The following is a 51,066-nucleotide window of genomic DNA, read 5'->3' as shown; positions in this document are numbered from 1 at the left end:
AACGTAAAACTCAACTATAAGCTAAGCACAGGATAACAGAACTAAAAATATATATGCACAATTACGTTTACAGAAGTTTTGGATGAAAGCAAAAATCAATGTTGATGCAATGTTTTGCAAAGAAAGCAGCACCTTTAAAACCCAAGGTGCAAGCCATCTGCACAAGGTGACTTAACTACCCCAGGTTTAGCTCATCTTTCCAGTACCACCTCCCTTTAAGATATTCACTATCACTTGTCTCCACTAACTCTGCTTCTTAGAATTTTTTTCTTAGAATCCCTACAGCGTGGAAACAGGCCCTTCAGCCCCAACAAGTACACATCGACTCTCCGAAAAGTATCCCACCCAGACCTATTACCCTATATTTTCCCCTGACCAACACACCTAACCTACATATCCCTGAACACGATAGGCAATTTAGCTTGGCCAATTCACCTAACCTGCACATCTTTGAACTGTGGGAGGAAACCCACGCAGACATGGGGAGAAAGTGCAAAGTCCACAGACAGTTGCACAAAGTTGGAATCGAACCCAGGTCCCTGGTGCTGTGAGGCAACAGTGCTAACCACTGAGCCACTGTGCCACCCCTTCTAATGGCACTTTGTCAGATTTCAATTTTGCAAACACAAATAGGGGAAAAAACCTAATCAAATATTCAAGCTTAATCCTGCACTGCTAAACATATTATTACCTTCTTTATTGAAAATCATCCACCTTCAACTACCCAATTACTATTTACTGGTTAAAAACCTTTTGGGCTCCTTTTAATATTGACTCCTATTCTGGCTTCACTTTTTTTTAAACCAGTCTTATGTTCCTTGTCACCTCCTTAACATATTATGTTTGATCTAGTTTTAATTTGAAGAACTCACCTGACTTGCATCATACACCCTCTTTCTGTTTCATCACAATTACTTCTCCCTCACCACCAAGCAGCTAACATTTTTGGAACAAAAGATGAAAAATAAGGGACATACTTGGTTTGTACTTGAAATATCCCTTCCTCAGAAATCACCCATTGATCCGGCACAGCCTCAGTTTCCATTTTACCCTGGCAAGATCATTCCTCAGCCCGATTAAAAAGGGCTGCACTATTAAAACTAGCACACTTATTCCTGCAGCAGACCATACAAATATTGGTTGACAATTCTGTTGCCACGTAAAAGGATGAACATTTTCAAAACATAAATTCAGAAGACCAAAGCGTAGACATCACTATCTAACAAAATTAACAAAGGCATCGCTACCGTTCAGCTTCAAAATAATCTGGCTTATGAAAACCAATAAAACATAAAATGTAAGTTTAATTTTCAGTTTGCATCAGTTTTCACAGTAGAGGACACTAGTAGAGATTACAGAAATGGTGAAAAACTTAAAACAAATAACCACCACTACGGAAAAAAGGACTGAGCAAACAGTTGGGCTTGAAGGCAGACAAGACCCCGGGGACTAATGGCCTACATCCTAGGGTAAAAGAGGAAATGGCAGCAGAGATCGTGGAGCCACTGGTTAAAATATTTCAAAATTCCCTGGTTGCAAGGAAAGGCTCCAGTGTTTTGGAAAAATGCAAATGCAACCCCCTTATTCAAAAATAGAGGCAGAAAGTAGGAAATTATAGACCAACTCGTTTAACATGCGTCATTGGGAAATTGATACAATCTATTAAGGAAGTAATAACAAGGCATTTGTAAAGTCAAAAAGCAATCCAGCAGAGTCAGCATGCTTTTGAGGAGGATGTATCACATTTGACTAACTTGCTAGAATTCTTCGAAGATGTAATAAACAAGGTGGATAATGGAGATTCTATAGATATACAGTACAACTGAACTTCTAGAAGGCATCTGATAAGATGCCACACAAAAGATTAGTACATAAGCTAAGATCACATGGGGTTGGGGTCATTTATTAGCTTAGATCAAATGTTGTCTGTTGGTTAGCCAAGCTAAGAATTGAGATAACTGGGTTTTTTTTCTGGTTGGCAAGATCTAACTAGTGGGGTGCCACAGGGTTCAGTCTTTGTGGCTTAAGTGCATAATCCCCAGCCACAATAAAGAAATTTATTAATGTATATCGATAGGTTATGTGACAGATGACATTTAATCTGGATAAGTGAGAGATTCTCTATTTTGATCAGAGGAACAGAAAGACAACTTATTTCAGAGTGCTTCGGTGCAAATGTCTGGGTGTACTCATGCACAAGTTGCAGAAATCTAGTATATTGATGCAGCAGGTAATAAGGAAGGCAAATGGAATTTTGGCATTTATTGCAACAGGAACAGAATATGAAAAGAGGGAAGCGTTGCTGCAAATTGTACAGGACAGTAGTGAACCAGCAGCTGGAGTACTGCAGACAATTTTCGCCACCTTACTAAGGAGGGATGGGATTGCATTACAGACGGTTCAGAAAGGGTTTCCTAGATTGATTCCAGAGGTGAGGAGTTTGTCTTATGAAGAGATTATGCAGTTTAGGCCTATAACCTCTGGAGTTTAGAAGAATGAGAGGAGAGGAGGTATATAAAGATGCAAAGATATGGAATACTGGGGTTCCTTATAAGATTTTATTTCAGTTTTTATTACACAGTAAATACTAGGATAACTCAACGCTATCACAGCAGTACTTAACTTTTCAAAATTCTGACATATGAAAACAAAAAGGAAGAATTACAAAAATCAGAAGTTACAATGCCCAAGACTAGCATCAATAATTTATCTGGTGCCAAAATACACCATATTATTAGTGTGCTGTTTATGAAAATAAGCTTAGAAAGACAGGTTAACTAACTCAGTAGGGCGGGTAAAGGGACAGCAATCATCCAAGGGGAAGAGTAGTTGTCCCATAGTTCATGGGCAAAAGGGTTCAGGCAATTGATTGGCACAGACAATAACCTGCCCCAAGTAATATGACAATAACAATATGTACCGATAGACAGAAAAGAATATCCAGGATAGGAGTTAACCGAGAAGCCTGCAAGGATGAGGTTGAGAGAGAAAACACATCTATAGTGGAAAGCTGTGCAGGGGCCAAGAGTGTTCATTAGCCACATTCCATGCTGGAGTAACCACGCCAGGGTTATGTCAAATCCACAATGGAGGATCTGCACGGGGATCAAGAATGGAGTAGAGCCAGGCAAAGGGGAGTTTCTCCCAGAGAGCAGATCTCAATCAAACACATTTTTTAGATAGCAGTTATCATCAAGGCAGACAGTGGACAGATCAGAATAAAAGGAAAAAACACAAAGGCCTTGGCTAGAGAGCAGGATTCTACCCCTATTTAACAAGACAAATTTAACAAGTCAAATATTCCAAGCTGAGACCCTGTTTGTACTCTGGTATCAGTGAACCATCCCCAAATACCACGGTTCTTTATTTTCTTTCAATTTTTAAAAAAATGTATCCTATCTAAACTGCTGCTTTTTCAACTTAGAAATCAACAATTGCCTAACTGCGATTCCAAATCTTCTAACAAAGGGGATTGACAAAGTAGACCTAGAGAGAATGTTTCCTTATATGTGGGACTACCTGGAACGAGAGGTAACTGTTTTAAATCTAACACTGCTTACCCTTAAATGAGATATGAAGAGAAATCACTTTGCCCAAAAGATCATGAAACTGTGGAATTCACTACCCAGAGAGAGTGGAGGATGCTGGGACACTGAGTAAATTTGAGGAGGAGATAGACAGATATTTAATTAGTAATGGGTTGAAAGGTTATGGAGTGCAAGCAGGAAAGTGCTGAAGATGAAATTAAAATCAGCTGAATACCTGAACACATAATACTAACATAATACCATATTAAATTCAGAAATGAAAATTGGATTTCTTGCAAAAGGAAAGTAGGAAGGCAATGAATAATATTTTTAAAAAGTTTCAGATGCTGCAACTCCACATAATGATTATTCAAAGAATCAAATGCAAAATATGAAAAATGTTAATGCACTTGAATGAAGTTGTCTAGACTTCTGCTCAGCTGTCCATTTACTATTTCAAAAACTACAATTTACCTTTTTCTAAATTATCCTGAGTTTAACAGGGCTAAAATGTAGACCAAGAGAATTTGCACCTGCATGTTGCTGTTTAAAATAATAAATGAAAGACACATAATAAATATTGGTTGACCTGATTGTCAAAAAGCCACTGTGAACAAACAGAACCAAAGCCCAGGAATTTAAGGCAAAATGAAAAATGAATATTAGCTCTAACACAAATGTGGTTTATTCCTGTAAGCAATCATACCTCTACAATGCGCCATAACAGTCACCTCAAAATAATTAAGTGCATGCAGGAGACTGTAACAGGCAATTCAATATAAATGCAACCATTTAACATGCACATTTTATTGTGTTAAACACCTTCAAAATTACAGACAAAGTTCAAAGTAAATTCTGAAGGTTAAGCTATTCCATAATAACTCTATTGCTTTTAACACTACTTTAACCCCACCTTAAACCCTGAAGTGAACCACACCCGACAACCTCTTATAGAGAGAGTCTCAATCTTAAATGTGATTCTACACAACAATCTATAAGGGCCATATCAGCCACGACACTTAAATCCAACATACTGGAATCTCTCCAACCTAGATATCCATTGTTCAGAAACACCAGTTGAGAGATTTTTGTTTAACAGACCCAAGCAACTCATGCATTTGCCACAAAACATTTTAGGCATATGTAGCAGCTGAGCAGTAAAAGTGCATACAACTGCTGATTAGACTAAATATTTTGTTTTGCAGTTGACATCAATTGAAATCTACAGTTTAAATTCTGTAGTTGCCAGCCTTAAATAGTTTTTTTTAAAAAAAGGTTTGAGTGAAAGAGATGAAATAAGAAGTAGCGAAACTGGGTTCTCATTAAGTGAATCAGATAGGTCATACATATGTAGCCAACCTGGTGCAACTTAGCACTTGAGTGCAACTTACAACAGAATGTAGAGTTAAGTGGATGAAAAGAAGGGAGTGTTCAGTTCCTTTTGCTTTAACATTTTCAATCTCAGTTAACCAATTCCTGCTCTGCGAAAGCAGAACTTGATTAATTGGGGAGTATCCAGTAAACGACCAAGTATGGGGACGGTAAACACGAGGGGACACAACTTTAAAGTGAGGGGAGATAGGTATAAGACAGATGTCAGAGGTAGTTTCTTTACTCAGAGTAGTAAGGGTATGGAATGCTTTGCCTGCAACGGTAGTAGATTCGCCAAGTTTAAGTGCATTTAAGTCGTCATTGGACAGGCATATGGACGTACACGGAATAGTGTAGGAGGGATGGGCTTCAGATTAGTATGACAGTGGCGCAACATCGAGGGGCGAAGGGCCTGTACTGCGCTGTAATGTTCTATGTTCTATGTTCTACCTAAGGCTCAAAGGAGCATAGCAGCTGGTGGGAAGGGCAATAAAATTTATATAACTACAACCAAATATAAAGTTGACTACTGTAATAACTTGAAGTTTAACTGTAAAAGGATCATTTGTCATTGAACATCAAACCAAAGCCACTACATATGGTATACATAGGCAAGCCCCAGCCAGGACGGTTCTACAGACCCACCCTTTCATTAGCAACCTGCTCAAAAACATTACTACACTCCTCTGGAACAGATAGGATTTGAACACAGCCCACAAGTAGGGACAGTACCACTGTACCGTAAGGCCCTTGAGTCTGCTTTTTTAAAAAAATATATAACCAGAAGTGGTCTTACATACACTGAACATTTTCTCCCCCACCAAACTACAACTACTAAAAACTATTAACTGTCACCAGTAACACACCTGTGCAGGTAATTGGATATTTACATGCAAAGCCCATTACAGGCAATGCAAACAAAAAAGTGAGGGAAGGTAGGAAGAACGGAAAAGGGCCAAGACAAAATGGAGTCGGGGAAATAAAGCACTGCGTTCCCCACAATACCCAGCCTCTCGCCAAAGGCTTCAACAGCTTGGTCTGCTTTGTAAAAAGGTTAAATAACTTTTTTTCTATTCAACTTGTTCAGCGACGTTATTATCCACCTCTATAGCAGGTGGGTCTTGAACCAAGGTCTCAGTTCAGGGATAGGGACACTACCTGTGTCACAAGAGAGTCCCTTTTAATAGATCACATTTTTTGCGTGGGCAACTTTAACAGAACTCAAAGGTTCGGTGCTAGCAGCACACGACTGTGGTGGGATTGAAGCCTATGCCGCCATAGAGTCTTAACCCAGCACTTCAGACCACTCAGCCATGTTGACCCTCTGCTTTATAAAAGGGCTCAAATGAGGAGTTTTTACCTCAAATGAGGAGTTCCAATTAGGCAAGCCACAATCTGTTACTAAGAAAACTAGTACGCAACAAGTTGCATAGGGAGATCAATTTGGGTTATCCAAGCCAGAGTGCTCTCCCTCACTACTGTTACAATGGGTCTCCTGTTTCATTATGCTTATAGCCCCATTCCTGCTATTTTCCAGGACAGGTCAAGAGGCATATAACAAGTAGGTGAATGGCCGTTCTGTGAAGACCATTGAAGTGTCACTGCAGCGGGCCTGTCCTCAGCAGCATGTCTGTCAAAACAACTGCCTTGGGGAGGGCTCCTGCCAGAGGGTGCTGATGTTTTTTTTTCCCCACAACCCACTGGATGTCCCAATTCGGCCTCTACTCTAGCACATAGGACAAAAGGGTGCCTTGAAGTACTTCAGTGGTGCCTCTGGGTTTACATAAATCTTTGTTCCCGGTACCTTTTATCTTCCTGAGGTCCTCTTAAAACATTTTGGGATACTTCCAACACCCATTTTAAAGATTTGGTGCCAATCCAGGCAGATTTTCTGGAGCCATACCCTTCCCAAAAGATTAGGAGCTGATCCTGGCACCACCATTAAGTCTAGTCAGATTGTCTGTTGCCCATGTGTAACTGGGTTTTCATGGTCCCAATAGTAGACAATGGCTCTCCAGTGCATATGGTCAATCTAGCCAAGGTGTCTTGCAGGCTTAAAAGGCAAAATGTCACAATTTTCTAAATGTTTGCTCCCCAACCATAGATACAGCACTAATTGTTGTCTACCTCCATGTCTAGGGGATGGCCATTTACCAGAATGGTTTTCTTAATTAGGGCCACTTTGGGAGCAATCATACAGTTTCACTATCAATTCCTCATCTTCAGGGTGATTTATTTGCAAAGCTTCATCTTGAGGTGACTTTGACCTTCAGTCTGGGCAGTACATGTTTTACCTGTTTCAGTACCCATATCTGGGGCAGACCCTGTGGTTACATGTGCATCATAGACATTATTGCTCCTCACTGTATTATGAAGAAACTTCTCATCCAGTTCTAGAACCACTCACCCTTCCTTGACAACCAATTGGAGCTGCGAGTACTGTCCATAGGGCACTTGGCTCTGCTTGGGGGTAGACCAAGGCTGAGGACGGTACCAAATATGCATTTCTGAGCCCCTTTTTCCACATTTTTGCAAAAAGGAAAAAAAAAAGTCCAGACTCTTCAAGTCCAGATCGGATTTGGTCAATGGCTTCCATTGGTTGGCATGTTATTTATTCTTTGAAGGGGGGCTTATGCCCGAAACGTCGATTCTTCTTCTCCTTCGATGCTGCCTGACCTGCTGTGCTTTTCCAGCAACACATTTTTAAGCTCTGATCTCCAGCATCTGCAGTCCTCACTTTCTCCATGTTATTTATTCATCAAACTAAACCATCCTCCAACACTTCCCAAGTGCTAACCCAGACTCCGTGTTCTGCCAATTTCCACAGTAGCTTCAAAGGTCAGTAACTGGTTCCCCAGGAAGTCTATTTGCTGTGTTAAACCTAAAACGTTGCAATATAAAGATGGTCTGTGGTCACAGTGGTCCACCACCACATCTATCAGTTCATCAAAAGCTTTTGACTCCAGAGCTGCCAGGGAGGCTAATCTTGTATGATTCTGAGAGTCAGGGCCCCATAAGCAGTCAGGAGAATGACTTTTTGTTGGTGACCCTTTCAATCCAGTTTGCCTTAAAGAAAACAGTGGGGGTGCACGGTGGCTCAGTGTTTAGCACTGCTGCCTCACAGTACCAGGGACCCGGGTTCGATTCCCGCATTGGGGGACTATGCAAATGCCACACAGACATTCTCCCAGTGTCTGCGTGGGTTTTCTCCAGGTGCTCTGGTTTCCTCCCCCAATCCAACAATGTGCTGATCAGGTGAACTGGCCATGCTTCATTGCCTGTAGTGTGAGGTACATTAGTCAGGGATAAACATAAAGGTTGGGGAATGGGTCTGGGTGGGTGACTCTTCGGAGGGTCGGTGTGGACTTGTTGATCCGATGGGCCTGTTTCAAAACTGTATGGAATCTAATCTAAAAGTACCTTATTCTTTCAGCGTGCCAAGGGCCAATCATCCACACCTGTGTCATTAAGTTTCCAGTTTCCCACACAGCAGCATTTTTAATATTTCTCCAAGTTCTTAATAGTTTGTTGATAGGCAAGGTTGTCTGAAACTTTTCTTACAAATCATTACCAATGTCTTAACTCAAAGTCCAACAGGAAAAGAACATCATGTACAGTTGAACACCAAAATAAAGCAACTATTTGTGGTCTACCTAGGTCACTGCCAGCTGAGGGCAGAAAGACCCAGGGATGGGTCTACCCTTTTATTTCATTAGCCTATTTTGTTTTTCAAACTGTTCAGAAATGTTATTACAAACCTCTGGAGCAAATGGGACTTGAAACTGGGCTTCCAAGTCCAAGGGTAGGCACACTACCACTGTGCCACAAGAGAATACTCCCAAAGTGAAGTACAGGCACTGCTGGGAGGGCTCAGTTGATGAGTTCCAACAGGACAGCCACTGCCTGTTACCAAGTTAATTTGCGCTCAATAAAGTGATTCTCCATTGGGCTTTAAACAACAAAAATTAAGTAGCTCGATTGAACACATCCAGGATGACAGGATAGTTGATGTGTCACAGTTATAGCTGAGCAAGTTCATGATTACCATTTTGGTCTGGAACAAATATGTCTGCAAGTATAATGTTTGAAGTTCAAGCAGCTGTGGCTAAGATTTTGAGTTGAAGGCTGAACTACAGATATTGAGACAAATCAAAAATTCTTCGTACCAATAGGCAATCACACCTCTTAGGGTTGGATCATCTGATTTTGTCAGTATTCAGGGACAGGAGATTGTGGCTGTAAGACAGGCAAGTAAGGAGACTCAGAGGGCAGGAGCCTCAGCCTTTGTAATTGTCCAATTGATATAAGGTTTTCATCTTGTCTGGATGAGCCAGAGACTGCATGAAGATGTGTGCGTGTGCAGGTGGGGGTGGGGGTGCTGATGAGCTAACTGACCACCGCATCATGTTAGACAAAGCCACTCAAGTGGGGGAAATGAGGAGGAATATCGTGGTACTAGGAAATAGTATGTGAGGGGGATTGACACCATTCTCTGCAGCAAAGAGCTGAGTCCAGATAGCTGTGCTGCCTGTCCAGTGCTTGGGATCAGTATACTTGCTCAATAGGGACTTGCAGTGGGACAGCAAGTGGGACAGCCGGATAGGGACTTGCAGTGGGACAGCAAGATCCAGTCATCCTGGTCCATGTAGGTACCAATGACATAAGCAATAGAGGTGGCTCTGCATAGTCATTATGAGTAGCTAAATACCAAATTGACAAGCAGAAATCCAAAGGTCATAATCAATCTATTATTACCTGAGCACACAGCATAGAGGATATCAAAATGAGAGATGTGAACACGTGGAGAAAAGACTGGTGTGGGAGAGACGGGCTCTAGGTGTTAGAGCACTGATATCAGTGTTGGGGGATATTGGATCTATACCAACAGAGCAGATTCCGCCTGAAACATGCTGAAGCTGATATTCTTACCAACTGCATAACTAGGTGAGTAGAGAGAATTTCAAACTGCATAGTGGGTTCACGAAATTAAGCTTGGAAAGATGTGGTAAATCAAAGAATAGAGCCAAGGCTAAAGAGAAAGATATTCATACAGGAAATGATAAACAGACCATGACAAGAAGGGAACAGAGTACAAGTAAGAATCAATCAAAAGAAAAGACCAGAATTTAAGGACAGTAAGCAATAATCAATCCAAAGGCTATGTATCAGAATGTTCACAGCAGGTTAAACAAAACAAATGAACTCAGTGCAAATAGATATGAACATTAATGATCTGGTAGCTGTGAGAGAGACATGGAGGCAGAATGCCATGGACTGAGAGCTGAATCTTGAAGATTACAGGGTATTTAGCAAATGAAAGAAGTAGGATAAAGTGAAGGGCAGCTTGGTTTGTTAATTAGCATATTAGCAGCATAGAGAGATGTCCTAAATTTAAAGATACCCATGATGTGGAAATATGGGTAATGATATTTAATCATCCATTAAAAGGTCCAAAGGGACATCGGAGATCTGACGGAACATTGACAGATGAGAATTGATTGTATGAAGACTGGCCAGGTAGTTGACCAGTCTTGGGTTACAGGAGGATATAAAGAGATTATCAGATGGGCAGATCAGTGGCAGATGAAATCTAACCCTGATAAGTAGTAACAAGACATGGGAGCACTTAATGAATGGCAGGACACTAAGAAGCTGAGGTATACAACGTTACAAGGGGCATGGACAGGGTGGACAGAAAGTTCCCCTTAATTGAAAAGTCAGTAACAAGGGGCATGATTTTAAGCTGAAACAGTTAGAGGGGATTTGAAGAAATTTCCCTTCACCCAGAGGGTGGTGGGAGTCTGGAAAGCACTGTCTTGGAGGTAGTTGAGGCAGGAAACTTCACAGTCTTTACATGTACTTGGATGAGTGCTCAAAATGTCATAACATTCAAGGTTGTGGGCCAAGTGCTGGAAAGTGGAGAGTTAGAGTATTTTGTTGTTGCAGACCCAACTGGCTTAAGGAGCACTTTTGCACTGTATCACTCTATACAAATATGGGAAGCTAGTATAGGTACACAATCCTTTAATCAGAAATTCAAAAATCCAAAAAGCTCCAAAATCAATATTTTTTTTCCTGGAATGTGGAGCGTCATTTTTTCGTGAAAATAGGTGCCTCAAATCCACAACCACTTGAATCACGTCACTCAGATGTGATGTGGCAGCATGGCCCAGCACTAGTAGGTGCCAATTGTGTCTCAGCACTCATACTATTCACACACGCGTATGCTGTTAGGCAATTTTTTTTGTTTATTTCACTGTGAAAATGTCATTTCTTCTGAAAAATTCTGAATTCCAAAAAACAACTGACATTTCAGATAAAGGATTGTGTACCTGTAGCGGTGAGAGTTTCATGCAACATGGTTAAAAAAAGCAACTCTCACCAAAAGCCTCAACTTGGACTTCAAGTCCAATTATTTTCTTGTGCACAGCAATGAAGGCAAAAGTTCACTTGTAGAAGTGGTGTACAGGTCCCCTAACAGTAACCACATATAAAGGAAGACATAATGAGAGCTTGTTACAAAAGTAGTAATAATCATAAAAGATACTAATATGCATATCGACTGGAAAAGTCAAAGGGATAAAAGGTAGCCTAGATGAGCATTTCATGGAATGTTTTCATGACAGTTTATTAGAACAGCATGCTCTGGAGCTGACCTGAGAGCAAGCAATATTGCATTATAACCAATGAGACAAGCTTAACGAATAATCTCCGTGAATGCACCCACAGTTTGTAGCAACCACAATACGATTGAATTTGCATTCTGTTTGAGGGATAGGGCGACTGGGTTCAAGGCTGTCGTCTTTTAAAATTTTTTTAAAATGGCATCTGAGGGAATGAATGCACAGCTGTCAAAACTGAATTGGCACATTAGTTAAAAGGATAGGTCAGTAGAAATGCAGTGGCAAGCACTTAAGGGGATATTTCAAACGAGATACATTCCAACAGACTGCCCATTTGTGGTTAACTAAGAACATAAAAGATAGATTAGATTAGATTACATTACAGCGTGGAAACAGGCCCTTCGGCCCAACAAGTCCACACCGACCCGCCGAAGCGCAACCCACCCATGCCCCTACATTTACCCCTTAACTAACACTACGGGCAATTTAGCATGGCCAATTCACCTGATCTGCACATCTTTGGACTGTGGGAGGAAACCGGAGCACCCGGAGGAAACCCACGCAGACACAGGGAGAACGTGCAAATTCCACACAATCAGTCGCCTGAGGCGGGAATTGAACCCGGGTCTCAGGCGCTGTGAGGCAACAGTGCTACCCACTGTGCCACCGTGCCGCCCAGATAGTATGAAATTAAAAGAAAAACCATACAATGTGCAAAGACAGTGGCAGGTCAGGAGTTTGAACAAATTATAAAAGTAAAGTCACCCAAAAAAATTAATGAGATAAAATTTGAGGGAAAACCAGCTAGAAATAAACAGATCGTTGAGTTTCTATTAATATCAGCTGTGGCAGTCTAGCAGTTAAAGTGTTCACTCAGAGTCCTCATGGCTCCCAGTTCAAATCCAGTTTTAGTAAAAGGAATACTCCAGCTTCAAACAGTTAAGAGGCATCTGGATGGGTTTATGAATAGGAAGGATTTAGAGGGATACAGGCCAAATGCTAGCAAATGGGACTAGATTAATTTAATATATCTGGTCAGCAAGAACACACTGAACCAAAGCTATCTCATGTCCCCTTTCTGCCCTCCTGATTTCCCCAAGTATACTCCTACTGCCCTTCCACTCCTCTAGGGATTCACTCAATCCCTGCTGCCTATACCTGACATATGCCTCCTTTTTCTTGACCAGAACCTCAATTCTCTAGTCATCCAGCATTCCCCAACAGCCTATACGGTCCCTGGACTCGTTATCTCATTTTTGAAGGCTTCCCACTTTCCAGCCATCCCTCTACCTGCAAAAACTCCACCCCCAATCTACTTTTGAAAGTTCTTGCCAAATACTAAAGTTGGCCTTCCTCCAATTTAGAACTTCAACTTTTAGATCTGGTCTATCCTTTTCCATCATTATTCTAAAACTGATAGAATTATGATAACTTGCCCCAAAGTGCTCTCCTATTGACACCTCAGTCACTTACCCTGCCTTATTTCCCAAGAGAGGGTCAGGTTTTGCTTCTTCTCTAGTAGGTACATTCACATACCAAAGGAATTAACATGTGGTGTAGATAAAGGCAAACTGGTGGACACCCAGGAGGTAGTTGTTAAGAGTTATTGCAGAAAATAAAAGGTCAAATTCAGAAAACAAAATGGTCACAATGTAAGCAGTTGCCATATTGGTACAGATAGAAGATTGGTTGGCTAACAGAAAACAAGTGTAATTTGGTCTTTTTCAGGTCAGCCAGATGTTATGAGTGGTGAGCAACAGGAATCAGTGCAAGGACCACAGCTGTTTATAATTACTTTAACTGACTTGAATAAAGGGATAGAAGGTATGATTCTCAAATCTGGTGCCCTTGTGCATGAATCATAAAAAGTTACTATGAAAATACAGCAAGAAAGTTAATAAAACATTACTTATTATAAGCAGAATTCAATACAAAAATAGGGAGGCTACACTTCAATTACATAGCACACTAGGGAGATCACATCTAGAGTACTGTGCACAGTATTGGTCACCTTATTTAAAAGGAAAGGTAAAAACAAATTGGAGGCAATTTAAAAAGATTTACTAGACTGATTCCTGGAATGGGAGAAAGTGAGGACTGCAGATGCTGGAGATCAGAGCTGAAAATGTGTTGCTGGAAAAGCGCAGCAGGTCAGGCAGCATCCAAGGAGCAAGAGAAAAAGGGCTTCCTGAAGAAAGGCTCATGCCCGAAACGTCGATTCTCCTGCTCCTTGGATGCCGCCTGACCTGCTGCGCTTTTCCAGCAACACATTTTCAGCTCTGATTCCTGGAATGGTCTGGTTGTTTCATGATTAAAGGCTGATCCAACTAGGCTTGAATCCACTGAGTTGAGAAGAACAAGTGGTAATTTGACTAAAACATGAAATTATGAGGGGGGCTTGACAGAGTAAATGTGGAGAGAATGTCCTTTTATGGGAGAATTTAGAACTTGTTTAAAAATCAAGAGTCACCCTCTTAAAAATAAATTAGGCAATTTCTTTTTTAAAAGAGTCACATCTTTGAAACTCACTCCTTGAAAAAGTGATGGAAGCAAAGTCCTTGAACATTTTTAAGACAAAAATAGATAGATTAAGCAAAGGGTTGGAAGTTATTGAGGTAGGTCAGATTGTGGCTTTGAATTTGCAATAAAATCAGCCATGATCTTATTACATAACAAAACAAACTTAGGGAGCTAAATGGTCTACCCACACCTCGCACTCCCACCTCATCACCCACCAATTCATATCTAATTCATTGCTGGACACAGTATTTTGGGAAATACAATTTTTATTAGTAATAAAATGTTAAAAAAAATTTAAGGTGCATTTATATAATGCAAGGGTTGTTAACCCACAGTAGTTAGTAGCACTAGTTGCTTCTATGCTCCTCCCAATTACTGGTGAACTGAAGGTGTTCAGAATCATCTGTCCAGTTGAATTATAATTGATAACTTTTCAGTTATGCACAGTACTTTAGGTGTAGAAATATAGAATAAGGTATTTGGATATGCAAAACAATGTTTTACTGCCGTATAATGTTTTATCATTATTTTATGTTTCAGGGAAATATTTATACCCACCTTTCCACTCTCTCACTTTTGGTCAGTTACTCAATAATCCAGAAATGATCCAGTTCTAAGCATTCTGAACCGCAGGGGTTACAGTGTACTATCTTAGGACGCCTGCATTATAAATCAATCATTGTACCATTCCAGTCAAACTCCCTACCTGCTCCTGTCCTTTGAGCAGATCACACCCAGTCACCTCTGACCAGAAGTGACAGCCTCATGGGTTTCATCTCCTTGCCTCATTGTCTAAGTGTTACTTTGTGGGCAGACTGCAGAATGGCAGTGTCTTTGTGCACAAACTCCCAACAAGGATCACTGGTTACTGATCAGGAACAGAAAACCACAACAGTTTCCACTCAAACGTCTCAAGGCCAAATGTACCCTTCGGAGTATCCAAACTATGAACAAACCATACAGACCGAAGATGAAACCAATTTTAGAACCATCCAGACTCGTATCAACTACCCATCATATTAATTACATGGACCATCTAGGGCAGAGCGATGTCCAAAAACAATGATTCTAAAAACTTAAGACTACAAAGCCAAGAGTTCAGAAAAGTTATAACAGTTGGAGAGAGACTCACTGACATGAAGTAGCTCAAACCTACGAACCTTTGATGTCAGATAAAACTTTTAAAAATTGTCTTACAGTACAGGTGTAATTTCTCTTAGTGGCCAGGAAAATTCATTTTTACAACAGAAAGATAAGTTCCCAACATTATACATTTCTAACGGTTTGATATTGCCAGGTTCCTGGAAGACAAATTCTGTAGTATGCTCACAAGAGAACACGTAGCTGATAAGGCAAAGAGATAGGGCCCGAGAGACACTCACTTCTGGTCAGAGGCACCCACATAACCAGGCATGATCTGGTCCAAGGACAGCAGCAGATTGGGAGTTTGACTGGAACAGTACAATGACCAATCTGTAATGGAAGCGGCCGAATGAAAGCTAAGGGGACCACGTACATCCTTTGCAGAAGCTCAAAAATTCACTTGTTCTTGATTTTCAGTACAAATACTGACAAAAGCAGAGTCTCACTATTCTGGGCTTCAAATTTAGTGTTATAAAACCTACTACAGGAATAGCTGGCTGCCATGTGTTCATAGTGAAATTGCTTTTTGATCCTTCAATGTTAGCTCTTCCGATCATTGTGAATCAAAATTTACCCATCGCTGAATTATTCACCCACTAACAGAGAATGAGAGCTGGGATTAAGATTAACTCATCATTAAAACAGTATCGTTTTACCCTACCAATGTATTGTTGCAATAGTAATCTTGTTCAGTAGAAGAGGAAGCAGGTTTAGACATTCAATGTGCTTAGCCTAGGAGCTAAATGATGCAACATTACATCTCTGCGATTATGACTGAACACCCTTCAAGTCAGAATCACCCTCTTAAACATAACGATTCCCCACGCATTATGGATCCCTGGTTGGCATGGGATGATCAGCACTGATCTGTGCATAATGCCAGCTTCTTTCCTGTTAACACACATACTTTTGGGGAACCTGGTTCTAAATTATTTACAGACAACCAGACTCTGGTTCTGGGTTTTATGTGGCAGAACAGCTATTAACTGCTATCAACAGAAAGTCATCCCAAGCCAAATCTTTAAAAATATTAAGAGGAGTAGGCTTGAGGGGCTGAATAGCTTACTCTGTTCCTAATCCATATGTTCAGAAGTCTATATGGATTCACTGGCACCAAAAGACGTGTCATGAATAGAGCTTCCAAGTTACAGTTCATAACAAATCCAGCAGTTTTACATTAGCTAACAATTGACTACATGCAATTTTGAGAATTACAAATCTCAAATTCTGCAGAACTCTTGCAGTTCAATCTCTTACAAGGTAAATATTGGAAATGTATCTTACAAATAATTTCAGAGAAAAGGATTTAATCAAATTATTTACAGATTTCAGTGACTGAAATGAAGACGACAAAAGGCTAATGTGCTAAAATGCAAACATTTCTGAAACTGTCACATAATGAAAATTCTCATTTTAATTCTGTCAGTTCCCTATGGTAGTATAAAGCAATGAGGAACGATATTTCATTAGCTTCTTTGAAATGGTTTCAAAAACAATATATAAAACACATTTACCAATGCAAGTCATGCTTGGCAATACACCATAACTTCTTACTTGAAGTCAATATGCAACGAGGAATTTCAAAATGGAGATGGGCAACTTTAAACTTTATAAATCTTGCAGATGTCTGGAGAGCTACAGTTTCAAGAAGCATAAATCACAATGTGCCAAACAAGGAAGGAATAAGAAGTGAACTGCTATACCACTGCACAAAAGCTGATCCAGTTAGATGTGATAAGACATAGACTTTCTTCAAACATAAGCAACTAGTCCTGTTGAGCATGCTATAAGATAGGCAGCACACAGACAAAGTAATATGCTTCAATCACTAACAAAATTGTTAGGGGCAAGGTACACGATAGAGGACTGACTGAATGGCAGAAGACAGAGGGGATAAGGTCTTTTTCAGGATGACTGATCAAGTACCTTAGGAGTCAGTGTTAGGACCACAAATATTCATGTTATACATTAACAAATCTGAACAAAGGAACTGAAGGCATTGTTAAATTCTACTCATTCATAGATTGAGGGAATCACTGACTAGGTCAGTATTTATTGCTCATCCCTAATCCACACTGCAGGAATCTAATCTAATCTAATTGCCAAGAGGGCAGTTAAGAGTCAACCACATTGTTGTGGCTCTCAAGTAATATGTAGGCCAGACCAGGTAAAAATGGCTATTTCCTTTCCTAAAGGACATTAAAGAATCAGAAAGGTTTTTCTGACAATCAGCAATGGATTCATGGTCATTATTAAATTCTTAATTCCAGATTTGTATTGAATTCAAAACTCAACCATCTGCTGTAGTGAAATTCAAACCAGAGGCCCCAGAACATTAGCTGGGTCAACAGTGCAGCGATAATACCACTACGCAGTCAACTCCCCCGAGCTAAGTTGCTTAATTTGGAAGTTACAAAAAGATAGGCAGAGGGAGAGGTAATTTTGAGGAGGCTGGGAGTGTGCAGAAGGACTTAGATAGGCTAGTTAGAGTTTACAAAGATGTGGCAGCTGAAATACAATACGAAAGTGTGAGGTTATGAACGTTAGTGTGAAGTAGAGGCACAGAATATTTTATAAATAGGGAAAAGCTTCAGAAATGTGAAGCACAAGGGACCTAGTCCTAGTTCAGGATTCACTTATGGTTAACATGTGGGTGCACAATGAGAATTTGAGTTGGAATGTACTGATAAGGCTGTATAAGGCTCTGGTCAGGCCGCATTTGGAATATATTGAGCAGTTTTGGGCCCCATATCTAAGAAAGGATGTCCTGGCTTTGGCAGGGCTCCAGAAAGGGTTCACAAGAATGAACACAGGGATTAAGGGCTTGTCATATGGTGAAGCGGTTGAGGGCTCTGGGCCTGTACCTGATTAATTTCAGAAGGATGAGCGCAGAAGGGGGACAGGACTGACTGAAACCAATAGAATACCAAGAGGTCTGGATAGAGTGGACATGGAGAAGATGTTTCCACTGGTAGGATAGATTGACACGTTAGGTAACAGCATCAAAGTGAAGGCACGGCCCTTTAGAGCTGAAGGAATTTACTCAGTGAGAGCTGGTTAATTTGTGCAACTCATTGCAGCAGAAGGCTTTCAGGCCTGAGACTGAGACTGAGAGGCTCCTGACCACCTTCATTCTGTAGCTACTGTAATGATTCATTCATCAAGGAATTGTTGTGCTGAGGTGCAATTCAACAAGCGTCAGCAATTCTCCCCAACTCACTTATTTTTGAAATTTTGAAAATGCCATAAAACTACTCGACTATGAAAGAAACTACGGCCTTGACCCAGTCTTTACCTCAAGTCCACAAACAATTTAGAACAGGTACATTCACTGGATAATCAACCCAACGCATTTTTTTTCTTGGAGAGGTCAGCTGCTGCAGAAGTTCACATCATTTATTCAGTCAGGAATTAAATGAAGAGCTTTGGCCCATATGTTATAACACCATAACATAAACACAATCTTTACTCACCAAACTAGTAAAGAGACCAATAATTTAGTTCAACCAAATCCCAGTTATGACATTCTATTTGATTAAAGCAAGCACACAATTGTATTTAGGATTTGCTTTTTAAAACAAAATTCAATGCTTTGACTAAAAACCTGATCCAGTTTGAAGAATCACTTAATAGTCAATGGTTCTATTGAGAAATGCCTAATAAAGCAGCAAGCAAATTCCCACACAATTATTCTTCAGATTAAACTATAATGTGTCCCAAAAAGAAAATTCATGACAAAAAAAGGTTGGATCCTAAATTTAGATCTCTATGAAATCCCATTTCATATGAGATAGACTATTTCAGAAGTAATTCACAGCTAAGTAATTTCACATGCTGATTACAAACGTTTAAACTACTATCCCTCTTGCACATATCCATGCGAAGCACATTATGAAATCAGCATACACACAAGAACAAATAGAAATAAATTTTACCTAAAATCAGCCACTAGATGGAGTCTAATTTTCAAAATATTCACAATCGTTTTTCAGAAAACATTAAACATGCTACTGCTGCATGAAGAACTATAACAGTGATAACTGACTTACGAATCACTTGAGTTTTGATCTAATGTCTATGAATGAGAAACAGAAAATACAAAAGGAATACCAAACTATTAGGTTTATCCATACAAAATCCCAGCTACTCTCCAAAGCGAATATAACCTTAATAGCATTTCAAAGCATACAAATTCATTCTAGTTATTTCAAACCAATCCGCAACTGAGTTACAATATAGTTTTATGAACACTACAAACATATTCACTCATGACTTTGAACCTGATTGCAAATCATTTCAGAAAATATGCGAATCTAAAAACTCCAAGGTAATAAATCAGACCAAACCTTTTGGACTTTACTAAAGTAGCATTTGATCCCAACTAAAATCCGTTATGCCTATTGAGATAGTTAGGTTTTTTTTTCAGTTTTAACGGAATAACCACAAGCAGAGCACGACCACCTTTTCAAGGGTAACTGGGGACGGTAATAAATGCTGGCCAGTCAACGCCGCCTACATCCCATGAATGAATAAAAGCAAACTCGATGGGCCGAATGGCCTACTTCTGCGTCTTATGATATAGTGGTCATACAACCATCACTAAACATGCCATTTGTAATATCTACACATATGTAAAAATGTCGTAAACACAAGTCAACTTAGTCTGTTAAAACAAAGCAACTTACCTCCGTTGTCGGTCCTCTTGAGAGCGCCATCCTTATGAGGACAAAGTTCACATTTCTTGGAAAAAGAAAGGTACAAAAATAAACAAGGACTCTATTCTATACCACATGTAAACTACTGGCGTTCGCTGTCAAGCTGTACTGTCGCTAGAATTAATCTCAATCAATTAAGTCACCTAGTATCTGTCATTTATTGAAATCGGTTTCGATTCAAACGCCCAACCTCGTATACTTCAATAAGACCTCGCTCTGTATGCATAGCGTAGTAAATTAGCATGCTCCACTTATTTCACCCCCAACTGTGCTGAAAATGTCACTAGCTCTACCCTTTCTACTCCGAAATTAACAATTTGTGCATTTAGCTTGTGAAGCACACGCAAATACCTCTAACACCAACACAACTTAACTAAAACGTTAATTACTTTGTTATCTAAGAAAATCTAACACATCAATACCAAAATTAAATGTCGCCGTCCCGACAAAAACAACCTTCAAGCGAAGCCGTTCGCATGAAGACGCAAAAAAAATTTCAAATTACTACAACTTCGGAGCAATAAAAATTAGACCAACCAAAAATACATTTAAAAATCGCTTTTCCCTTCGAATCCCACGCCTGAAAATTTGAAGTCATTATTAAGTCAACACTGAAATAGAATGAGCGCATGTGAACTTCCACCCCAGAAAACATACTGAAAGGGCGATCCTTTGGTTTTGAAAAACAACTCCCTCTTGTAGGTCTGCTAAATCAATGTCGTTGAAGCGCTACCCTACATACTGCAAATAGCAGCACTTCACAGTCTTCCGCATATTTTATTTTCGTCACTTGGGGAGGCCGCTGATCATGTACTGAAAGCACGCAATGATGACGGTCCTGTGCTCCCGACGTGATTGCTCCACCAATCGACACCAGGCGACTGGGGAATTATATAAAAAAAATCACATTCTCTGCAAAGTCAGCACGTGAGCCATAATCTAGGGGGAAGGGAAGAGAACAAATCACAGCTAGCAGTCCCTACATCTTTGTTGTTATGCCAGTGGTCATTTTATCTCAGCCTTTTTACAATCTGTGGCATAAGTTTTGAATCCCTGAGTGCAGGGCTGTTCAGTCGACATTATGCAGCTACAAAACATTACAGCACAGTTCATTTCAAAGCATAATACCACCATGCATCTTCTCCGAGCGAAGAATTTCCATTCAACCAAATTTCCACAAACTACGGTTACGAAATGTATTGCAAACATTTACTTTGGAACTTAAAAAGGTAATATCAGGTTCTCACGTCGTTGCTAGTGTTGGTCAGCAGCAGTTCGGAGATGCAGTTAAATCAGAGATACAACTCTTACAACCTAAAGGCAATATCAGACGGTCATGGACTCACCACTCGAGCGGCTCTCTCCTGCGATTCACATTTTCTACAAAACCACGGTCCGGTGGGTACTTGCACAATGCCATAACATGCTGCAATAGTAAGGAGAGAAAAAAACAATCGATCTCTGACAATCTTAAGGTAAACAGATAGCGTACAGTAATCAAGCGGCAGATTAAACAGTATTTTTTTTACTTGAAAAATATTGGCGTATCTTTAGTAGCCTGTTGAAAAAAAACACCTTCTACAGATGCCAGAAATACACGTAAATAGTGGAAAGACTGTATGAGAATATATGTAATACAGACATACTATATACCTCGCGGAAACGAGGTTCAAAACTGATTTATAAAAATTCAATTTGCCATACAAGAGTAGACAATACTTCGCGTGTCATTTTCAAACTAGAAATCTCATGTCTCAATTGGTATTAAATCAAAATCCTAAGTGTCAAGTTGCCTGTAATTAATCAAATTACAGAAACTAGTTGTCATATTTTCAGAAAATGCGAAGTAAAAATTACTTTCTAGAAAAGATTTTCAAAACATCGAGATTGATAATATAATTTTACTTTTGAGTACGCACTTTAATTTCAATCTCTTCCTTTCAGCCTTCAATATCTCCAGTAATGTTTTTACTTAATCTTGGATTTGATCTTTTTTTTTAAACCACAACACAGACGACGTTAGTTAAAGATCGTACTAGTGTCATGGAGTCATCGAGATATACAGCACGGAAACAGACCCTTAGGTCCAACTCATCCATGCCGCCCAGATATTCTTCCTTAATCTAGTCCCATTTGCCAGCATCTGGCCCATATCCCTCTAAACCCTTCCTATTGATATACCCATCCAGATGTCTTTTAAATGCTGTATTTGTACCAGCCTTCACCATTTCCTCTAGCAGCTCATTCCATACATACTCTGCCCTCAGCAGGAAAAGGTTGCCCCTTAGAACCCTTTTATATCTTTCTTTTCTCACCCTGAGGATCTATCATGTGCATCAGCAGCATTTAAAATAACCAACGATGCAATGTTTATCCCCCAGCCTCCACCAATTTAAACAAAATGGAATAGATCATTTTTTAAAAATGAGATACATTTTAAACATTTGTACAGAAGAACAAAAACATTTTTATAACTTGTATTTTGCATTTAGAAGAGCACAAGGGGAAACCATTGCAAAGTTGAGCACGTGCCTGTGTAGCTTTAATTGGCTTTAAAATCATCCTCTCAAAGCACTTCTCAACATGTACTACAAAATAATTTCCTCATTTTACAGAAGCCATACTACTGAATTTTGGAACCAAATAGCCTGTAAGTTATGTTATGTGAACCTTCTAAATGGTCAACACTCATGGGAGGGAAATAATATTGCCTTTCCTGAGGTTTCAAGCTTTGGAGATACATTTATTTATATACCTTTGCTTGATGGGCAGAAAATATAAAAATGCTCCAATTATTTGCATCAATTTGTGAGAAAGATGAAAAAAAAACTTTTCAGCACCAAGTGACAGAAGGCAATGATGTTGTATTTACTGTGGTCTAAGTTATAGACCATTGCTGCCAAATTTGAGACAACCCCAGTCCCATGAGGCACACATCTTCCTTTACTGATGACACTGACAGGAATAAACAGTGAGCCAAACCACAAATTCTACTAGTACACAGATGCATTATCACACAAAATACAAATACACAACACATATTTGCACGTTTAAACAAATTACTGTGGATCTCAGGTTAATGTCTACTTGCACTTTATCTGTACATGCATGTGGGGACAGGTAACGGTACCCACATGCATGTAAAGGCAACAAGATTTTTATGTATTTATGTGTATGCACAAAATAAGCAAAAAAAGGGCACTCGTACATGTCCACGCAGATGCGCACACAAACCAACAAGAATCACATGCATGCAAATGTGCAAATAGTGCACATAAAAACAAATCTAAGTGTAAAAACATAAACGAGCATACGCATTTTGATTCAGCAGTCCAGAGACAAAAATACCCAAGTGCACACCAAATGCATAAACACATGCATCTCTGCACAGATTATATACTTGCATGTATATAATTGCACATCAACCCATTTCACACCCATGCACAGATTCAAACAGGTGCATTCAAATAAATATGCAAAGGCATATCTACAAATGACAAACAGACATCAACTTGAATACATTTGATGCCTAAAACTGTATTGCCATTCCTTCACTGTCACCAGATCAAAATCCTGAAATTCCTTTCCCAACAGTATTGTGGATATAACTACACACAAGGATTAGTCGTTCACGAAAACTGCTCACTATCACTTTCTGAACGGGAATTATTGAAACAAAGAATGCTGATTTAGCCAGTGCTGCCCAAATCACAATGGATGAACAAAAAAAAGTCTAAGCCATTTCACAGTAACATTATTTTAAAGTAAAAGTATTTACACATGGCATAGTGCATGCAAGTAAAACATGAACATTGACAAATGCTGTACATACAGATGCATACTTATGTGTATGAATTATATTATAAGCTCAAGTACACATGCAGTTTTTCATAGGTTAATGCATATATACACACGCAAATTATAAATATGACAAAACAGTGTAAACTTGTGCAAACATCTGTGAAGACAAGCACTGTAAATCATCTATGCTCGTACACGTGAATATAGTATCTGCAGGCATCCATGCATTTTGCTGGAAAAGCATGTCTATATTTGATGTATGTGCACAAACATAGGTGAATCAATGAAAACACACATATAGCACACATCATATGTTTATAGATATAGATTCATACAACACAGAAACAGACTCTTTGGTCCAACTCCCCCACACTGACCAGACATCCCAATCTAACCTAGTCCCATTTGCTTGCATTTGGCCCATATCTCTCTGAACCCTTGCTATTCATATATCCATTCAGATGCCTTTTAAATGTTGTAATTGTATCCATCTCCACCACTGCCTCTGACAGCTCATTCTATATGCGTACCACCCTCTGTGGAAGAAGGTATCCCTCAGGTCTTTTTTATATGTTTCCATTTTCACCTTAAACCTATACCGTCTAGTTTTAGATTCCCTCATCCCAAGAAGAATACCTTGACTATTCAACTGATCCATGCCATAGCACATACCATGTAGGCATTCGCTTGGATGCACAAACATAAATGCAAATATGCACCTAAACTCTTCACAAGCATATAGATTTATACAAACAGCTACATAATAGCTGTCACATCTGTTGACATATATACACATGTGAATATTTGTTAAAAACAGACATATAGGCCCATGATGGATGAGACAGCATGTAACTGTAGACATACACAGTCAGTCACATTATACATGCATGAGAACATATTTAAGCAGACAAGAACTCTCATTCCCATGGACACCAGTACATTTGATCATACAGTACAAGACATACAAAGACAAAAACACACCCAATCACATACCTGTGTAGGCACAGACAGTTCGCTAAAATTGCATGCAGATCAACATACAAACATATACAGACAAATCTAGATAGAAACGTGAGTAAGCGGTTTTGCCTGGGCGATCATTCAATTACATAACTTGCACAGACGTGTACACACAAACGAATAGTCACATGCAGACATACGTGAACACATTTATAGCAACATAAACCAATTACTCTCCTATTACATAATTCCGATTAATTGCACGCCTTCCTAGGTTTCACATTTGCTCTTTTCAAATGGGACTTTATATTAATTGAACAAGAGAAAACAACGACTCTCCACTTCAAACAATTTTTAGTAAATCACACACGACAACGCGTAAACTTTCTAAATGAATAACTAATACTCAAACCTTGCTAGGCCTAAAACTGATGTAGAGTTCAAGAAGAAAGTGAGAGCAAGACCGAGGCCAAGGCCTCAGCGCCCAGACAGGGATGTTTCTTTACACTGCTGCTTCTGCTTTAAAATTTCTGTTTTTACCTTGATGAACGGCAACATTACAACCGTGTCCGTCACAGTAAACGAGGGGGTTTTCAGCCCAGCCTCTCTCGTCTGAGCAAACGCAACAGCCGCCAATCATCTCCTTCATATTTGAAAAGTCAGCCGGAAGTCCACTTGAAACCATCTACGAGGAGAAGAGAAAAGAGAAAAAAAAGACAGGGGAAAGAAAAACAGAAGAGGGACGGTGGTGGTGGTAGTAACAAGGGGCTGGGGGGCGGGGGTGGGTGAGAGAATGCACACCCTTGTTTTTAAATTCACGTCCCACATTGCTGTAGAGCCATGGTGACGCGGAAAGTGGAGGGCGTGGGGGAGGGGAGAGGGGAACACTCGCTCCCAATCGCCTGAGCTCAGGCTTGACCGACAACTCGAGCAGGCGCACTGACGACCCACGCGGGGGCAACTGAGATTCAAACGTGTGTGTGGGAAGCAGAGGGGGCATAGGCATGCGCGAGAATGTTCACGCACAACCGACACTGTTAACGGAAACTGCGCGAGCCTGCAGCCACTGCAAGAGGGAGATTGTTGCGTGCGGGTGGTGGCGGTGGGTGGTGTGGGGGAAACATGATTGATAGCTCACCAGCCAATGGGCTGCTTGTATTTCGAACCGGCGTTCTATCGACCATTCCGGATACCTCGGGTCTTCCTTTCTTCCGGGCGGGGGGGTAGGAGGGGAATGGGGAGGTAAGAAAATGATGGGAATTTCAGCTTCCGGTTGTGCTGTTGCTTTTTTTTAAAAAAACCTTTCTTCCTCCTCCTCGTGCTTGCATTGATGGTCTAAATGGGTATTGTGGGTATAGAAATGAGCCAAAGCCGGAACGAGCGGAGGTTAAAGGTGACTCGCTCAACCCATCTTCCCCACGTGAATCAGACTAAGTAGTTGCAGATCCCAACATTTAAGTTGCAGAGCGCAGCAAGGGGGAGGGTGGGGGGAGATTTGGACAGTTACAAGTAGTTTAATTTACCTTTTGTTTTTTTTCTCCATATATTTATCTATAAAGGATCTGCTACAACTTTTAAACTTTAAGAATCCCGGGGAAACAGCATAAAGACTATTTTTTTTAAAACTTACTCATTTTGAAGTAATCACTCTGTTCACGGTAGGTTCATTAAATCTGCAAAAAGCTCGCTGCAAGCTAGTCTCATTTGCCAGCTTTAAAAAGAGAGCCAAAGTACAGAACTATCAATCTAATGTGATATATTTTTTATAAATTTTGATTTTGCTTTAGATTCAAAATGCCTTAAATACATGGGCAAGAATGCTAAACTGGAAAGAAAAACGGACATTGGAATTCCTCGCTGAATTGCGTCCTAGGGACTACTGATTGCAAACATGGTGTTACAAAATATATTGACTGAAAATTATATCTTTATCCCGGTACTTCTCCGGTAATCTTTGCATTAAAGTACATGTCTAGTCAACTGCTTTGCCTTAATCCTACTTACATGTCACCATGATTAAAATATTGAGGTTTGCATTACATGTAATTTTGCAAATTTCTTCTGTGAGTTTATGTGCATGAAGGCAGCAAAACACATATGCACTAGGATTTGCAAACCTGGTAATCCTTTGTATACATTTTGTTTGTCGCCATAAAATCTTTGCTGAGAATATTACTTATTATATATACATACTTTTAAAAAGAGACTAAAAGGGAATACCGCGACGCTTTAAAGCGGTGATTTCACGAAAACCAACCTATTTCTGTGGAAAAAATACCTCTGGGTTATGCTTTGTCCGGCGCTTGGACATGTTGTGCTTTTAATGTTATTCTGATTGAAAACATCGAAAATGAAATGTATCTTTAATCTAGAGATTTTCTGCATACAACATTTTTCGCCACTTTGGATTGTAAATGTATAACTGATTTTCGAGATCGAGAATGAATTCCCTTTGTTTCTGCCTTGCTGCCCTCGAACCCAACAACGGCATGTTTGGAAATGGCTTACCTTCTGCGCTTTAAAATCGACAAAAGTGTTTCCGTGCATATTAGATCTCAGAAGCTCTTCAACGATAGCTATAAATAAGCAACCTGTGTTTAATACACCATATATTTTCTTAATCTTGTTGTTTCATTAAGGACTGCCTTGCCGAGCACGTTGTTGCAGTATGTAGACCCCCGCCTTCTGAATCGGTTACGTTACGACCCTCTAGTCCATCCTAATTCTGCTGCTGCCAGTCGAATTGAATGTCGAACTTTCAAAGGAAGTGGCCTACAACTCCAATAAGAGCCCAGAAAATAAATTATTTTCCTCCAAATTTACTTTTTCTCATGTTGCTTTGAGCAATGCAGTTGTGTTTATTTGATTTAAATAAACGCGTTTTAAGCATTAGTAATGAAAACGAAATCACCAAGGGTCTGCCCACAAGTCCCAGTAATCTTGTTGCCAACATGTTGTCTTGTTTCTGTTTCTTAGAAGACACTTTCAGCAATCTGCATTAAAAACCCTGGGCAAAGTTTAAATCTGTATGGAATTGTGAATTCAACCCGGAAAAAACAAACTATACTTACCAGTAAATACTCTCTGAAACTACGGAAATGGTTTGCACTGCTTTCCCACAATTTACTCAAAGTGGAAATAATTTCATATTTTAATTCCAAATCTGCATCTCCATAAGCACATGGCAGATTTAGAAATAAGGTTGAAATTTGTTTTAATCATAATCAACAACTTTGTTTTTGTAATTGCTGGTTATTGCACAACCACAAGGTAATTGTACTCCAAATTGCGTCTTTTAAAAATGCAATTACGTTTGAATTTTATAACCTGATTAGGATTTTCAATGATAACAAGCTACGCTTTTGCAATACTACAAATAGAAATATAATTTCAGTCATTGTTTTCATCTGTTAGCATAGCAAAATTGCATAGCAAAACTACTTGTAAGTTTTATAAAACATTTTTCAGTTCATGTACGGCAACATCGCATTGTTAGTTAAAAACTATTTCAATCCATTGAAGTACTTGCATCCCCTAACTTGATTGGTGAATGCAGGTTTCTAAAGAAACATTTCAGTTTTTAAATAGACAACAGAGAACATGTTGAATCCTCACCAGATTTACTATTTATGATATTATCTACTTCTGACCAAGTGACTAGAGCTATTTCTTATGTAATTTAACCGATTTATACTACATTCAAATTTGAGTCAAGCTAAACCATGATCTTGTTTTATTTTTATTATGATCGCTTGGTTTACCAGAAAAGTCTAAATTTCTACTTTATTTCTCTTGCTGCCTATTACTTGAATATTGATACTTGCAAGGGAGGAATATAGTCCCTCTTTAGCTGCTTTTCTTGCTTAACTATTATCAGTAAGAAAGGGCGTCCTTTCTTTTTAGCAGAATGCACACTCTTATGGTCTGTCGAGAACAAAGCCTCCCCAGCCCCCCTTTGCATGTTCAATGCTTTGCAAATTTAGAAAGGCTGCATTGAGTTCGGGATAGGTCAGGGGGCAGGAGAGGGGTAGAAAGGTCAACACATTTTGATTATGGGTCAGTAGACAATTGGCATACAGTCTATATGCAAGTAAAATAGAATAAATTCCTGTTGGAAATCCATCCTGGACCATTGAAATCACAGTTGCCATTTAGTTTTCAACTAACTAAAAATTACTTTTTGGCAGGTTTTCACTGATAAAGTGGTAACAAAAAACTGCTAAATTCCTGATGAATTCGCAGAAAAACAAAGCAATATGTAAATATTCGGGGCAACTGATACATTTATAAAGTGTCACTTTTCACAGTGTTTATATTTTATCACAGAGTGATGCAGCATCACACGCAGTAAGACAAGTTGTTTTTGTAACAATATGCCATTCCAGCCGACCCTCTTACAATACTTTTTAAGTAAACAGGATTGGTGAAAACTTAGATGTCTCTGGGAAAAAATATACAATATTAACCTGCATGTTGGTGCCATACAGTTTGAATAGTTCTCATGTACTAACCCACAAATGTTCTCTGTATTCTATGCAATATTAAAATGTTCTTTACTATTAATTGTGAATTTACAGATTGTTCTGATTTGATTATTAGTCGGGACTTTTTGCCCAGAGATAAAGAAGTCTCCTTACTTCGCTAAACTGTATAATTAAAATGTTCGCTTTTCCATCTTATCAATGTTATAAATTGTGATTGTCTAATCTTGTAAACTGTAGTATATGCTAAATATCGTACTTTCTTAAGTACAGCTTTCAATGATACAGCTGATTTCATGGTTGTAACATGCTTGTTTTGATTAATATTTTTTTTGACTAAGGAGGGAAGCAAGAAGTCATTCTGCAAGTGTGTGAGTTGTGCCTCTTTCTGCTCATGGAGAGTAAGTAAAAGATTGAGGCCTCTGATGAAAAAAATAACCATTACATTATACGAACTTAAACAGGCTACGATGCTTTTATTTATTTCGGGGTAAAATTGATAAATAGGATTTGTTGACAAGTCAGATCCAAGCTATTAATAAATTATTTCATCCAAACACAGATGAGAGTTGGAGTATAAAATAAGCTTATGACGCTCTACTGTCCGTAGTAGTTTAGAAATAGATCTATTTAATCAGAGCAACTGTATTTATCGCATAAATATGAAACACTTCCAAATTCCATTTTGTGAGTGAAAATCACGTTTGATTATTTACACTGCTGCTGGAATATTTATCTCATTTGTCAGTTTTATTTATGTAAGCAGTTTCTACTTCTCTTTTGTCCCGACGTGCAGACAAAAAAAAATTAGTAAGAGTGGGTTTGGGGTTGCAGGATATCTGAGTAAAGTAAATTCATGCCTCAAAATTATCTAATGTTGCTACTCCCAATTATATTTATTCGCACTGTAAGTTTAATGTATCAAAAGGGGAATCATATGTTTCTCTGGGAATCACCTACTATTGTAATTAGAACAATCATTGTTGTTCTATGAAGGATGCTGCTGTCGCTGGGATCAAATCATTTACAATGGTCTTAGATTTGATTAAAATGACAGGCAGCCACCTTGCTGTGCTATCTCGCTGTTATCAATTCAGACATCTCGACGTTGGATAAAAATACATAAAACCCCTGTGTGTGGTAATATAAATACATTGGTGTGTATCCCTTATATTCAAGGATTTTTACTCCTGCTCTTCTATGATGTATGTTGGTAGCTAGTGACAAAAAACAGCTCGCCACATAAATCCATCCGGAGGCAACCTGCCTCTCGTGTGTTTATAGAAGGGCCTCGAAAAGCCTCTCTTCAGATTCAACCCCTTGTTCCTAAATAGCCTGGGATATACGACGTTCAGTGATGTGCAAGAGCGACCTGTCATTTTCTGTCAAATATTGATGATGAAAAAAAAACTGATGACAGAATTAAACCGCAAAAAATGGTCGTATAAAATGCAAGTAATGACAGTAATTGTTTAGTAATTTTATGAATTATACACAGAAATTATTAAATATGCCTTCGTTGTTATCATTTTAGCATATACATGAGTTCCCCAAATGCCTTGCGTGCCCCACATGGACGGCCATTACACGTTTGCCCTTATGGTCCCCATAATCCAGTTTTATACATTACATCAGCTAGCATAAATTTAAAGCGATTTGATGATTATTCCATTGTACTGTCTGTGTAGAATATTAAACAATGGCAAAAGCCATATGTGCGTAGGATTGCCTCTACATTTTCTGTTGAGTCTTGTAACACATCGTGCAAATCCTAATCAAGAATTCCTTTAAGAATGATCAATATATGTTTATGGTGATGAAGGCCGAACTGTAAGGATGACCTATACTTGGACGAGGCACAACTATTGTGATTGACTCTCTGTTTTGACACATTTTATGATACTGTGAACCTAAGAATTCATACAAACTAAGAACCGTTTAAGCGGAAGGCTAATAAAGAAGCATTAAAGATCTGCTTGTCGTCAGCAATAATGGCAATGATGCGTTGTCTAGTGCATTGACCATTAAATGAAGTTTGATTGTAGAAATAACTAGCTTCCTTTCATCGCTTCACTAACCCATCGCCCCTTTCTGCAGTTTAGTACTGTTGCGCTGCAAATAACGCTTCTGTTCTGTCTAATATAAACTGGGTCACACTATTTTTTCAGACTTTCTGTTAGATAGCTTCTAAGTTTGTGTAGACTTTCCATGGCGATCTATAATGTGCAGTATTCAGCTTTGCACTTTGAGAATAGTAGTGGTAGTTTTGCATAACGTTTCCTATATACCGAGTCAAAGCGCTCAAATGCCGTACAAGATTTTTACACGCTGCTTGTAATCGACTGCCTTTATGCTTAAACTGCCTGGTCAGAAGAGCTTCAAAAAGATTAAGTTATTAAGATATTCAATCACTGTTCTGAGTTGCTTTTTCTTCATTATGGTAAAACGTAAAGTTTAACGTTGTTGCGGACGTCTTCATGGCAGTTTCCAGATACCTGCTTCTCCGATAGCGAGGTGGCCATTGTGAAAACGGATGTCTATGAAAAACATAAAGTCCGTGTGATTCACCCAGCCTGTTTCCAACCAGTGGAGGGGAGAAACTTGTAATCTGTCTTTAATTTATTATCATATGTTTAGTTACGTGAGACATACATGTTATGATACCAAGTTTATACATCCTTGATGTAGATGATATGCTAATCTGCCGTGTGAACTGCGAGGAAGTTCACTAGTCTCATTCAGTGAAAGGAGACTGTTGCAATACCATTTTTATCACATGGAGATCTTTGTATGTGTGTGAGAAGAAATGCTAGCGTGCATTTAAAAGTACAATTTTCTTCCTTCGGAAAAGTAAAGCGAATTTAAAATTAGTATTTTTAATACGTATATTCTGCAATGCCTCTCGACTACGGCAATCAGAAAGTTCCAGCTAACACCAGGTTGTCTGTTATCGGCTTAATTCTATGGGCGCAGTTTTTTACGTCTTGAAGAATGAGAAAATAAGCCTAGTTGTAGACGCTCGTCCAGCATTAATATCATACGCTGTGCCCAAGCAAGATTGCTAATTCAGTCTGCAAACAGCATTTTAACAGGAAAATGTTATATATGCGATTATGTACTTTGGAATTCTGTTCTATACTGAATACGTAGATGTTTGATTCCTTACAAATTGTTAAACACGTGTTGATAAATGCTGAAAGCAAATATGGGATAAATAAACATTCAATGTGTCTAAGAACAACATTCAATCTTGAGCTGTCTTTAGTACAAACTCTATGCTGAATATGGAAAGATAATTTTCTCCTTAAGGATAAAATGCAGTTTATATTAAAATGCAAAATGTTATTAATATCTTTCTCATGGAATATAACTGGAACTTTTTGACTTAAAGAATGCCCCCGAAAGCGTATGTGAGGTTGCCTTTCTTCAAATAAATACAATGTGCGCATCAAATATTTTGCATCTATAGCACTGACCTAAAAAAAGTGGAAAGTCGAGGGTAAAACTATAAAGCGCATGCTCCTTTTGTATACAATTATATCTGCGATATCGGAAGGCAGAAGAAATAAATGTATAAAATAAACCAGGTAGCTTGCGGCTGCTAAAGCGCTTTTTTTGGATGATGTTTTGTCGGGGGAGGGGAGGGTGGGCGATGGGATGTGGGAGGGGGTTGGGGGAGGTGGTGTGTGTATATTAAAGATTTGCATACTAACTGTATTTACTTCAGCAAGAGGGTGGGAGTATAAGGGTATGCTAATTAGTGGGGGATTTTTGGGAGGGGGTGGAATATCAATTTTTATTGCATCACCTGTCAGTGACATCCAATCAGAGCTGGCTTTAGGGGAATTAATTGATGAAGGTGTCTCCCGGCGAACTCACTTCACTCTGTCATCTTATTTGTGGGAGAAGCAGCGGCGGGAATAGCAGCTGCATTTTTTCTCTCTCTCCTTCCATTCTGTCTTGTACAGTACATCCATGAGTATTTGGGAAAATTAAAGAGTGCAGGTACAACAATACGCATCTATAACTTGAAAATTAAGCTTCATATAAAGAACACGTGATATCGCTTTTTTTAAAAACAATGAAAATATACCATGTTATGTATTGAATATCTCCCAAAGTTTTTTTTTTGATCAGCTGAATCAGAAACAGTAATAATATGTGTTTTTAAACAGGATGCCATGAGGAATGTCGAATTCCGCAGTCGATGTTTTTGTCCAGCGAATGTGGGACAAAATTCAGGTAGCGAGATGGGAGACTTGGAATCGGGTTATGAAGAAGTGGATGGTGTGAGACTTGGCTATCTTATAATTAAGGGAAAACAAATGTTTGCGCTTTCCCAAGTATTTACAAATCTGCTGAAAAACATACCCAGGACAACAGTGCACAAAAGGATGGACCATCTTAACGTGAAGAAACATCATTGCGATTTGGAAGAATTAAGAAAACTCAAGGCAATAAATTCTATTGCTTTTCATGCAGCTAAATGCACTCTCATTTCACGGGAGGACGTTGAAGCCCTGTACACTTCGTGCAAAACTGAACGGGTTCTTAAGACTAAGAGGAGAAAAATAAACGGGACATTGTTATCAACCGAACTCAACCAGGAGAAAACCCCTACTGATCGCTGCGCGAGTATTTTGAAAGAGAACAAAGTTTGGTTGACTTTGAATGGAAACCCCCAGCCTCTGGCTGGAATGAACAGGGCTTTGCGAGGAGACGGCAGTTCGCTACCGGCCTCCAATCTACCTCAATTCTACAGTAAATTTACCAGCCACAGTTACACTGAAATGATCCGATCACATTGCAAAATCCCCCAAAACTACGAAACTGCGGAAATATCGAGCAACTGTGTAGCATTTCACACCAATCACTCCTTATTTCGGAGCATGATTTGCAGGCATCCAGTGTTTTACCAATCCGCCATCGCCTATTACCCTAAGTCTCCAAACGCTACCGGCTTGACGTATTACTTCAGGCGCAAAAGTTCGTGTGAAATCACTCAAAAACATTTAGGGAGTTCAAGCACCGCCAAGCGAGTCTTGCTGGCGGCAGCTGCTCCTAAATCTTGCAAAGCGAAAGGAGACTCCGAGTGCCTGAATACATTTCACGTTGCCAACGGACTGCAGTGCAACCAGGGGCCCTCGCAGGAAAGCTGCAGCAGCGATTCAGAGTCGAGCTCTTTTTCGGGTCGCGCAGATAACGACTCGGACTTTGGGTCAAGTTTGTCGAGTTCCAGCAACTCGGCTTCTTCCGACGAAGAGGACGACTCGGTGTCTGACTCTTCCGACGTGAGCTCGGCCAGTGACGAAGATACTTCGTCCGAATCTGATTCCAGCTCCGTCTCCAGCCAAGTTTCTGTTCAAAGCATACGATTCAGGCGCACCAGTTTCTCGAGCATCTGCAGCAAACCTCTCGTCTTAACGCAGCCGAGTTTCCACTACCAGTTCCAAGCGAAAAGCAATAATGTCGTGTATGAAACAGCCAGTACCGATCTCCTGGAAGGAAGAACTTCCCATTGTAATTTAAAGTCCGCGACTATTGTTAAGAGAAACGAGCAGAACTGGACTATTAAGGCGCATAACGTATGCTGCTCAACTGGCTATGGAAGTTGCCTTGCCGAGATAAACAATGATAGAATATCTGAGTTTGCATTCCCGCATTCCGAAATTTCCCATTATCTAAAGAGGACTGAATCGACAATTAACTGTGCGAAAGAAGGGGGCCCTGCGCCTACTAACCCAAAGGGAAACACCGAGTTTCCACAACAAAGAACATTAACAGAATCAAATAAATGCCTTGGAGCATCTATAGCACACTGTGCAGAAGAAAACAAGGTGACAATAGTTTCCGAGCCTGCAGACAATGATTCTTCATTAGCAGCAAATGCAGAGATAGAACCGAATACCGGCAATTTCATCGCACTGTCCTCAACCTTCCAGAGTGTAAACACGGACAGAAGTCAGGGCCCCGCCGTCCGCATCCACAGCGACAATGCACACATGGGGAAAGCAGTTATGCACAATATTACAGTAAAATTAGAAGAAAATAGCTGTGACGAAGAGTATGAATATGTGCCCCAACAGCCTAGAAAGAAACTCAAGTATGCGTGCAATGTATCGAAGCGAGCAGAGGCCACTTTAAGAGAAAATAAAATACGAGACTGTTTTTCGACAAAAGCAAAGGAAAGCCATGTGTGCACTGAAACGGCCACCTCTTCCCAAAACGCTTCCAGACCAAGAGAAGACCTTCAACGCACTTTAAACATTCCAGTATTAGAGGACTGCGAATTCCGAAATGGTGCAAGAATAAGAAGGAATTACAGGACTTTAGTGTTGGGGAAACAGCACACTTTGCAAAACTCGTCAGTAAAAACAATTGTGAAATCAGAGAATCCGCGTCTTACAGGTAAAACAGATGTGCATGAAGGAACACTAGAAGAATTTGCTGGTTCAAATAAACGTAAACGCATAGCCAATGGTGTAGCATCCACGGTGAAAAGGCCATTTAATTTCATGGCAAATTTTCCCTCTCCACCGTCACTAATTATTGGCAACGATGGGGATTTGTGCCCTGCGTATTCACTGAACTCTACTAAGGATCCCGAAGCACCTCAGAAGGCCCATCCCGTGTGGAAATGGCAGATGGGTGGTGCTGTAATACCTCTCCCGCCTAGCCATAAATTCAGACGATTTAACTTATGAAAGAGATATTTTGGATAAGGAGGCTTCTGTCTGTGCAAATTTATATTAAAAAGTACTTTCCTGTTTTCTTTGTAATGAGCCATGACCGGATATTAAGTCTCGACATACAACAAATTTTCATATTGGAATATTGTTTAAAGACATAAACCCCTTCGTGTGGATTATTCTTTTAATTGACCAAACACTGCTATCTACTGACCGAGGCATTCCACACTACACTTTCTGAAATACTAATGTCACTTTGAGATTGTTTAACGGTGGTTTTCAAGCAATTTAATCAACATTGTTTCAATATTCGAATTATAAGTCAGTCCCTCCACAAGGTTACTGCACACTGTACGTCAGAAGTCGACATAGTGAAATGTTAGAAATGAGCCATTAAATTTATGCACTACAGTTTTAAATCGCAAATGACTTGATGTTTTGCCTGAATGATTGATTATTACTGTATTGGATTCATGGCAAATTATGAATGTGTGTTTAACTTAAAAAAGAAAAAAAATGTACTTTCATCTGACTCAATATGGCCGTCATTCTATATAAAATATGCTTTTATCTTGAAAGAGTCCATATCATTGATGTTTAGATAGATAAGCGCAAGCAGGTTACTGATTTCAATGCTTTGTTGTCTTTAGTTCTTAAATGTAAAATAATTGTTTTCAATGTTCATTATTGGAACTGTGAGAATAGCTACAAAATTAGCCCTAGCTGTAGTGCTTGTCTATCATAAGTGTTTCATCTAACTTCGTACAGACTTACACAGAAGTAACTAAGATAAAACAAGCATTAAAAAACTGATTAGAGAATGAATACAAAGCAGAATCAATCAACAGTCAAGGATTTTTAGTTTTGATGACCATTACATTTTAGCATTTAATTTGAAAACAAGGAATAAATAATACAGGCACATGGCTCACCATGTAACTTCCAGTTTGAAGACTTTACACAAGAGCAAGAAACTAAACTCATTCTGCTTGTGATGCAGGTAGCATAGGTTCAACAAACATACCAGGAATGCTGCAACTGACAATCAGTCATCCAGATTTACATTTACACAAAAAGACAGAAGCTCAAAAAAATGCAAACTGCATTACAAAGAAATGGGTGAGATATTGTTTATTAATGTAGTCAGGAGTTTGCTTACTCCATAAAGTCTAGAGTGTTTGCACTGTTAGTATTATATAATTTAGACTTGCTTTGAAAATAATCGTAAGTAATTTAGATGTAGCTGAAATACATTTGATTAATTTTTCTAGAATCTAATAAGTTATTATTTACACATTGCTTGAATTCAGTAGGTATTTTAATATAAAAATAACAATTACATGGACTGGCAAACAATATGGTAATTAGATATTTTGCACACAATGAGAATGTTTTAGTGCTCAGAGATATGCAAATTAAGAATAGTTGTTTAAAATAAAAATGTTGTGAACTTTGCAAAACTGAATCAAAGGAAATACAACGAAATTAATGATACAGAAAATATGTTAGACAAGTGTTCAGGTCTCTGCAAATTTGTAGAGAAAACATGCTGGTATTCATACATTTACTTTTCAGGATGCATTACCAACTTTGACAGTATAAGAGAATCACAAAAAGAACAACCATGTGAAGATCAGACATACAATGAAAGCTGATTTTGTTGTCAATATCTTCTATACATCTTTTTATGCACTCACATGACTCACATTCAAACATTTACAGAATTGTTGCATAAATGATGAACCAGAATGTGCAGAATAAAAGTACACTAGTAACTAATGGTGCTGTTAGCAGTGCCAGTAGATACCACTCCGAATCCCCCTATCACCACAGACAGTCCCTTGTTATATCTCCCAAGGTCACTCGATATTCCAGCCAGACAGTGGGTAATTTCAGCTTTCAATACTATCCTCTATACTTCTCATACTCCATTAGTGTGCATGTTTTTAAAACGTTTTAGTATAATGGGTAAAACAGAAGCTTTTACTGTAACTTATTGCAATCCACAGTGATCTTATTTCTAATCCATGTACGTAAATAGGTGAAATTTTCAACCAGCAAAAACACATGACACATTGCTTATTTAAGTTAATGTGCTGCTAACTGTAAAGCACTTTGCCATTGTTGACATATGTGACTTATTAGCAGTCTATATTGCAATGATTTATCCTAAGAGTCTTGGTTTTAAAAGGGTGTTCTCATTGGTCAAACACTGATTAAAAAGCATTTGGATTACTGTAAAGTTAACCGTGGTAGAATCATGCTACAACTGTTCCTTTCAGCAAAACAACTTCATTTTGTGATACATTCCTAAATATTCAGTAATTATTCACCAGGCAGCCACAATTTAATGAAAGCGGGTACCTCTGTGTTTGTAAGGAATTATTCAAGAAGGTGAAACAATGTTTTAAGTATATTCATGTAGGTGATGTAGTTGTAAGCATTTTTTGGTGTTGAAATGACAATAGTCTTTCTTGTATTGAATTCATACGGTTGCATTGAATGATCTCGATATTTTTCAAGAATGTTTAAATCATTGTGTTCTACGTTATAAAAGTTTTTCTATAGTATTCTGCTAATGCATTTTTGGTCAGTCTTAACATGTTTCATTTTTATCTTAGCCGTTTTTAACTTTGAGGAAGGCCTGAAATTAATGCAGTAAAGGCTGGTAAATCTTTGCATGAGGCTCTCACAATAGGGGTTTAGTGGACTGACAGTTTCAAAACAAGGCCGCTTGCTTCTCCAGATGCTTGGGCTTCTCCTCACACCATCCTTCGTATTTAATTCTCCGCTGCGCATACCTTAGTTTGCAATGTAAAGATTGCAACAGCTGTGTTTGCAAACAAAGGCCATTTTCAGGGTCAGCGCCACTTATTTTATAGTTACTAAAACTGGTATGATCTGCGAAACTGCAAATGTCTACGTTCTACGGCAAAAAAATAATGAATAGGCTACATTGTTTAGACGGTTAGTTGAAGGCATTACACGTTAATGTAAAGGTTTTGTCTTTCACATGATTTATATCTACACATAATTATATGTAAATGTATATGAGACTGGGTTGAAATAGTGATAATTATCCTCAACAAGCTGTTGAAATAAAACAACAGTAGCTGATATCTTCTTATATCCTGTAGGAAATGCTTAAAATTTCCGCCATATTGCTCCACTGATCTCAAGGTCTTTGTTGTAATTCAGTTAGAACTAGTGTTTACTGAATTTGTGACTACCTCATTAGTTTAGGCGGAACAGATCTTCCTTTTAGTGTGATTTATAACATACGCTCCTCTGACATTTTCCTCCTCAATATTAAGCAGCAGCATGCTAAGGAATAAACTGGAATTAAAGTCCATTAAAGATGGCGAATCTGTGTGTGGTTAGCAATTTGCCCTCTCTTTCCTGCAGTTCACATGTTAATTTCGCTGTTAAGCAGGGTTGTCCAGTTTTCTTTTGTGTTGTTGGCTTGCTGTTCCCAAAGCACCCCCAAAATAGAGCAAATTAAACTAAATCACAGCCATCTAAGTATCAGTGTTCGTCCTGATCCGAGTGGATGAAATTCTACAGGGAATAGCTCCGATTTTTTTTAACTTTGTATGTTATCGTTTCGAATCCACGTTTTTAAAAATCTTCAAGTGGGTTTCTAGAGTGACGGTTCTGCACCACTTTTAACACAAAAGCTTTATTTTGGAAACCTTAATATCATGACAACGATTTGAAGCGTTTAGAGCTGCTAAAACATGTTTTTTCTCTAACAGAGCAACATTTTGATTTAGTAAGGATAGCATCGGAATGTTGTGGATAGAGTTTGGCTAAAAATACGAGATGGGTGCAGCATTACATACATGTGGCTCCTTGAAACTGAGTTTACTTACAAAGCGTGTGAAATTACGCACTGCACTCCTAAAGACTGGATAATTTATCGTAAATAGTCTGCTCTTTGTAGACGATTTTATTATGTTGTTCCTTGTTAATTGTTGAGAATCCCTATTGTTAGATGTGAATAGGTTTATGGGCTAACCTGGTCATTGCTGCAATCAAGAGAGAGTAAATGCTTGCGGTGGCGTGCCTTAAAACACAAGACTCCAAAATGCAAGCTGGGCGACCTGTTCACAAAAAAAATAGCTGCACTGATTCCCTGTCGTGGTTAATAAACACAATACTAAAATGTCGCGTTTGCAAAGAAAATAACAGCGAAAACACTAAAATACTGCTTCCAGAAACTGTTAAATGACAGCACAAGTGATACAATCTTTATATATGACCAATTTTACACAAAACAGTCTTCAAACTGGGTTTTATTTTAAATGACTCCACACGTCCCTTCTTAAGAGTAGAATGGACCCGTCTTGGTTTCAACTCAGAAGACCCTGCATACTCACGTTCTGTCCAATAAGAGATAAACTTGCATACCCACACATTGTGACCAGTAAGAATTGACACTATCAAATGATTGAACACAGATTGCTGCTTATCTTAATAGATGTCGTGACTGCATTCTGGTATTATGTGAAGTTTCTGTTTGTTCATGAAATATGGAAACATCGAGTTAAACAGGCGACGCACAATGTTTACTGATACAGGAACAATTCATCAAAGAACATTTGCGAAGCCTTCCACAATCAATCAGGAAAGTCGTTCTGCTATCAAATTATCGATTTTATTGGAATCTCGTGGTTTAATATTTAACACGCTCCTTTATCGTCTTAGTTTTGGGGAGCGGATTGGAGTGCTCAAGTATGCACAGGTTAAGTTTTTAGTGTTTCTAAAACTCTAATTTTGAGAACAAACAGGCTAGTTTCATTAATCTGCGATCGGTATTCCCAGAGACAGCAAAGGACCCAGCAGGGGAACAGACGCTAGTGACACGTGAGGTCGGGATATTTTCCAAAAGTGGAGGCGTGTTAATTCTTTACTTTCAGCGGGCCTTTCCCTGCACTCTTAAGCTGCAGTCACGCTTTGCCTTGGTTTTTTTTTGCTGATGTAAGATAGATAAACGAACTATAAAACATTCAATTGTGCTAATGGCTAAACTACACGATTGTAATAAAATCAATGGTTTGGCAGTATTACAATGTTTTATAATGCACGCATATAAACAAACTTTATATATTTAACTGTAACTACAAGAGGAAACAGGAACAAAATTAGTCTGTGTCAGGAAAAGTTGGAATGCTTCTTCCGATCTTAAAAGAAAGCTCTGCAGAACATTAAATGTGTTTGCAGGAGCCCTTAGTTGACTAGACGACTCGCAATTAATGTAGAATATGACTTTCGTAAAACGATGACAGCCTTTTGTTGAAATAAAGCCAATTATATCTGTAAAGTGGCGCAGGTCATAATCAAACATCCGCTTTCGGCGTGAGAAAAATATTGGTGGTGAACTGTTCCGTGTTCTCTTCAGTCACTCAGCACATATTCCGCTTTGCTTAAATACCAATTTGGTGTCTTTACTCCTAAACACTTTTTAAAAGAACTGTAAGTATGTAAATACTGACTTGCTAAATGCAACTAAGTAGGTAAACCAAGCTGCAACAAAAGGTAAACGGAATCGTTCAGACGATCTGTTTAGGCCGGATGTCCAAACATGCCCCCTTCAGCGATCTTATCGGTGCTCATATTCGGGATCGGTCGAAAGAAAGTTTCAATGATTGATATCCTCACGGGGAGGGGGGGTGGGGGGGTGGAGGAGAAACAGGTTTATTGGAAATTTTCAAGGTTTTCTTGCTTAGGTTTAATTAATTGTAGAATTACCACCTTTTTCTTTAATTACATATGGGTTTAAATGAAGTGTAAATTTCAATTCCTGGAATATGATGTGATTTACTCCGATAAAAACAATCAGAGACATTCCTCTTTCCCTATAATTGTTTTTCTTTCCATGATTACCCACATTCACATTACCAACTGTAAAAATTGTATTGCTGTTTTGTTCTGTTGCTTTGGGGTTACAAGTGGCACAATTGTGCTAGGTATGTCTTTCGAGAATTAGTCTCCACGAAATGACATACAAGTTCTAACTTTAAACCGTATGGATATCTGAAAATATTAAATAATTAGGAATCATACAGGTCATATAGGTATAGCCGCCAAACTTAAAAGTAAAAATCACACAGCACCTAATAAGACCAATTGCTGTGCATATTTAAAATCCCATCATAATAAAATGCAAGTTATACATGTCTAAACTAAAGGATATACGACTTTTTAAGGATTTTCAAAAACTAATTAAACTGTGGTAATAAAACACTAGCTGCTTTTTAAGCTATGAAAACAAGAAAAGGGTATCAAGGGGACGGGGGGAGGGGCGGTAATCACTGCAAAGGGAACACAAGAAAGACCTTCCAATGAATTGGCAAGATATCGGCAGAAAGCAAAGAGATAGAAAATTACAGTTTGCATGTGATTTAAGAATTTTATATTCTTAAACGGAGCTTCCCAATTGAACTTTAATTGCATTTTGTCAAAGTTCTCGGTGCGTAGGATTGTGGAAGCTATCGTCTTCACCGTTAAACTTTGCGATTTGTCATTTTGTTTTACAATATTCTGATCTGTGGGGTTTCAATAATACGTCAAACTAATATTTTTTTGTATTTTGCGGTAACACTGACTTTAACAAAGTGTATAATACAGTTATGTATTGAAATGAAGACCGAAATGGAGGTATGAAGAAGTATAAAGAAATTTTCATTTAAAAATATGTTGCTCTCAAGGATGAGAATGGGCTTTATAGGCCGTTTTTAACTGTTAATAGACTGTTTTACCCAAGGAAAATTGAGGTTACTAACCTGTTCTGCACTAAAGGATAAAGTAAGATTTTATGCACCTATCATTTTTGCTGGATGTGACCAGGATAATAATCTCGTTTACGACTGATGCTCACAGTTTGTGAACCACCCAAAGCCTAGAAACAGCATGCTCTCCTCTAAGTTCAAATATTCTTTTCTATTGCGAAAAACATGAGATTTAAATATCATCTCCAATTATAGATGTAAGAGGCAACATCTTCCGCAACTCAGCGGTTACAACAAACAAGCCTGATCTACATCAGTGTTTCTTTCTTTGTTCTGATTCTACACAGAACAGCTGCTTTGGCCAACTCTGCATTTCCACTTGATGTTCGGCGTTAAAGTACTCATCACAGATCCAATTTTATTCTTATATAGAACTAGACAAAGAGTATAATGGGTGTTTAATGGTCTCACCAGTGCAAAAATAAGGTAAGCTGCACTTCCCTCTCTTTAGGATAATCAAAAAAGCAGGTTGATTTCGAATACGGTCGGGCGCATGTTTACCCTGAACGCTATAAAATATAACATAATGAAAGACTGGCCTTAAAAATATTTAGTTGCCCACTCAATCGACTTCCTACAGATAGTATGTACAATTTTCATGTTCGTGGAGTCTAATAGAACAGGCTAAATAATCACAGATAAACCTTTGAGAGAGTGTGGGTAGAGAAAGAGAGAGATAGATGACATTTATCCCTGACCACCCACCCCTTCTTGGCAGTGGTAATTGTGATATCTTGCATTAAGTAACGACGTGAGCTGAAACTCAACCTACTTTAAAACACACAACTGTACAGGAATTTATTCAATGTAATTTACTTTAAAGACTCGTGATAATAAGTGATGGAAATCATTGCGTCGGGTAGTCTCCTAGTTTAAATACACATTCCAGGAAAACCAATGTTTTGGTGAAGATAGGTTTGCTGAACTATTTTGGAACACTTGCCAAATTGAGGAGCACCATTTCACAAGAATCGATGTTCATTTATCAGATGCAAGGCAATGGTATTACAGACAAACCTCTCAAGCCATCTTTACAGATTCCCTCTGGAGTTTGGAAAAAAGGAAGTGTTAGCGTTTGTTTTGGAGCAACCCTAACAAATGGGATTAGGAAAATAGCAATAACATTTCCTGTTTTGCATACATAGAAATTTGTGACAAAGAAGCGTATTCAAACCGGAGGTTAAATACGAAAATTAAATTGGAATGACCTTTTTCTTTAATCCACTGTACACAATGTCAATTAATATAATTGTAGAGCAAGACGTGGAACTTTGTGCGTATTTTTACATTTCTATGCATTCACAATTCAAGCTCAACAATTCATGATTAAAATTGATGCAGTCCCTTCGCAGCGTAAATGTTCCTATAAATACCTATTTTTAGCAATGGGAAGTGCAAACATGGGGGAACAGCAATACCTGTCATCATAGTCACGATCCACGTTGAATGACAGAACTCCACAATGAATGAAAGAAAAGGGGCACTTCAGGTTCAGTGGATTGTGTGATGAACTTTTGTAAGCTCGAAATAAACCCGAACTGTGAGGTACGCCAAAATGCGCTGTCGTGTTGACCAGGAGCCAACATTCCTTCAACTTCAGTGTTAATACTCACACTATAATTAAACGTGGAGGACCCCTTTACGTTGTTCTGTATATTTATTTATCTACAGGAAAGCTACACTTTTGGCGTGTACTTGTTCTGACTTCGGGATTTTACTTTCAATAAAAATTGAGCGCGCTGTACTAAGACAGAAAAAATAGACACACAACCCTGAAAAGATTCGTCTTTTTTCTCATTCAACCTACGTACTTTGTTCAGTCATGTACTGGATTGTTTGCAGGAAGATGTAACAAAATGGAAAATTTCATGTCACGTAAATGGTGATACTTGGGAAACTTCGGCTTCTCTCACTAATTTTACTACACAAACCTTTTTTCAGGAATAATACGCTAAAATAGCGTTGCTCAAAACTGAACACCATTTACTTAAAATGTTCAGCAATCTTTACAAAACTCAGAAACAGGCACAGGATGTACCTTTAAGGGCATTTGGCATACTTCAGAACTCTCCAAACGCTATTGTTATCAGGCACCTTGAACAACTTATTTAAGGGACAGAAACCAAAGATAGTGAGTCTGTTTAGACTTGTAGCCTTTATCTTATTTTAATTAATGATTCTGGAAATGTAATTAAACCCCCTGAGAAGGCAGCAGCAACGAACACGGATTCTACCTCAAATAATCAAAGATAACGATGATGAGAAATACACAAAGATTAACAATTGTTATACCAAGAAAAAAAGCCTAAACCTTTTTGCCAACCTCTTAAAAAAACATGCGTTATTGCTAAAGACTGAACAACAGAACACACGCAGGCTTTTATTTGGAGAAACTTTCATACGTTCACCCTATTTATGAAGCCCTAATTACCGATATTGCCAGAGAACGCAAGTCCTTATCATTCCTCGTCGTCACCAAATAATGAAATCCCGCATCTTTCTCTGAATATTTGAACTTATATTTGTAACCTTTAAAGGCAACACAATTAAATATATAGTATGAGGCAGTGTCACAGCATAGCTTTAATGAGATGTACCATCCTGCATGTATTGGGTTTTCCGTCTGCACTCATTGTCCTTTCCAGTGGCTGGATTTAAATAACCCAAGAGTGGTCTAAAAACGTGCTGAGTAAACACGGTGCTTTGTGAAGCGTCAGGCAACATCTCCGGCTGAAATATTGGAACTTTTTTTCTTGGATTTAACAAAGTAATAACCTACATTAGGAATGAGTGATCAGACGGCTTTTCATTGTAAGTTAATATAAGAGGAAAAGCAGTGACGTTGGACACAAACAATGGCATTCTGAATCAGCTCCTTTGATTGACGTTAGGGCTGCCCGACCTCGGGGAATAGGTTTCATTACGGAGAAGCACGCGAACATTAGGTAGGATTATTATTTCAGGCCAGGTTTACAATCCCTAATTTTATTTCAAAATTACACAGATCGAGAAACTAAAAGACTGATGATTTTCACAGTGAGAAAATCAAGATTAAATGCATGGATTAAATGTATGGATTAAATGTATGGATTTGGACATAGGTTCTTGGCAAAAACATTGCGTTCCGTATGTCCCTACAGTGAAGAGAACCTTATATCTGTAACTGTTATTAATGCCGTCCTAATGCCAGCTTAAATTTACAGCGTAAGTATGCCGTTAAAAAAGGCTTGAGTAGCCAGTATTTTATATTACTTAACAACATAGTCTGTCGTCTAACTTTGTCTCGATTTACAATTGAAAAGTGCAAAAGGATTTTCTGAAACTTATTTTTAGAAAGGCATTTTTGGAATGTAGGCTTCCAAAAGTCACAGTCGATTTTTCACCTGAATCAGTGGGAGTCGGGGATCACTGGGGATTCGCTACTTAAGAAACCGCAGACTCAGCAACTGAGTCATCGGCAAATTAAAAAAAGTAACATCGAATTCACTAAAGCTCCACATTCTCTTTGCTCCCAAACTTTTCCCCCTAAATAGCGGATAATTCAGCACACAGCGCCAGTAATGGGGTTTGATGCAGAAACCTCCCAATATTACCAGGTATCCCCATTGTGATTTCGCTTGGTTTTTTTGAGCTAGAAATAAATGAAACTCCTCCGACCACGTTAACAGCTTCACGGATTTGGAGAACCGGCAGCGTGAACAGAAAGGGAAAATCCCTGGCGCGCTGGAAATGCCTTCCCATTCCAACTTCATTTCAAAGGTTTTCTTTGCGGGATATTTGCACTAACTACATTAATTTCTTGTTTTAGAGTTAAATGGCTTGAGATGGAAAATCTGGTCGACGTGTGAACGCGTTATGACACATAAGTAACTTCTGCTTTTCGAAATGCTTTCAAGAATAAAAGAGACGTTGCACAGTGCGTTCTCGCCCATCATTATTTGGGAATCTTCCCCCCGCCCAAACACAATTCCCTTTTTTTGTTTTGTTGCATTACATTGCTCTATAGCGCAGAGCTGGTGAAATAAGCGCCCATCTTTTCAGGAGAGCAAACCTGCAGCTCCCCGCTCCGGAGAGAAGAGGAACTGCAGATCAGAGCCTATAATACACTGGCGACTATTTAACCCTTCGCAACCTCGAAAATTCGCCCAGCAATCGATTTCTGGGCGACTTCTGTTGACGACAAGACGCCCAATTGTTAAATCTCCACATTACATTTACACGAAGAACGCTTATTTTATTTTGATAATCAATGAAAACATAGTATCGGAGACTACGAATGCTAATATGCTATATTCTTAGTTGTTACATTTATTGACTTCAATTCCGTTGACAAACTCTTACATATTTGCAGTTTGCAACAGAATTTTGTTTCCAATTTTCTATACCAAAATGTCTTACAAATGCAGAGGCATTTCTCGATTGAAAAACAGTCAATAATCTCAGATTGTAATCAAAATCGAGGCTTCAATAAAACCGCAAGAATATTATTTAAAATTACTGACCGGTAAACAGATTGCGATTTAGATGCACATTCACTTTTAGGAAGGAAGTCTCATATCTTTTACAGGCTTGCGGAACAGTACTATGAATGCTTCATAACAACAGATAAAAATCAGCCGATAATTTTATTGATAGTTTTAGACAATTTAATCGCTCCACAAACTGTAGAATTGCAAGCGATGTTCAACACAGATTAACAAATATAATTTTATTATATATAGTATTGATTGTTGCTTTATATAAAAAAAAGGAATTTGAACACCGGTACAGCTACTCCAGCTGTTGTTAAAATTAGCAGAGTCCCCTAGCGATAGGATCAGTGAGCATGGTAACCTTCAGGGTTGGAACCGCACAAAACAACACGACATGGTAGTTCTCTGCACACTTTTAGCATTTGATCCTCACGAAAGCACTGTTAATAGTTTTTTTAAAAAAATACGCTTATAAGTTATAACCTAATTATTAGCAGAATTATGAACTCGATGGGATCAAAATGTGGACATTGTGCATTTTAAAGTTGCTTCATTAAAACAACACCATATTATGACCGATTTCAGCTGCAGAACCGAATGCATTTCTGCCAAAAGCATATCCTCCAAGGAAAACAAAGACCTTAAAAGTTAATATTGCGAACAGATTAGAAAAGAATTTAGTAGACGCAGCCGATTGATTAATTTGGCGCGATAAAAGCAATCACTCCCCATTCAACTTGTTGAAATTCGTCATCCTTTCTCTCAAATGCCAACGAATCTGAAACAAGGACACACGTGTAGTCTAAAAACTATATGGAACCACAGAGGTTTCGCTCACAAAGGAAGGCCACCCTGTCTGTCACGGCCTTGTGCTGGAGCAATATTTATTAATTAAGTGTGTACTTGTGGTCAGCTACCATCCACGTAAGTAGTAGCATTGCATACAAAGCAGTAATCACGCTCTCAACTTCACACCTAAGGAAGAAATTACGGTAAGATCTGTAATTGGGATGAATTTCCCGTGGACTTGCTGAATCCATTTATGTGTAGTTAACGATGTGAAGTGACTTGCATTTATATCATATATACAATTTAATGCTAAGTATCAGATTTTATTTTTGTAACGTCAAAATATTCTAACTGCATAAGGGAAATGCAATGTTTGTGTTTTTTCATTGATGTAAAGTTCTTCAAAATAGGCAGCGGTGGACTTGCTGCTTAGTAAGTGTGCCAGATTGATGAACTTTGTAATATTCAAAAACAGACCAAACTGGATTTCGAGATATTGAGATGACGCGGTGACAAAATCAAATAAGGTCCGAGAATTTAACTATGATCGTAAATGTTGAAACGTACCTTAAATAAGAATTATATTCACAAAACAGCCTGATTAACATTTCCTGTGTTTGATGTGTGCTAACATCAAAAACATAATTGGAAGTTTTTTTTTGTTTTTGCTGATTCTAAAGAAGTTTCGAAATGGCAATCATGGAATTCTTCCCGCCATATTCATGATGTCACACATACAGTAGTCAGAAATAAATCTTCCCATGACTGACCAAAAACAAACTTAATACACATATTCATAAGAAAAACCAAAATATCTGCTTCTGTGAATACCAACTAACCAGTCGCTGGGGAAACAAAAAACCCTCAGGCAATGTCCAGAACATCGGTTAGTGACCGTAAGCGGAAGAGGAAGATTTTGGCTTTTTGGATGTGTCCTTCATAAGTGTGAAATGACGCCCTTTGTCTTTACTGATGCGCATTGACCTGCTGCTGCGCAAGTCCGGCATATTCTTTTTGGTATTAAACGAAAAGCTAGCAGCCAATCACTTTGTATCATGGATCCTTTAATCTTTCTCCAATAGCTAATGAGTGATTATAACCAAATCACAAACACATTGTCATTAATTGTAAAACTTAAATGGATAGATTTTTGTTTGCCAGAGGCACAGAAGATATGGGGAAAGGCGAGTACATGGAGTTAGGCCACAGATCAACCATGATCTCATTGAATGGGGGAACAGTCTGCAAGAGTGAAATTACATTACTCCTGTGCTCATTGTTCTAATATCTGTCATACATTGATCATAGCTGAGGAATACACTACTAGTTCATATTTAATTACTTAAGGAAATGATTTAAGCAAAACCTCGCAAAACATTTCTCCATCTCTCTGTCCCGCACCCCCCAACTCTGCACTTTTGTTAACATTTGTCCAATTAGATATTGTGTGCGAATCCTGAGAGCAGCATGACAGACAGTTTATTATTGTTTCCTCTCCATTGTGTTTTACAGATGCAATAAAGAAATGTGCAAATATTTTCAGTGAGTGTAATTCTTTATGTGGAAGACTTCCCACCATTGAAATATCATATTGCAGCTCACAGGGCAATGGTAGAATGATAGAGCATACATGCACAGGCCAGAATTCAATGCAATTCCTTTGGCTCAGCATTATCTCCGTGCTAGTAATTTTGTGTAATTCCATTCTTCTGTGCACTCCTCATTTGCTTTAACAGTCCTCCGGTAGAAGCTACAATTTGTCCATGTAAAATAATGTATGGATTTACTTCAACAATACTCTCTGGCACAGAAGTTTGCATTCTTAGAAAAAAACGTAGAAAAAAAGTTTACATTCTAACTACTCTCTGCAGAAAGGAAACTTCCTAATTTTTCTTCTTGTTGATGGTTGTGATGATTTTAAGTATATTCTCTTGTTACAACAAATTAAAAAGATCAAATTATTACTCAATTTATACCCTTCTTAGCTTTGAAAATTTTTAACTTTTCCCCCATTATTACTTCCAAAACATATTACTCACACTTTTTAAAGCTTTAAACTTGAAGTACAGCTTTGACTATTTGGTAGTTTAATGCTGTCTTTCTGTAATTTACCATAACTCCAATTTGGTGTCAAGAATAAATGTCAACATTGTTCCTTCAATCTGTAAATATGTATTATTTATATATGCTACAAATAACAATAGGCCTAACAGAAACATCTATGCAACACCACTAACCACATCTTTCCAGTCCATTGCTTCCTAACCATCAATAATCTCTCCACATGACTACTTTACCCTTAATTGGCATCTGTTTATACTTTACCAAATACTTTTTGAAAGTCCATATAAATCAAGTGCACCCTAATTCCTTTATCTACCCACTTCCTAAAAAAAAATCAAAACATTCAAAAAGCTGGCCAGCATGCTTTCCTCTTTTGCAATCCATGTTTGCTGATTAAGTCTAAGATATAAGCACCTGTTGGAAGTCTCAAATGAAACCAAATGACGATGTTTTCTTTCTCAAATAATAATTCATAATTTTTTCTGCTAGATCCCGATAGAGATCAATAAGTTTTTAAAAAAATATTTGATTTCCAATGACTAACTGGAAGGATCACAGGGAAAGATTTCAAGTTTTAAGAGTTTTTTCAGCATTAAACAAACTACGGATAACATTGTCTGAACATTATTCAGAGAGCACTTACACTCCATACTATAGAAAAGGTCTCCCATTTAATTTCTAAAATGACTTATATATACCCCTCCATAGTGTTCTTTACATTTTCCTTTAAACAGAGCTTTCATTCTCCAGAAATCAGTCCAAATATATTCTCAGTTCCTGAAATTATGCTTACCTTTTATTTTTCCAACAATCCCCAAACTGGCTTTCACAGTGGTTGTTACCAAAAAGGTACTTCCCTCCACTGAAAATAAATAATAGAATCTCTACAGTGTGGAAGCAGGCCATTCGACTCATCGAATCCACACAGCCCCTCCAAAGAATATCCTACCTGGATCCACCTATCCCTGTCACTCTGCATTTAATCCACCCAACCTATGCATTGTTGGACTGTGAAAGGAAATCCATGCAGACACAGGAAGAATGTGCAAACTCCACACAAACAGGTGCCCGGGGCGAGAATCAAACCTGGGTCCCTGGCGCTGTGAGGTAGCAATGCTAA

At 38.6% G+C, this 51,066-nt stretch overlaps 2 protein-coding genes across 9 annotated transcripts; one reads left to right on the top strand and one right to left on the bottom strand.

Moving 5' to 3' along the window:
- Positions 1 to 19,822: 19,822 nt before the first annotated feature.
- Positions 19,823 to 25,701, bottom strand: LOC122548033 (protein AF-10-like). The gene is made up of 3 exons (XM_043686596.1): positions 25,201 to 25,701; positions 21,246 to 21,325; positions 19,823 to 19,924 (listed from the first exon to the last, which is right to left on the bottom strand). The coding sequence occupies exons 1-3, from the start codon at positions 25,343 to 25,345 to the stop codon at positions 19,838 to 19,840; spliced, it is 312 nt and encodes a 103-aa protein (XP_043542531.1). The 5' UTR covers positions 25,346 to 25,701; the 3' UTR covers positions 19,823 to 19,837.
- On the top strand, positions 25,560 to 37,129 carry skida1 (SKI/DACH domain containing 1). 8 transcript variants are annotated; one of them, XM_043686591.1, is made up of 3 exons: positions 25,561 to 25,634; positions 26,220 to 26,318; positions 26,448 to 37,129. In XM_043686591.1, exon 3 carries the CDS (start codon positions 33,323 to 33,325, stop codon positions 35,843 to 35,845), a length of 2,523 nt encoding a protein of 840 aa, XP_043542526.1. In that variant the 5' UTR covers positions 25,561 to 25,634; positions 26,220 to 26,318; positions 26,448 to 33,322; the 3' UTR covers positions 35,846 to 37,129. The 8 variants fall into 8 exon arrangements, with proteins under 8 accessions (XP_043542529.1, XP_043542526.1, XP_043542528.1 ...); XM_043686588.1 differs by lacking the exon at positions 25,561 to 25,634 and adding an exon at positions 25,881 to 25,902; XM_043686589.1 differs by lacking the exon at positions 25,561 to 25,634 and adding an exon at positions 25,909 to 26,053.
- Positions 37,130 to 51,066: the final 13,937 nt, after the last annotated feature.

The sequence above is a fragment of the Chiloscyllium plagiosum genome, unplaced genomic scaffold (genome assembly GCF_004010195.1).
Source record: "Chiloscyllium plagiosum isolate BGI_BamShark_2017 unplaced genomic scaffold, ASM401019v2 scaf_608, whole genome shotgun sequence".
Lineage (NCBI taxonomy): Eukaryota > Metazoa > Chordata > Chondrichthyes > Orectolobiformes > Hemiscylliidae > Chiloscyllium > Chiloscyllium plagiosum.
Note: the sequence above shows the minus strand (reverse complement) of the source record. Positions and strands in the feature narration are given on the sequence as shown.

Bases quoted from the DNA above. Each gene is read 5' to 3' on its own strand.
- LOC122548033 (XM_043686596.1), bottom strand. From the start codon at position 25,345: ATGGTTTCAAGTGGACTTCCGGCTGACTTTTCAAATATGAAGGAGATG. The intron at 21,326-25,200 runs GTAAAAACAGAA...TTACTATTGCAG, and splicing joins TAATGTTGCCGTTCATCAAG to CATGTTATGGCATTGTGCAA. The intron at 19,925-21,245 runs GTGAGTCCATGA...TCTTTTTCCAAG, and splicing joins AGGAGAGAGCCGCTCGAGTG to AAATGTGAACTTTGTCCTCA.
- skida1 (XM_043686594.1), top strand. From the start codon at position 33,323: ATGAGGAATGTCGAATTCCGCAGTCGATGTTTTTGTCCAGCGAATGTG.